The sequence below is a fragment of the Mastigoproctus giganteus genome, chromosome 13 (genome assembly GCF_048544385.1).
Source record: "Mastigoproctus giganteus isolate SK-2022 chromosome 13, ASM4854438v1, whole genome shotgun sequence".
NCBI lineage: Eukaryota > Metazoa > Arthropoda > Arachnida > Uropygi > Thelyphonidae > Mastigoproctus > Mastigoproctus giganteus.
This window is the reverse complement of record NC_143587.1, coordinates 4,075,724-4,136,671: the sequence shown is the minus strand read 5'-3', so window position 1 is coordinate 4,136,671 and position 60,948 is coordinate 4,075,724. Positions and strand designations below refer to the sequence as shown.

The window sequence follows — 60,948 nt, the reverse complement described above, 5'->3', positions numbered from 1 at the left end:
TCAATTCACTTCCGCTTATAGATTCCAGAATAAATGTCAGAACTGACATTTATCATCTCCCTCAGTTTAAGACTTATTGCTGAGATTAAGTAGCCTGCAACGATATCCAGCCTCAATCGATAACGGCGATTCAGAAATAACAAAGAGCTCCGTAGTGAAGTATACGCTCAGTTAAATACTCGTTTTTCATCTGATAAAGACAGAAAAATGATCAGTGGAACAGATAAAATAAATGAATTAGTTTTATTTATCCAACTTACGATTCTAATATTCTCTTGGAACGAGCAAGAGTCCAAGAGAAAGCGATTTGAAAACTGTTAATAAATTTATTTTAATATGTCTCGATAATTTCGAATCGTCCTTTCAATAGAGTTCATAACATCATTGATTCACAGTTGCACCTTTTTTGTAAATGATTGAAAAATTTCAAGTGTTACAGGAGAGAGAGATCGCTCACTTCCCAAAATTCATTTTCCATCTCCTTTGTCACAATTCTAATATTCTAAACGCAATTAACCTTTGTACTTTAAAAAAACATTTAAGAAGAGGAAGGTGATGGTTCTTCACCATTGGCTGAAGGTTCTTCTTATGAGATGGTCGCTTTCATTTCGTGTCTTTTGATAATAGGCCTAATATTAAGAGCAAGGTTTTAGTCTAAGTAATTTAAGAACAATATGTAAAAATAAAATAGACTTAGTAAAGTAATATAGTTAAACGGTTATGTTCTGTTTTTGTTATTGGTCATATTTCCGGTCATTTTTAGGGTCCATAGCCTAACGAAGGACCCTTATAATGTCACTCAGTTGTCTGTCTGTCCCAGCATTGTATCTCTGGAACCACTCAACCTATTGACGTGAAATGTTGCATGGGTTTGTACACCATATCGATCGTTGTTGACAAAAATTGTCTGAGAAATGGAGTGGGTAAAATGTGGAGGGGACAAAAATGTTGTCGACAACCTATAGTTTATTATGCACCGTTGGGAAGAGCTCAACGAGTAGGCTTGAAATATAATTTTAAAATATTTTTAAAATTAAAAATGGCGGCGAGACAGGAAAATGTGAGTAATGTTCGTGTCCCTCCCCCATCTCTAATGGAGCTAAACATTTAAAAATCACATCAGCTATGCGTTATTGTATGCTTATTCTATTCCGATTGTAATCTATCATTTACTTTTTGTGTTAAAATTAAAAAACAAAACAAAACACAATTTTCAATTGCATTTCGGTAGCGCGCTTCTTTGTGCTAAGTAACTCTCCTTTTGGTGACAGAAAGGTTCCTAAATAGTTAGTTAATAATTCTGTAAAGGCCAGTTATAAATTTTGCGACGAAAAGTATTTTTTAACAATTTTCAAAGCTGGAGTTGTCCCGGCAGGGAGGTATTCAGAGAGCCAATGTTGAGGCGGCGGTGGTGGGGATTCACAACAACTGGAAAGACTCAAATAGACAACGTTTTCGTCAGTTCCTCATTTTTAGCCAAGCCGGGGCATTAGAAACTTTTTTCAGTTACCATAAAGCTCTCTATTTGAGATACTACACTAAAGACCATTCGTGACTACGGACCTTCATCCCGAGTGTCCGGCACTCAGTAGTTGACCGAATTATTTTAATTGAAATCTGTAAGGTGTCAGATGAGATAAGGAAAGTTAAGGAAAAGCTACAGTTTATATTTTATTTAATTTCATACAGCTGTGTTATACAGGAATATATAAGAGGAAGGAATATCTGAAGAAAATTCTTCTGGTTGGCAACTTCTGGTATGAAGGGTTTGGGAGATCATAGAGTCACAGGATTTCCAGCTGCACTTGACCGTGGTGCGTTTTCTAACAGATGAACCAACACGTAAAAGTAATACAAAATAATATTTCTAAAAAAAAGGCGTAAAAATATTTCTGGTCGCAAAATAATGGCGCACTTTGCGTGAACGGGCTTCCGTTATCCTCAATTGAAAGCTCGTCTGCCAGAGTCGTAGTATGCCCAGTAGATGATGTTGAACAGCAGGAAGGCCACAGGAAACAGGAATCGACTGCACGTGTCCAGTCGCCGATATTGAGGTGAGAACTTCTGGAGATACTTGACGAACAGGTTGGCACTTTTGTGACTGTGGCTTGCATTGGCTTCCTTCGATAAAAGAAAATAAAACAAATTGGTATTAAATCAAAACATGATGCCAGAAACTGAAATAGGCACGCGGATTGGTGTTTGATAGCATTACACAAACCCCTTCTTTTCTCGAAGCACGGGAAAGACGAGTTTTTCTCGTATTCTCTGCACGTGTTTGTGTCTTTGCCGAGTAGTCTGTACGTAATTAAGAGAACCTCCGCCAAGAGGCTAATCTGCCGCTTCTCTCTAATTTTGAAGAGGAATTATTCGACGTGTTTACTGTACTCGGGGATGGCACACGCGCGCAGAATTTAAATTTTGGGAGATACAAATTAATCGGAGTAATTAAGAAAGGATGTCGTTCAAGATGAGCAACGAATGCATTGATTATTCCTTATAATTAAACCGATTCAATTAAGCAACGACCGTTCGGTTGGAGCCTCCGCTATATATTTTCGTAGCCTTTGAATTCTGGTAATTAGGCCGCTTAATTGGACAAGATATATGTATTTATTCATTTATTCGCGTAACTGTTAAACCCGATAACAGCGTGAATGACACGAAGGCATAAAACAGTAAAGCAATCAATCTATCTCTCGATCCATTAATTATTTTATTTCACTTAATTAATCGCCGGATGTCTTCGATTTTTATTTAAGGTTACTTCGTACGATTCGTATGATTTGAGTTCCGTATGATATTCTCTACACTTACCTTCATCATTTTACATGAGGTGGATCTCTTCGTTTCGAAGAAAGATTGCAGAAATTTTGTTTCTTTTATGCTCTGTTAACTTTTTTTAACTTGTATATTCACGTTTTAATTTATTACTTGTGAAAACGAGCTGTCTTAATATTTTTCATTACTTCGTCGTATTTTAGACAGTTTTTAATTTTATTGCAGTTGTTCAGAAGCAGTGAGCAGAGTAGGGAGAAAAAACAGGCAAATCAAGCTCATTAATTTCGCTTCCCCACCGTCTCTTTGCAGATTAAATAACACACACACACTCTTCAGCCTCGTTCAATTATCAAACGTGCCTAAAACTTTCTCTACAGACTCAAGAATTACCTGGAACTCACCATAGGATGTATTCGTTAACCAATTGATTGTATCTCAAAGAGGTGTGTAATTGTATTGCAGTCAGTTTTTATAGGGAGTAAATCCGGGCTAGGACAAGGAATCGGATCTAAAACTTCCCCCAAAATCTAACATAAGCAGTAAAATTTTCGACCCGACGTGACCTCGAGTGATACCCGATACATGTCTTTATTTATTTATTTATTATTTTTTTTTTTATTAATAACAAGATACACAACAGGTAACCACGAAGAGTGTATCTAAGATCAGATCAATAAACATAATAACAATAATATGAAATCCAACAGGACGATAAACATTGATATAGATTCAAACAATAAAAGCATATGTACAAAAGAGGATTGCATTAAGTTAACTTACCGGTAAAACAAGTAATAATTAATCCGTTAGAGAATAGAAAAATAATATAACAAATAATAAGCTACAATAATTAGATGTGAGCTAGTCACTTTGCAGTTTAAGTGAAGAGGCAAACTTGTGGATGGAGTTCATCAGTGACTGGGAGTTGTCAAAGAAGTCAATGAGAGAGTCATTTGCTGATTCTGTTCAGTGGACTGAACTTCATTAAGTCCGTGTTGGCAGAGTCAAGGCGAAACGGTGTAAGGTTCCTGACTTGTCTACAAGGAGCATTGAAGTTTATTTTACTCAGGATATCAGATGATTCGTAAATTCCAGTGATTACTTTGGCTAGAAGGGCGATGTCAGCAGTAACTCTTGTAGTGTACAGAGGCCTCAGATGAAAGTAATCACACAGCGATTCATAATACACTGAGTGATAGAATTTACATAGACATCAGGAGGAAAGAACTGGAGGGGGGGACTATGGAGTCGCAGTTGATCTTAAAACCTTTCCAGGGACCAAAGAAACATGCGCTGAAAACTTCAGACCCTTCCTTGTCAAGTAACATTCCAGTGTTCGAAACTCACATAGTTTCTACAGGCTCAGTTCGAATCGGAATTGATACCAAAACCTTCCAAAATAAATTGAAAAAATTCGGTGTTGATCTCACTCTTCGTTATTAAGTAATGCCAAAATGTGTATACATAAATGCAATTATGCAGGTAATTCGAAATTTTACAAAATCAGAAATAAATAAATACATAAAGCTTTATTGTGAAGTACAGAAGCACAGTACAATATTCCATCACGGCGACGGGCGTCAGGGGTTCTTATATAGCAGCTTGAGTAAAACAGAATAAAATACAGCATATAAATCAGAATACAAAATGCAGCATACTAAATACAACAACAGGATACAAATACAGCGTACAGATACAAAAACTGGATACAAAATAAGCATACAAATACAAGAAGAGAATACAAAAACAAAAACAAAAACGAATACAAAGTCTATGACAAGGCACCACTCATACTTCATGATGAAACAGATTCGCGCTTCCGGAGCTTTGCTGTGAAGACTAAACACTGTTTCACCATTTCAAGCGTTTAGTAAGCGAAGTGGTGGAATTGCACTGGGCGATGAGAGTCATCTATCTCCTAGTACTGCCTAGCGATACGGAGAGGTGGAATTCCTTTGTATGGTGTGAACGCCACTCTTCGACTCCTGCTTACACTGATTCACCTGGGTGGTCATTTTCAGTATATTAGGTGAAATTTTTTTGGAATTTCACTGGGGAGGGATGTACGCATGGTTACTAAGAGTCCCCCATCGCGAAGATGTCAGCAAAGGATTTAATGTCCATAGAACGACTGGACTTCACCGAAATTTAGTCCTTTGCTTGAAAGTGAGACCTGAATATCGGTTACAACAGCTTTTTAGACTCCCATGTAGCAAGCTGTAGCCTATCATATCTGCAAAGAAGTCTGTGGCAAGCTTCAGGGATCTTCTACTGGTGTGATTTTAATGAACGTGGAATGGCCTGATAAATATTTCTACAAGACTGAAATACAACATTTCACGAAAAGTCATTCACTGGAACTAGAGTTTTTACATGCGGACAGACAGACGCTTGAAAGAACACGATGAAGACAACAGGTGTTTCACCCTTTTTACGAAAGAGCATAAAAACAACATTAAACTGATGAATTATTTTATTGAAAAAAGAAATATGAGAAATGGCAAGGTGCTTAATAATTTAAACATTTTAAAAATAAATAATTTTGCAAATATTATATATGTATTTAAAATAAAGCAACCACGAAAGTCTTGAATATAATGTAGTCCTTCAATCGTGAAGTAGAAAACCCTTCTGCATGTTTGTCTATCCGACGTGTTGGACAAATATCCAGAATGATCAGTTATCGTTAAAACGAGTCTTTGATGTATTCGGACGTAACAAGAGAGCCAGCCATTGGAACGTGACAAACCTTTCCTGTGAAGCTTCATATCCAAGATGGTTTGTTTAAAAGAGGGCCGTGTACATGCAGCAAGCTACGAAACAAGTCTCTATGACGCTTTGCAGTTTAATGACGCCGACGTTTTATATCTTATTTAATGAGTTATGTCGCTGGAAAATTGCTTGCCAGTGAAAATCCGTTAATGGCAATCATGAATTATTAATGATTATTAATGGGAATTACGGGACCAGAAAGGGTCCCGTAATTCTGCGCGATACATGCATTCAGGGACGGCCCGAGATGTCTAGCATCATAGCAAAGATAGCAACTCAAGAACTGAATTTTGTTTACGTGAAAGACCGGCAAGATGCTGCTTTCATTTTCATATGTTAGTTGAAAGGTTTCTCTAAACCCCAGTTGTGGGAAAAATACAGAGTGAGCAGCTGTTTGGAAGAAAAGTAACGCTGAGAGCGAAAGAGAAAACCAAATTTTTTAGATGCAGAGGAAGCAATATTTGTAATGTGCTTGTGCCAAGAGAGATTAGAAGTGAGGGTAATCCCCAAAAGAGATATTGTGGGGGGGGGGGGTTTATTTTGTGTTTATGTATTTTATTTTATTTTCGTATATATCCCCTTTTTTATATTTATCCCCACTTGCAAATCTGACTATTACTTTACAGAAAATTCCAAGTTCTAGGGGAAAATCTCCTTGAGGTGTTTAATTCCCTTTGGATAGGCTTTTACTCAGAACAACAAAGAGACACACAAATGTTGTATAAAAAAAATCGGTTTATTGGACATTTTTACATAGATACATCAAACAAAAGAATTTTATTAAACTCATGACCAAATAGATTTAATTTCATCTTCTTATAACAGAATGTATATGAGCAAGGTATTTTGCCTATTGAGTAAACTCAAGGAGGGCTATTTCCTTTACATAAATCATAATCAAATATCCCCTCTTTTAAACTAACAAATTAATAATGTTTCTACTTCCTCACTCCTGAGTTCAATTGACTTTCAAAAAAATCTATTAACATTCTCCTTTCATTACAAAACAATTCCTACTCCAAATTGATAAAGCTTCGATACTCTTAATTTCAGTATAAATCATTACTCTGTTTTCTAACAGATTATAGCCTACAACCTTCTCTAATCTAGGTAATTATTACTATCAAATTTCTACAATTAACTACTTGCACATTCGGGGGTTACTGACATCCGTCTATCCCCTTCCAAAATTCATACTTAGTCATTCACTTATTTAACCAAATATTAACAAGTATCAATCACTTCAAAAATTTTATATCTATCCCCTTCCAAAATTTATTTATATATATTGACTTGCCCTGGGTAATATCCTTCAGTTCATACCATTCACTAACTTATTCATTACAATATAGCACTACTTATACATATGTGTTCAATCAAAAGTTCTGATAAATTGGTTATCGGGTGTCTATAGTCGGTGTGATGGTGAGAGTACTTAAGCAAACTAATCACTTACTTACATAACTTGGCAGACGTCACGGTACATCCTTCTCTAAGCGAGTAGGGGATCTTTTCTATCTGGGTCGCATCTCACAATCACTGGGGGAGTTCGACATAAGATACTGGATTCCTTGCAAACTAATCACTTACTTACATAACTTGGCAGACGTCACGGTACATCCTTCTCTAAGCGAGTAGGGGATCTTTTCTATCTGGGTCGCATCTCACAATCACTGGGGGAGTTCGACATAAGATACTGGATTCCTTCTTGGGTACCTTTTATTTCTTAAGAACGCATTATTTTCATCTGATCAGAATGGCTGTACTCTTTTTGTCCGGCTTCGGATTTCATCAGCTCCAGCGTAATTGCTCTCAGAAATATCAGGCAATCTCGTTCCTTCATAATGGAGTTGACTCCTTCTCATCTACTTTAAGGATCTTGAAAAATTTTCCCCCTTTTCTATGGCACGTGTTCATCTCTCACTTCGAAACTCAGTCTACTTTTGGCTGACTGTCTGACCGACTTCTACACCTCAACTTCATCTTTCCACTTACTCGACTGCCTCTCTCACTAACTTATTAAATCAACGACTTAACTGTTCACTTAAAGCTTATCTATCCCTCATACTGACTACACATTAAAACTTAGCCACTTTTCTCCACCGGCTACTCTATCTAAAGAAACTCATTCCTTTCTTTTCTTCTCCAACTCTCATCTTACTGCCCAACTCACTGACACTGACCCACTCTTTTTTTTTTGTCCGTCTCCATCCACAATTTTTCTTCCGAGTTTGTCACGCCTTCCTACAGTGGCTTCTACCAATCCCCTCTATCTTTTTTCCATTTTTCTTCTTTAATTCGTTGGTAGGTCAGCCAGCCCTGTAGCACGTGATTCACAATACCCCTCTCCCTTTTTTTTTTTTTTTTTTTTTTTTCCCCACCTGTTGACATCCGTTGAGCTCTTTCATGTAGGCCGAATGTATCAAAACAACTCCTCCTGTGTCCTCACAGCTTGTCTCTATAGCACTTCAGAAAAACCACAAATGTGTCACTGGAGACTATCGCGTCTATTTTTAGAGGCTTGTGTGTGCGTTTTGCCGAATGCGTTTCCAGTGTGTGACCCCTCATAAACTTTAAGTTGTTTGTTGCGCCGAACCTCCTGCTGGGCTTGCTATAGTATTTTCCGTCAGTTTTCTGTTTTAACGGATGTAAGGCTAATTTTTCTGTTTTCGTTCCTCCTCCCCTTTAATTTTACAATCCTTACTGGATAATTCTTGTTTATTGAAACTGACGCTATTACCATATTATTCTGCCAACGGCAAGAATCCAAAAAGGAAAACTAACTTCCGAAGTCTAAAAAAATATTTTATTTTTGTAAGATTTTCATATCTTACAATATATCATTTTGCCTAGAAATCGGATTGTCACTAAAGTTAAGCATAGGAGCAGAAGAATCCTTTTTGCGAGATTTAAGACAAGATTGAGTTTTAGAAGGGTTGAAATCAACTAAGTTATATTTGCTTCACTGGAGATGAGCATTTGCATTTAGGGAATTAGTAGTGAATATTCCAGAAGTTGAAGTTATTTGTATAGGACAAGGTTTCTCAAACTGGAAGGTGCAATGCAACGTGCTATCATCAGCAAAAATATCAATAGCGTTTTCCTGTCAATGGAAGAAGGTCATTAATATACAAGAGGAAAAGAGTGGGAGAAAGAACTGAATCTTTGGGAACACAGCATTAGTGGAGAAGTTAAAAGACACAGCCATCTACCATCACCCGCAGTGAGCAGTCAGAAAGAATACGCGATACACAATATAAAAAACAGTTTCCAAACTGTAAGATGGAAGCTTATTTAAAAGACCTCTATACCAAACATGATCAAAAGCCTTTGAGATATCAAGAGCAGCTGCTTGAATTCACTAAACTCAAGCAGTTGCTTGAGTTTAGTGATAGATGGGTATATCATATCACCTGTTGATCGACACTGATGGAATCCACACTGGCGATCGTTGATCGGTTCGAAGGTTTGTAGATAGTTTAAGAGTTGGCGGTTAATTGGTTTCGCCATTACTTTAGAAAGAGTAGAAGTAATTGCAATCGGACGATAATTGGATGGGATGGATTTGTCACCCTTTTTGGGAACTGGTTGGATATGAGCAAATTTCCAAGCAGAAGGAAAAACACCTTTGGAATAAGAAAGTGAAAAAAGCGGCAAAGAACAGGAGTAAGTTCAGGAGCACAGGTTTTGAGAACAAGTGGAGAAATATCATCAGGACCTTGAGCTTTCTTAGCATCAAGATTCGTCAAGATGCTTCTGACATCCACGGAAGACCACAAGGAGCATTGAATGAAGCGTACTGTAATAATTGAAGATTGAAGATTTGCAAAAAAAAAAAAAAAAACAATGAGCTATAAAAATAGCAGCGACTTTTACGCACGAACTGAAAGCATTTCGTTTCTGTGCCCCCACCATATTCCCAATTCGTTCCTCCAATCAGCGTGGCAAAAAAAAAATATAATATCCAGGGCTTCAAATGCGATATACAGCATGGATAGCCTATGTGATATGTATGAAAAAGGAAAACAATTGCCCGCATTGCTTGATTCGAGTTGAATGAACTTTGGAAAATCAAATTTAATTCAAGCCAAATATAAAATTGCAGCGGGATGAATTTTTATGCATTGCGGGCGGACAAAATAAAAATTGCGGGTATAAGTGATTGAGCAAGAAAATATTTTATAGATCTTTGTGATCTATTTTTTCTTCTTCAGGAAAAGATTATTCTGCAAATGCTAATGTGTTGATCTGTACTGTACATCTATTGTCCGCGCACATCATGTAGACCGTAGACGCATTACATATACTGCATATACCGATGAGCCAAAACATGACCACCTACCTAATATGATGTTGGTCCTCCACGTGCAGCCAAAACAGCTCGACGCTACAAGATTTCTAAATGTGTCTTGTGGTATCGGTACCAGCATGTAACCAGCAGATCTTTTAACTCCTGTAAGGTCAGTGGTTGAGACGCCGCAGATCGGAGTTGCTGTTCCAACACAAACCACAGATGTTCGATTGGATTGATGTCTGGGGAATTTGAAGGCCAGGGCAATACCTGGAAGTCTTCCTCCTCAAGTTCCGCGAACCAGCCTCGAAGAATCCGAGCGGTGTGGTATTGCGCATTATCCTATTAACAGAGGGGAAGACCGTTGCTATGAAAGGGTGTACCTGATCGGCAATGATGCTTAGGTAAAGTGTATTTAGTGTCAAGCGGCACCAGACGCTCCCCTAATCTCCGCGTAGCTTTTGTTGTGGGTGTACCAGTTCGCTGGAGATGCCAGAGATTTAAAAGTATATGAATATTGTACACGTGTAGTGTTGTGTACCGTTGTTCTTCTGGTCAATTAGCGGCTGGACCCCTGCTGAGGCCCGGCACATGGATGACTGGACCCATGGTATTCCAGCACAACATCGCCCAAAGCATGACACTGCCGCCACAGGCTTGTTTTCGTCCCACAGTACATCACTTCCCCAGGTAAACGACTCACACTTACCTGGCAGTCTACACAGTGCAACAGGAAATGTGATTCATCCGACCAGACGACCTTCTTCCAATCACTCAAAGTCCAGTTTCGATGCTCGCGTGCCCGTTGTAGGCGCTGTCGCCAGTGAACCGTTGTTAGCATGGGCACTCGCAGCGGCTTGCGGCTACGCAACCCCATTTTCAGCAGGGTTTCTATGTACTGTGTGTTGTGACACATTAGTCCCGTCACCAGCATTACAATTGCCGGCGAGTTGCACCACATTCGCCCTTCTATTGCCATACATCCGGGAGAGCCTTCGCTCACCTCGAGCATAGATGAGCTGTGGTCGTCCAACGCCTCGCCGGCAGTTTACGGGTTTTCCCTCCTCGGACCACTTTCGGTAGGTACTAACCACAGCTGACCGTGAGCATCCCACCAGCCATGCCGTTTCGGATATATTCTGACCCAGTCGTCTGGCCATTACAATTTGGCCTTTGTCCAACACGCTTAAGTCCGCTGCCTTTCCATCTGAAGAACAAGAGTGACACTGATTAACGGAGCTCAGTATCAGGTGTTTTTTAAACCGTGTCCCGACCCGCGCACGCTCCATAGTTCGCCTGCAGTTGCTTCTACTTGCATAACGACTCGCCGGTCATAATGTTTTGGCTCATCGGTGTATGCTAACTGCCTCAAAATGAACAAAAATACTTTTGTCTACTGTGATATTTAGGTCAGAGGGCCTCCCCCCCCCCAAAAAAAAAAAAACTATTATCGTGATTCGAAAGCAGCGACAAGCAAATTGATGGTCTCCGGATCTTGTTGTCGACTGTGTGAGTTTATGTGAAATCCATTTGTTTAATTTGGACGAATTTGCATCGACTGAAATGTGTATAAATTCATAGCTCGCAATTCAACCCAACTGAATTTTTCTGCAAGCAGCTGACATGAACAGGCTTCAACCCGACTGAATATGGTAACGATCCTTCGTCTTTCACGGGCTTCGCCAAGTGACTTTTCACTTGATTTGAGTTTTTTGAACCATTTTCTCAAAATAAACACGCTCGAAGGTAATTGAAGCATCCATCTTTTCACAACTTTTTATTATTTTACCGAAACGCACTTCATACTTTCCAGGTGTCAACTGATTCAGTGTCTCCTTTATACTTTGGAATGATCATCGATGGGTAATTGCTGTTTACAATGGTTCTCGCATAATTTTTGTCAAAATTATCTGAAACCTTGAGAAATCCCCCACTCTTTCTTTTTTCCCTCCATTCGTGTGCTGTGTGTGTGTGTGTGTGTGTGTGTGTGTGTGTGTGGGGACAAGTTCGGACGGACTTGTCCACACACACAAGCGCGCAAGGACAAGTTCTTTAGGATACTTGAAAGACTTAAGCTATTTAACAGTTACCTTTTCTGTTGCTTCTTCAATGTCCCCCTTCTCTAAGGTCACGTCGGGGTCTTTCTTCTGTTTGAGTGACTTGAAGTGGGCAATAAGAAGAGGTTTGCAGGATGGCCGCAAATAAGAGGGTGAAGCAACCTCCCAACCAGACGTCCATGGCCGTAACGCTGTAGACTACAGAAATGTCGTACTCCGTGATGATCATCTGGACCAACATCACTCCAAGGATGGTGAGCAGCAGGACCAGACGGAAGGCAAGTAAAGCAGGATTAAGCCAGAAGGTGACCCACGACAGGATAATGAGGAAGATGAACGGCACGTAGAGGTTAATCACGAAGTAGCCCAAGTTCCTCTTCAAGAACAGCGATGCGGTCACACGAGTGTAGTTCGCTGCAAGAATCATACGAAGGGGTTAGTGAAAATAAATTGGAAAACTGCAAATCCTTCAATTTGAAAGATCGTATATCAATAAGTTTTTTCATTCTACCTGAGAGGAATATTTTGCCTACCGAACCCGAGAAACAAATACTGATTGATGATGATATTGGCCAATAGTTTCGATTCTACATTAATGCGAAAATTTGCATGGTGGCTGTGATTGCCTTCTAGACAGGAGATTTTCTACACCATGTTAAGAAATATTTTAACTGCGAAGGCGGAATAAAACTTTGCGCGTCGCTAATATAGACTATTCATAATATTATAAACACAACCAAAATATCACTATTGCATTTATTCTGATTTATTTTTCCCTCTAGTTATTACACTGCAAATATCCTCAACAAATTACATTAGGGACGTAGATAACTTCTAAAGTGGTTCTCGCATTATAATTTCCGGATAATTCAATTTGCCACGACTTCTGTATTTCCTAATTTACTATCCAAAATACTTCATTAAATATAATGACTAACTTTCATTTACTTCAAGGAGGTCACGCTGTTTGCTAGAAAGGATAACGCATTCGATCCGATTTTCTCTAATGAGGATTTTAGCGTAATGTACAAATTGGGACCTTCCCCTCGCATCGTTCCTTTTAAGTTAGACGTTATAAGCAGTATGATTCTGTTTCTCGTCATTATTGGAACATTCAAAGTTAACTGGGCGCTGTTAAATAACAATATGAAATATTTCATTTGTGATATTTCGATTCAAATACATTCTACAAGGGCCCTTGCACGGTGGCTGTGATTGCCTTCTAGACAGGAGATTTTTATGGGTTTTCTTTACATTTTCGCATTAATGGATACGTTAGTAAACAGAGCATGCGTATATTGGGAAATAACAATCCACACGCAGTAACGGAGATACATTTTCCTCCTAAAATGAATAGTGTGGAGCGCAATTTCATCAGCTGGAATTGTTGGGAGGCAGTCTTTATGGACAGCCACACTTAATACTACCTGAAACCCATCGTTGTTGTTTGTAGTTTTATGGCGCAAAAGGCTGCTTCGGCTAAATTGCACCCATTCTAAACCACTTCATTCCAAGTGTTCAAGGTGCGGAAGTGAACACAAAAAAAAAAAAAAAAAAAAAAACAAGACGGAGATGGACAATACGTCATGACGAATGCATTATTTTTGTGTTCAATGCACAGGAATTCCATACTCACTATGTGTTTGCCTGAATCTGAATGATAAACTCCCGTATTGTAGGGGCTTAGAGGGGAACAGGTATCCTGTGTGTTATCAGACACTCAGCCTAAAACACTGATGGATCCAATATCTCTCTATACAGAAGATTTAGGAGAAGTCCGGTTGGCCTGCCTCCCTAAAATCCACTCATGCACACCTTCTCGATGGTAAGCCCTGTTACGTCACTCAGGTGGCAACGAACGTGTAGAGTGGTTCTCTTCAAGACGCCTGGTCAGCGTGAAGAGGAAAAGACCAAACCCTCCAGCAATGAGAGCACAACAATACAAATGGCCCTCAGTCCCCAGCAGCTTTCACTCTCCCTCTTACGGCAGCGAGAGGATCAGAGTGGAAGCAGAGGGTGCTAAGAATCTCTGGGTACGACCAGGCTGCCATGCACGGAAATTGAACTTGGCCTGTTATAACGTACGATCACTCATCGGTGAAGACAGGATATTAGAGCTGGAAAAGGAATTAGAAAATGTGAATTGGAATATCATCGGTTTGGCTGAAACAAGAAGAAGAAATGAATCACTTATAAGTTTATCAAGTGGAAATCTGCTGTACACCAATGGAAACAGTGAAAGGAGTGAAGGTAGAGTTGGGTTTCTGGTCCATAAAGATTTTAAAAACAACATTTTGGAATTCAAAAGTACATCACCAAGGGTGTCAAGACTAATACTCACGATTTCTAAGAGGTACAAGCTAAAGATTATAATGATTTATGCACCAACATCGAGCCATGATGATGAAGAGGTTGAAGAAATGTACACCGAAATTGAGAGTCTTCTAGATGAGCAGAAAACCCACTACACTATTATTATGGGGGACTTCAATGCTAAGATTGGAAAAAGGCAAAACAGCGCAGAAAGAGGAACTATAGGAAATTTTGGAATTGGTGAAAGAAATAAAAGAGGTGAAAGACTTGTGGAATTTGCAGAATCTCAAGGAATGTCAGTAATGAACACTTTTTTCAAGAAAAGGGTGAACAGAAAGTGGACATGGAAGAGTCCGAATGGATTAACAACTAATGAAATCGACTTCATCCTCACTAACAGAAGATATATTGTGAATGATGTTACCGTCCTGAATAAGGTAAATGTTGGAAGTGATCACAGAATGGTAAGATGTACACTTGATATAGATGTAGGAAAGGAAAGGAAAAAACTGACTCGAGTAAATAATACAAAGGTCTTTGAGATAACAGAAGAGGAGAAAAAGCAGTATGTACTGGAACTTAAGAACAAGTTTGAGCTTCTGCAGACTGCTCAGGACCAAGATATCGACGAGGAATATTACAACTTTCTGAAAGTGATAAAGCCCAAGAAACCTATAGGGAAACAGAAATCCAAAGAAGAAAAAATTAGTCAAGAAACACTTGTCATGATGAACCGAAGACGACGACAAATGAAGAGCAAGAAAAACACTGACAGGGAGAAAATTGAGTATACTGAGTTATGCAAAGCCATTAGAAAGAGACTCAGAGAGGACATAAGAAGATTTAACACAAGAAAAGTAGAACAAGCATTAAGGGAAAACAAAGGATTTAAATCAGCAGCCATGAGCAGTAATACAGAAAGACAAATGATACTGAAACTGAAGAATAGCGATGGTGTACTTATAAACAGCAGAGAAGGCATAATTAAAATAGCAGAAGACTATTATAGAGAATTATACAAGGAGCGAGGGAATGATACCAGCATTGGGGAACATGGATTGCAAAGTAGCAACACATACGACATACCCGATATTCTTCCTGATGAGGTAGAACATGCATTGAAGAAAATGAAGAATCGGAAAGCCCCGGGGGAAGATGAAGTTACTGTAGAGTTGTTAAAATTTGGAGGAAGAGACATAACACAAAACTCTTCACAAAGTGCATTAGAAAAGGTGTGATGCCTAAGCAGTGGAATAATGCAATCATAGTTTTGCTGCATAAGAAAGGAGATAAATCAGAATTGAAAATTATAGACCAATTAGCTTGTTATCCCATATCTACAATTTGTTCACAAGGGTCATTACTAACAGATTAGAAAGAATACTTGATGAGAATCAACCGAAAGAGCAAGCTGGCTTTAGGACAGGATTCTCAACTATGGATCACCTTCACGTAATATCACAGCTAATGGAGAAAGCAAATGAATATAAAACCCCATTATGCCTGGCATTTGTGGATTATGAAAAGGCATTTGACTCCATACAGCATAAGGCAATGTTTCGGGCACTGGAAAGACAAGGCATAGATACTCCATATATTATGATTTTGAAGAAAATATATGAGAGTGCTACATCCTTTATTAGACTAGACAAAGACAGTAGCAAATTTAAAATCGAGAAAGCAGTTCGACAAGGAGACACAATATCTCCGAGGCTGTTTACTGCTGCCCTTGAGGAAGCTTTCAGAAGATTAGACTGGTCGCAGAAAGGAGTCAATGTGAACGGAGAGTACCTAACCCATTTACGATTTGCAGATGACATTGTGGTCATAAGCCACGATCCCAAAGAATTAGAGGAAAATCTTAATCAGTTATGCACAGTTAGTAAGGATTTTGGACTAAAGATGAATATGGCTAAAACAAAAGTAATGATGAACAAGTATGCCACGGAAAGGGAAATAATGATTGAAGGAGTAGCAATTGAAAAGGTGGAGTCATATACTTATCTGGGACAAGTTATTAGCTGTAATAATGATAAATGGCTGGAAGTCAAGAGAAGAAATATAGTCACATACTGAAGAGCGATATCCCAGTTTGTCTGAAACGTAAAATAATGAATCAATGTATACTCCCCACCATTACTTATGGAAGTGAAACTTGGGCACTCACCAAAAGAATGGAAGAGAAGCTGAGAACTACACAGCGAAGAATGGAACGAATCATATTGGGAATCAGACTGTTAGATAAGAAGAGAAGCACATAGATTAGGCAGCAAACTCAAGTAAAGGACATTCTTATCAAAACTAAAGAACTAAAATGGTCTTGGGCAGGACACATAGCTCGAAGACATGATGACAGATGGACTAAGAAAATAACAGAATGGTACCCAAGAGGAGCTAGAAGAAAACCTGGAAGACAAAGGCGGAGATGGATAGATGAAATTCATGAGTTTTCGAGTAGTAAATGGATGGCCAGTGCTCAAAACAGAAGGAACTGGAAAGTTGCTGGAGAGGCCTTCATCCTGCTGTGGATTGAAAATGGCTGATGATGATGATGAATATACTAAACTCACCAAACCAGTGAAATGCACGAAAAAATATTGGCATTCAAAACTTTTGCGTCTTCTCTTGATGACTCTGTACTTCAGATATTTGAATCTCCGCAGATTACATTTAAACAACATTAAAATAGTAACAAAATTACTCTGAAAACTAAGTTTTTACTCAGACAACGGGTTTTCCATAAGTCCATCTTTCTCTTTTGCAATATATCGTTTAATAATTTCGTTTGTATCCAAAAGAATGATCTAATTATTGATTTAAGAGTCATTCTCAAGGTAATTGCGTATTTCAGAACTATATCGACCATGTTATTATCAAATCTTTTAAGATAATCGTATTCACCAAGAGGAGTTCTTTCCGCTGTAAGATTACAGATATGCTGTCCTTCTGTACAAAGCAACCATTCTACTAGTCATCAACTATCCCTCCGTTGTCTGGAATCCCTATAGGAAGATTCATTCGAAAATACTCGAAACTGTCCAGCGTAACTTCGTGAGGTGCTTCAGGAATTACCAGTTCTGCCATTCGTATTACTATCAGTCACGCTGTGTGTACTTTTGTCTCAAAATCCTTGATGTTAGAAGAATCCCGGCTGATTTAAGATTTCATCGCAAAATTAAAATCAAACTATCAATTAAAAAAGTTATCAACTGTCATCTCCCTTCTAAACCAACCAGGCATCAGCAAGACATTCCGTTCCATGCGTTCTACGCTGATATCATTGAACATATTCCCATGAATAGACTCTCCTTAAATTACAAATAGTCTCAGTTTAGATGTCTTTGACAACTAAGTTAATATCTATAATACCATGTCCCTGCACCTTTTCTTTGTGTTGTGAAATAAGTGATATAGGCTAATTAGATATTATAAATATATTCATTACTGATTTTTTAATTGTTATAATTAGTTTCATTCACACTGTAATTGCGTGCTCTGTAGTTCATGTTCTCTTTTAATAAAATTAAATAAATATTAATGGATTAATATTTGAAATGAACCACTCTTTTACTGTATGGATAATGTAAAATTAGCAAATTAAGTGCTTTGACCTAATTCCTAAACTTATTACAAATGTAAAGTTTCAGAATCGCTGCCGAATTCTCAAGCAGGGTATCCAAAGAGCTACATGCCAATGTAGATCCTTGCCAGAACTTATCAGAACATAGTCCTGTATGTTCTGATAATGGGATCCGGCAAGGATCCTGAAACATTGAAATAAATTCATGTATTAGGATAAAGCACTTTATTGATATACTAATTTGCGTTATCCATACCGTAAAAGAGTGGTTCATTCCAAGTGCACGCTCTGGCCAAAAAAAAAAAAAAAAAAAAAAAAATGAACCTTCAGTGTCGAATCCGGCTGACATTGTTTCGAATAACAGCAGCTCTGTGACACGGAATGGATTCTTTAACGTGGTTTAATGCGTTTTAGTCAATTGTAACCATACTTCTAGCAAAATATCGCCCAGCTGCGAAAAAGTTAAAGGAAAAGGATTCGTTGCCGACTAGCTCTCTCCAGCATACCAACACTTTCTCAATACGATTGAGATTAGGTTAATGTGGGTGCCAGAGAAGGTGGTGGAAATCCATGTAATGTTCTCAGAACTATTCTTGCATGATTCTGGCACGATGCGCTGTTTCAATGTCATCCATAAAGTGGCCATCAACTTTTACAGTTCTACTGCACCCTAGAGTAGATTTGTGGACAGTATCAACGGATCCAGTTCGTGCCAACAAAGCATTCCCCCATACCACGACACCACTTCCTGATAGTTGGGTTGTCTTAACAGGCCAAGCAGGGTCCATCGTTTCGTGAGGTTTTCGCCACGCTCTCTGCCTACCATCAGTGCAAAACAAGGTGTATCTTGATTCGTCTGACCTCATCACTTTCTTCCATTTTTCCGCTGTCCAATCACAACTTTCTCAGTACCACTGAAAGACGATTTTTTTGTTTTTCGCTGAAACAGCGGCTTTTCACTAGGCGATTGTCAATGACCAATGTCTTTAATTACTTGCGCATGGTACGAATTGAAATAGCGCAGGTCTGAGCTTGGTTGCATCGAGGTGTTATTTGCTACACACTGGACGTCCTAGTTTTCCTTACAGTTCCCCCCAGGGTATGGCAGCCTCGCCCTTGAAGTATACAGTACAGTATATATATATATTTTTTTTTTTTTATGTCGCATTTACGCCTTTGAGATGTGAAAGAACAGCTTACTTTTCAGTCATTAAAATCTTTTGAGATCAATGTTTTTGAGAAAGCAGTTATGTTTTCGTTTCTTAAAACGTGAATCCTGCTAAACGTGCACTCCCGATAAGAATTTTTGCAGTCTGATAGATCTACGCATTTTCCCCATTCTGGCTTCAGATTACTGCAGTCGAACAGTCTGTGCATTCTTTATACTAAATGCTAAAAACTTCACCACCTCAAGTCGGTTTTCCTCGCATCTATTTGCATTTACTCGCATTTCTTATAGCAGTAACAGCCTTAATAGAAAGGGTTTTTTTTGTTTTTTTTGGCCAGGGTGAACTACGTGGTGATTATCCAAGGATAATGACGCTATGGTGATTATCCAAGGATAATCACCATAGCGTCATTTACAAATTATGTTAACTTTATTTTTCTCAGTTATGCATGTAAAAATCGTCACATTTTACTTAGTGAGATGCAATAGATCCTTCCGTTATAATGAGATGTACAAATCATTTAAATAGTAGTAGTAGTAATAGTGGCATGTGATGCAAGAAAGCAGTGTATGGGCTTATGCAGCATCAGCCAAAAAAAAATTCGCACAACCATTCCCTCTAAATGTTTGTCCAGTTCCTCCTTAAATTTATTTAACCTATGAACTTCCACAACGACAGATGGAAGTTTGTTCCAGCAATTACCCACCCGCTGGCTAAAGGCAAATTTCCGCACATCTACACTATATCTGTCTTTTCTTAATTTGAATTTATGCCCCCTTAGGTTCGTAATCTGAGCAAGTGGAAGAATCCTATCAGAATTCAGCGTGCTCAACCCATTCAAGGCCTTACACACCTCAATCAGATCACCTCGCAGGTGCCTGGTCTACAGCCGCTGCAATTTGCAGAACTTAAGCCTCTCTTGGTAAGAGAATCCCTTCATTCCCCTCACCAATCGTGTTGCCCTTCTCTGTACACGCTCAAGTAAATCTACATCCTTCCTAAAATGAGGCCTCCAGACCTGTACGCAGTATTCAAGGCGTGGCCTGACCATTGCCTTATACAGAGGGATAATCACCTCCTTTTCCCTACTAGCAAAATTCCTATATATCATTGACAAAACCCCATGACCTGCCCTAGCAGCCTGTCTGCACTGCTCAGAAAACTTCATATCTGACTGCACAATTACTCCCAGGTCTTTTTCATTTTCTACCACCTTAAGTGTAGTACCACACAGTTGGTACGTTTATCTGGGGTTACTTCTACCCATATGCAGTACTTTGCATTTGTCAAGGTTAAACTTCAGTTGCCACTTCTTAGCCCATCTGCCCAAATTATCTAGATCCTGTTGCAGTAGCACACTGTCATTACTGTCATTAACAACCCTGCCAACCTTTGTATCATCTGCAAACTTCCACATTAAGCCTGATATACCTTCATCAATATCATTGATAAATATACAAAACAACAGTGGACCTAACACAGAACCCTGTGAAACTCCACTAAACCTAATCTGAACACGAAATCAATAGTTCAATCACTGTCTCATTCCCCAAGTATTTATTTGGAAAATTTCTCCCTCCCAGCCTTCAATGAAATATGTGAGGGGTATTTGGCTATTTGGGGTTACCAATAACATTAGTCCACGAAGAGCAGCACCCATTGATTACCACCCTCTGTTTTCTCCCACTTTTGCATCCATTTCCTTTGTAACCACATCATAATATCGTATCAAATTGGTCAGACAAGAATTTCCCTTAACAAACCCATGCTGTGTCTGAATTATTGCTGCAGTCTTGTCTAGATGATCCTGCAATGCATCTTTAACCAGTGACCCCATTATTTTACCCGGAACAGAACACCCTTCGATCCCCCTTTGTGAATTGGAGATACATTTGCACATCTACAGTCCTTGGGGACCTCCCCTGAGTCCAAGGATGCTCTCATAATTATGGATAAAGGTTTGCTTAGTTGCTCTGCCACCTCCTTTAATATAACTGGATAGATCCCATCCACCCCAGGTGCCTTTCTTATGTTTAACTTCAACAATTTCTGCCGACCGGGATAGTCAGGTGGTAAAGTGCCTGCCTGGCAACCCAAAGGTCGCGGGTTCGAATCCCACCTCGGGCTTGGATTAGAGTAAAAAATGCAAAAACTTTGGGAGGTTCAATTATGGCCACAGAAGCCGATGCTCCAAAAAAAATAAAATAATTACATCCTCCGCTTTGCTCTCAGTTATTACAAAATCATTAAGCACCCTGCTACAATTTGATAACCTTCTATCATTTTCAAACCTTAATAATTCCTCACGTGTGAATGTAGATGTAAAATACTCATTCGGTTTGTTTGCTATCTGAGCAGGATCATCAACAGTCGGACCATCGATGTCAAGTGGACCAATCAGATTCATCCCCTTCCTTTTAGAGTTTATATAAGTAAAGAAATCCTTGCTGTTTTCCTTAGTTTCCTTTGCCAAAGATTTCTCGTAAATAACAAATTGACTCGCTCCTTTGCGAGCAAAAATGTGCATATATATTTACTTTTCGCTTCTCTCTTACTTATTATTTTTGTTTTATCAGTTTTTAGTCAGTCTTTAATTACTATTTAATTAATCCCAGAAAATGTAGTGACGAGAACTTACTGTTTCTGAACTCAATATACGATTCCTCCTGTTCTACTTTGTCCACGGTGACTTTTTTGATGGCCAACGATTTGGAAATCTGGAGAGCTTCTGAGTTATTCCACCTGAAGACCATCGCATTAGCGGTTTGGTGATCTGCCCATAAAAACAAATAATTTTTCAGTGGGAATAGTGAGTGTATATCTACAGAGCTTTCAGGATGAAAGGTCGTAACTTCGGGAGCTAATGGCAGCGGTCGTTTTTTTCAAAAAAGGACATATCAACGCAATTATGATTCTTGAATCGTTTAGATTTTTTTTTTAATGGTTATGGAGTTTTTACTAATTAAAAATACAGTGTAGAAAAAAATAAAGTCCACAGACGCTTATCTAATAAGATGCTTTATTCGTACTAGGAGGAAATTATGACCTTTCTTCCTGAATCATCTTAAATAATTGATAGAAGTTTATTTTGAGCATAATGCATTCTAAAGAGTATTCGTAGCTTTTTAATTAAAATAACTTAACGTCATTGAAATAATGTTCTGAAGGCGAGTTAAAGCAACAGTTACAAGTAAAATACAGGGCTACAAAGTTCTGTCAAAAATTAGAAATCGAAAATAAGTTAGAACTGCTGTGAAATAGTTACAAATTAGAACACTTTGCAGAGAAATACAATTTTTACAGTAGTAGACCTTACAAATGGCCAGCTTCCCTTTCTATCCCATAATTGAGTTTTCTCTTGGAATCTAATTTGTAATTTAACACCGGAGCACAACCGTGTGAGACTATATCGAAAATAGGTTCACTAGATTCAATTTCGGGCTTATGTTAGATCAGCTCCGAGTCTCCAACCGTGTGCCACACGTTTCCATTCAGTAATGATGGACATAAATGCACGTTATTGTCCTTTTTACGACTGGCATTTCATACCAAACAGCTGTATTTGGTTTTTGTTGCTGGTAGAAATTATTTTTGTCAATAATCATAACAAAATTAAGAAAAATCAAAAGTTAGAAGATGCAGTAGTAGAGTTAAGGAGCTTCAGTGACTAAGGCCACGTTGTTCCGTGTATATTTTCTGTAAATTGCGTGAATTCTGCGGTCGATTTTCTGTTTGCTTTAAAAACCCGAGTTTCCGGGAGAAAAAACCACGCTACCCTCGCCTGAGACCGACTAAGTCAGCCACGTTGTGAAAAGGCCCACGAAAATTCCTCACTTCATAGACGGGACTCGAACTCTGATCTTTTTCACCCGGTGTGGGAGGGCGGAAGTTCTAGCAAGTGTGCTACTCACGAGGGTTAGAACATGCAGTTTTGCTCGCTGCAAAATATGCGAAAAGGAACATCCAGGTAACTTTACTTCGGATTTTTTTTTTTTTTTTTTTTGCAATTTGCAAGAGAAAACTTACAAGTAAGTATTCTTTATTTTATTAGTAAGAATTACTCATTCATACAAATGAGTATTCTTACATTATTTCCAAGAGAAATTTTATAAACTTTCAGATAGAGAGAGATTTAAAATGATGGACAGATCTCCAATAGAGTGACGAACTAACTCTTCGCCAGAGAAGGTATTTGCGAAATAATACGGTAGCGGCACAGAGGTCACAGTGGTCAGAGCAATACAAAATAATGTGGAAAGGGCGCTTGGCCTCAGCTTAATTCAAAGTAGCATAAAGGGCATTCAGAACCCGCTTGGAGGAACTTACAGCTTTCCATGTTAAGGGAACACTTCTGCACGTCGAAAGGGAACTGGCTGAATTCCATTGGACACGAGGCCTTCAGTGTCACCCTGAAAAATAACAGAAAATAAAATAACTTTTCGCCAGAGAATCGCTCCAAACGAAAACAAATTTAAGAAAAGCAAAGTTTTATTTTGTTTTGTAATAGATCGTCTAACACTTATGTATCACTTATGTACTTAAGCACGAGAGAGAGAGAGAGAGACAAACTAACTCATTCAGTATAAAGAGAGTATTGAGGAACAGCACCTTGTACGTATCCAGGGGCCTGGATGGTGTTGGGAAACCCCTTTCTTTTATTATAACCACTTTAGAAATACATTTCGATCCCTCTCTTTTTGTGCCGGGCTTGTCTGTATCGCATCCAATGCAATCCCATTTTAACGGGTAAGAAGTTGAAATGGAATGTGGCACTGCCGACAGTTATCATCACACGGATGATTGCAGGTTGACAGAATAGCCCGAACCCTTCACAGTTGGCGAGGAGCCTCAGAGGTTCAGGAAAAAGTCCAAGCATTAGGAGTTAGAATGCATGAGGAGGGAAGAGTAATTTCTAGTTGATTTAGCTACTCAGGACTCCGTCCATTTGCTGGATGAGTTTAATGTTTGTTTGGACAAGGATTTGCCTCTCTGCAAGGTTCCATATACTTTGGAATCCACTTAAAAGCATGAGTTAAGACTGATGACACGGATATATAGTTTGATCGCGAATTCGAGATAACAAGTAATGTAAGGCCTAATAAGCATGGTAATATCGAAACAGTTCTCTCTATACATTAAAAAAGTTTTCCTCCTAGTGATATTTATTCGAACCAATGGGAGAAGAGGGCGGGGCAATTACGTCACTACAAATTCGCGGGTAAATAATCATATTGTTGTCTTCCATTGAAAGACAACTGCCCGCATTACTTTCATCAGCCTCGTGCACATGCTTCACTGTCTAATATACGACCACTCCCCACATCATTTGATGTTTCATTGTAACGTCAGCTGATGAAGCGAAGCGATATAGTTTGTATATTTGTAAAAAGTTTAGTATTTTGAAAATATTTGTATAATTTGCGAATATTTCAATTAAATATTTTAGTCCTGCTCTTTCGGATGCAACAATATTCCTCATGCATTATGGAACCCGAAGCAAAACGCTTTTTCCTTGGTGACCTTTTTTTTTTTTTTTTTTTTTTATGTGCACCCCAAACACGAGAAGTATTAGAACCTATAGTACTTAGTACCGTGCTTGGGTTGGAGATTGAGAAGACGAAAGAAGATATTTGTTGACACTGGACTTGAACTTCTGTAGATTGTAATTTTCAGGAAATACGTATGAAGGAAGGTTGTTCCAGGAAACGGCAGTTGAATGAATAAATGAGGAAGATGAAAAGTTGGTTCTGTGGGTTTGAAGTTGGACAGTAAATGGATGTTGGCTGGTGGCGGCACGTGTTCGGACTGTTTTGAAAGAGAGAGCGGGAACTATAGAAGCCAATTCAGAAGAACAGCGCCCATGGAAGTATCTGCAGAAGAGGCATGCAGCAGAAACAGTACGTCTATGAGAAAGCGAGTGGAGAGACTCTGTTAGAGATGAATCATTAATTAACCTAACTGCCCTCTTCTGAATGGAATCAAGAAGCCTGAGAGAGGTTTTGGGGCCCCACCCCTCATGTGGGAACAATATTCCATGGCAGGGCGGATTTGTGATATACACAGTGTGAGCAGCTGTTTGGAAGAAAAGTAACACCGAGAGCGAAAGAGAAAACCAAGTTTTTTAGATGCAGAGGAAGCAATATTTGTAATGTGCTTGTGCCAAGAGAGATTAGAAGTCAGGGTTATCCCCAAAAGAGATATATCATTTTGCCTAGAAATTGGAGTGTCACTAAAGATAAGCATAGGAGCAGAAGAATCCTTTTTGCGAGATATAAGACAACACTGAGTTTTAGAAGGATTGAAATCAACTAAGTTGTCTTTGTCCCACTGGAGAATTACCAGAAGATCGGCATTTAAGGAATTGGTAGCATATTTTCGAGAAGTTGAAGCTGATTGAGCAGGACAAGGTTTCTCAAAATGGAAAGTTGAATGCAGTGTGCTATCATCGGCAAAACTATGGATAGGATTTCCAGTCAATGGAAGAAGGTCATTGATATACAAGAGGAAAAGAGTGGGGGAAAGAACTGACCCCTGGGAGACACCGGCATTAGTGGAGAAGTTAGAAGACAGAGAGCCATCAACCATCACCCTCAGTGAGCGATCAGAGAGAAAACTGGATAACCAATTACTAAAAACAGTTTGCAAACCATAAGATGGAAGCTTGTTTAAAAGACCTTTATGCCAAACACGATCAAAAGCCTTTGAGATGTCAAGAGCAACTAATTGTGTTTCACCGAACCTTTCCATTGAATTAGTCCATAAATGGGTAACATAAGCCAGAATATCACCAGTGGATCGACACTGACGGAATCCATACTGGCGATCGTTGTCAGACGGAAGGTTTCTAGGTAGTTTAAGAGTTGGCGGTTAATTGATTTCTCCATTATTTTAAAAAGAGTAGAAGTAATTGCAATGGGACGATAATTGGATGGGAGGGATATGTCAGCCTTTTTAGGAACTGGCTGGATATGAGCAAATTTCCAAGCAGAAGGAAAAACACCTTTAGAATAAGAAAGTTAAAAAAGGCGGCAAAGAATAGGACTAAGTTCAGGAGCACAGTTTTTGAGAACAAGTGGAGAAATACCGTCAATACCTGGAGCTTTCTTACCATCGAGATTCATCAAAATCCTTCTGATATCCTTTTGACGGAAGACCACAGGAGGCATTGAATGGAGTGTGTTGGGAATGGTGGGAGGTGTTTTACCAAGATCATTAATACATGAGCTGGAAGAAAAATGGGATGCTAGCAGGTCAGCTTTATCCTTGGCTGAAGTGACAACAGAACCATATGGTTTGGACAGAGGTGGGAGCAGAGATGGGCAAAAGTTGCGGCCAATAGCTTTGGCAAGAGACCAGAATGCTGGGTTTCCATTAGGGCAAGAAGCAAGGTTTCTACTCTTAGCCTGTTCAAACTCTAGTTTGGACTGATTAATAACTGCTTTACAATTGTTGCGAGCTTTGGTGTAAGCAGAAAATGAAACTGAAGAATTAGAAACAAGCCAATTACGATATGAAACATTCTTTTCTTGGACAGCCTTAACACATTTATTGGAAAACAAAAGTTTAGATAAAGGACGAGATTTTAAAGTGGAGTGTTGGATAAAGGATTCCATTCCTGCAAGAATAATTTCACTGACACGATCTGAGCAAACGTTGACATCAGAACTTTTGAAACAGTAATGCGACCAAGGAAAAGAAGAAAAGAAATCTCGCAGGTCATCCCATTTTGCATTCTTGTAATGCCAAACAACACGAGGTTGGGAATAGCCATGAGATAAAGGTTCCATTGGAGAAGAGACAATCACCAAGTTGTGATCTGAAGTGCCTAAAGGAGCTCTCACTTCGACCGTGTACTTAGAAGGGTTGTTTGTGAGAAAAAGATCAAGCGTATTGGCTGTATGATTAGGATTGTCCGGTATTCTTGTAGGTAAATGAACAATCTGTGCTAGGGCATTAGTAATTGCAAAAGCCTCAGCATCTCGACCTGCTGGATCGGTGTGACTAGAAAACTGAAGCCAGCTGGGGTTGTGAACATTAAAATTACCAAGGAAAATCACCTCACTGTTAGGAGAGTTGGACTGGAGAAAGTCAAGTTGCAACGAGAGGAAGTCAAAGAGCTCCAAGTGATTATTCGAGTTGGGATAACGGTAGAGACAACAGATGAATTTGACACAATGAGGTAGAGAAATTTTAAGCCAGAGAAGATCAAAGAGAGGAGATTCCAAATTGCCAAGTCTCTGACAGGGAATATCAGAACGGACATATGCACAAGTACCACCTTTGAGGCGAAAGGAATCATACAGCGAATAATTTGGACATCTGAGATGAGCAGTAGTTGAATCAACTGATAACTGAGATTCAGTCAGAAAAAGTACATGGGGTTTGGAAGACTGCAAGTGGAAATGGACATCGTTGAGATTGGAATTGAGACCACGTATATTTGTGAAATGAATTAGGAAGTCCTTGGGAGGTTTAGATCTTTTCGCAGATAAGCTTGCTCTATTATTTTGACAATTCATGGTGTATTCAATGGTAAGAAAAAGTGGGTGGGACATGCTGTACGAAGTAATGAAATTTTAGGATATGGCGTACATGTGGTAAGAATATACCCAGATCCTTGATATAACGTGGCCTCGACAATGCTCCCCGCATACACACTACTCGGACTCCCTCCACTCACTATCTGGCAGAGTAGAGGTAGCAAGATTATACACTAGCTGATCCGGAAGCCTCATAGAGAGTTACCAATAGGTCCGGTACGGTGTACTAACTAGCGGCCGGCCTGCGAAAACCGTTTTAGAGCTGTACCCTCGAAATGTAAGGAATATTGGATCTCGCCACGACGTTCATCATAACCTCAAAAGTCATCAATCATACTGCATGATGGAAGAGGTGGGGAAGGGTTGGCCGGAACTTAGCTCTAGAGACTAAACATGGGTTCCACCACTTCAAGCCTCCAATAAGCAAAGTGGTGGTATTTCACCGGTTGATGAGAGTCATCTTCCACCTATGTAAACACACGTAAATAATTACATAGCGATATTAATTCCACCTTGAGAATGCCGCGAGGTGTGGTAGCCAATGGGAGAAGAGGGGTACGTATCACGTGGTACAGGTAGGTGAGGCATTTACGTCACTACAAATGCCCAGTTAAATACATAGGTCATTTCCTGATTAGATATTGATCATAGTGTTTGAGTAAGGAGCCACGTGTAGTTTCCATTTGCGCCATCAGTACGCTTGTGATGAATACAGAACCTTTGTAAAAGCCAGAAAAGTTTTGTATGTGTAGTTTAGTTTTGGGTTCTGTTGTTTGTGCTGGCTTCTTGGCCGCAGGCCTCCGTGTGTGACTTCACATTGCCCACCAGCACCACTGGGAGGTGAGCCAGGCTGCCCATAGTACTCTGGTTGCTCTCCATCAGGGGTCGCCTGAGCTTCCTGACGAAGAACAAAATTAAAAAAAAAAGCATGAGTGAGAGAGATAGCTGAAGGATGGGAGTAAAAAAAGGAGAGGAAGAACATCAGTGCGTTTCGAGACAAGTGCGTCTTTTACGTAGAAAAGATTTGACTTACTCCGTCATACATCTACAATTTACGTAGAAAAGCGTGCGCGGAGGTTGGCGAGGAAAGCGAGAAGGGGACGAAGCCCACTCTTTGTTATTAATTTTTTTCTAAACTTAAAGTTGGCGCTCACCTGGTACTGTACAGAACGTTTCCAGATGGCAGGACGAAGACAAATTCATTAGATTCAATGAAGTCATGATCTCGACTTTCTCTTTCGTTCCAGATGAAGAGGTCTGGGGTCCAGATGTCGGCTGATTTAATGATCGTAATCATAGGAACGTCGCTGTTTCCTTTAAAGGCCAATCGCTCATCATTCCAACCCAGTCGTAAGTAGGCCAACACGGTGAAAGACTGAAAGGGAAATAACAATGTCGCAAAAGTGTAAATACTAATTAAAATAATAAGTCAAAAATATATTGAGAGTTTTGAGGGTGTTTAGCAATGGAAAAATTGAGGAGTGAAAAAAAAAAAAAAAACGTCTTAAAGAAATAAAATAATTTATTACTGACCTATTTAAGAGTCAGTATTTTTCAGCCGAGAAGGATTTAAACATCGCACCATTACGTATACACTTCAGTGAAAAGTGGGGGGGGGGCTATCTGTCTTGTCCGTGAGGCGCGAACTATGTGTTGTTCCAACTCATAATTTTGCAGTACCGATGATTTGTTGTCATGACGATACTCGAAGCTTTTCGTCGGATGAAGTTAATATTTTTACTTTATCGTTAAGGATAGGGATCTGTTTCGTAGGTAGAGGTGGGGGGGGGGGTCTTTCTGGGAATGTGGTACAACGTCATACTCTTATACATGCCGCTTAAGGAAGATATACGGAAAACGTTGGGCTTTAGTGGATTAGAGATGGTTTAAACGATCTTACCATATCATAGTATTCAACCTCCGGGACGTCCAAGATGTACATCGAGATGGTGACATTCACGGGGGCTCCTGCAAGGAGAACCAGAATATTAACAACGAGTATTTCAGGAAAGAGAAGTTATAAAGAAAGTGTGGTGGAAAATGGGCGTGGAGTCAAGATTTTAGGTCACCGAGGGAAAACTCCTCCGGTGGTCACTGAACCTCGATTATTTTTTTACATCTAGTGTTACAATCTTGACCGTCACACACTGCTGCGTAATTTTTTACTTACCATCACTTCCACGGGGCCGGATTTTGGGGTTGTAGCTGCCTCCCCTAAATATTTCGGCCACTGTTTTCTCCTGGGGATCTTCTCCCCTGCGTGGAAAGAAAGCAGAGTCAGAGAATAGCTAGATTCACATTTCTTTTATTTATGACAAAGTGGTTGTTTCTTAAACTAATCTTACCAATTTCCGCCGTTTCATTTTCAGCGCGAAGCGGCTCGATTGACAGCACGAAACGACGATCCTGCGTATGAACAGCGAGGGAATCTTTATCTCCACATAGCAAAAATATTTGCGTCCATCTCATAAAGACCATCGCAACCAGTGAGAGAGAGAGAAAGAGAGGTGATCTTTTGCAGGGACGAAATAACACACGATCTCCCTGATCGTCTTAGGTTCAACAAAATTGGAACTGTGACTGTTTTTAAATTTGCAGTCCAGCAATTATTCTTTCTTTTTTTTAATTACACATAACAGGAATCATCCAATGTGAAACTCATATTTACTATATACAATGCTGGATGATAAATAATTAGAATGCTGATTAAGGATGAAGCAATAATACTGTATGAGCAATTAAGAGCATTGCGCCACACAATGAAATATGCTGTTTAGATTAATGCGAAAAGGAAATGATCTAAAATCCAATAAAATCAAGGCTACAAATCTTTATTTTTAGATGATTACGTTCGTTTGTTTTGCGGATTGAATACAGTGAGTTATATTTACATTTTTCAGCTCTACCTCATTTTGGAATGAGGTAGGCCAGCCTATTATTTTGTTACTTTGTTTTCCTTTAGTAGTTCGTTTTAGTCCCTTTTTGATGATATTTTACGTCTCTCGGAACTGGTACCTTACAAGGGAGGGACCGCTAAATTATTATATAATTGGCATTATTTTAAATCGGATTTAATTGAACTCTAAATTATTTGGAGACTTGTGACTACGGTTTCTGTCTTGTTACCTTTACTTGCCCCTCCCTGTTGATTTAATTTATGTTAATTTTTATGTTAACTTTCGCTCTACAGTTTTGCCATGCTACTGGCTTATTTTTTATTTTTATATGAATTATCTGTTATATACTGGGCATCATGTGGAGGATGTGCATTTTGCTGCCTCTAATGATAGATTAATATTTATTTATTTTCTTATTTTATGTTATTGCATTCTAACTTTTTAAGCCATTATTTAAATATATACACACACACATGCACACATGTAAGAATAGATAAATCTGATAAAGTTTGCATAGATGGGGGTGAAAATTACACAAAGTGCCGAGGACTAGAAGGGTAAGGATAGTAGAAAAAAGAAATAATGCAGATTTGAAAAAGGCGAAAGAATGATGAATTAAGAAAATTATGGGCTCATTTGCAAAAGCAATTTGGAGGTGAAAGAGCTGTAAAATAAAAGTATTAACACCCAATGATTAAAGTAAAATAAAATAAAGGTGTTAAGGCTGTTATCAGATACGGGTGGGCAAATTAGTTAAGTCGAATACCGAGAAGGCAAAAATGCAAAGTCTGATGTCAACTGAAGTAAAAATTGATACGTGGTTAGGTATACATGGTTACCTGTAAAATTTGCAATACTAATCATGTAGGTAATAACCAGTCCACAGGTAAAAACAACGACACAGATCTGGATCTATTACACTTTCACCACCACAATTTCAGCAATGCTATCATAAAAATCTTCGCTGTCATTGAAAATAGCCTCCCACGTGAATACTACGAAAACATTTGTAAGTGTATTCACAAATCCCTGAAACCGCATGGACTAAATAACAAATTCTTTAATAAGATTTTGTTTAGTCATAGCTCTTTTAACACCAAGCACTGTATTTATAAATTTATTTAACTTTAGTCATATTATGCAGGCTCAGAAACGCAGACACTCACGTGGCAACAAAAAGCATAATCCCTACAAAAATATAACATTTGATTTTAAAAATATCCTTAGATCTTGGGACAATACTACCCTTGATCTACCTAAAGTAAACCTCCTTTTCAGCATCAAAAAATCTTAAGCGCAGATATAGGAATATCTGCGCTTAAAATACTTTGGTATTCCTTTTCGTATTTAAAACAAAATTAAAAGTTAGTTGGGAAAAGAAAAGTTCTACAATTTATTTGAACTTTTATATGACAATATTATATCTTCCTCAGTTCCGAAAACTCTGTGCCACAATTATTCGAATCTAGATGGCGCTACATGCATTAGGCAGTTTCGCAGTTGGTGCGTTGCGATGAGGGGAGACGGAACCGTTGGAAGGAAAGGCAACCTTTACGAGGGTCAGTTTCTAATTACACCCCTCCCGACAATGACTTCCTCAAGGAGTCCGTTGCAAATTTAAGTAGCTGATGAGCAAATTATCCTCCTCTGCGGTTACCCAGAGCACGTGCAACGGGACGGTCCATGACACGAGGACGGAGGGGTTAAATTAATTAAGGGCGGAGAGAATTAAAAATATTTTACGGCATAATGGCTGAAGGCCTTCGAATGGCGCGCACCAGTCAGCCATCCGCTAGCCATCCAAGGTCTGCGTGACGTCAGAGGTGGCGTGATTGGGGGAACTGAGAAAATTGAGGTTCGAGGCTGACGAAGGAAAAGCTTTTATAATCCCATTAAAGAAGAACAGCGTGCAGAACTTCCTGCTCGTGGCGAATCCGCTTTTTGGGGTGAGGCAGATTTCACTTTTTTGAATATCAGAGCTCTTTTCACTCCAGCGGGGTGGCTCTGAGAACATTCCACGTTAAAAAAATAAAAAGTAATAACCGTCATCTAAATAATAACCCTCGCTTGAATTTCTTTTAGTTCCTCTTCCAAAGCTGGCTCACTTTTTTTTTTAGAATACAGACTGGTAAAATATGTGCACAGCGCTCACAGAAACCTTATTTTCAGGGGGGGGGGGGATAACAAAACCAACAAAAAAAAGTAATTTTACTGTTTTTTTTATTTTATTATGCAGCATCTTTAAAGGAAAGAAAGATGTCTGCGTAGACTTTTGTCCTGACGCCCAGTTTTCTCTCATTCTCTTTAGTGGCAGCGAAAAAATACCTTCACACAGATTAATTCAAAATTTGAAAAAGCTTCGTCAGTAAATCTTCTTTGCGTTAATTTTTCAGTCAATAGTCTGGAGACTGTTGTCCCTCCAGTGACGGTGCCAGCACTCGGACTTCAACTCTTTAGAAATGATTACATTTGTCAAATATAGCCAATGCTTATTTGTCGTAGACAAGTCTAGTCTCTTATAAATAGCTCAAGTCCGAGCGTTGTCACCGTCACTACTGGAGGGACAACAGGGCCTCCTTGACTGATTGACAGCGCCAGGTTGACTGAAAAACATAACGCAATTCAGGAAGTATTCTGGAGGTGGGGGGGGGGGGAAGAGAGCTATACCTATATTGGAAGTGGTCAAGAAATTATAAGAACTAGTCAAGAGATTTGCGGTGGAGACGTTCAGCCAAAATGGACAACGAGGTGAACGGATATATCGAAGTTTAGAGGCGCAGCTGTTCCAAGAGTAGCAGGAAATCTCAGAAACTATGCAATTACTGTTGTTCCAGGAGTCCCTTAAAGACCTCATTTTAGGACCTCTACAAATACGACCGCTAGGATCCCCAGACTCCCTCAATCGGGAATTAGGTTTTTTTTTAAGATCCCTCGTTGGATTAGGAGTTGGTGATGCGAAAAATAGGAATGATTAGAAAGCTTTTCTTTTCTTTCTTTTTTTTTTTTTTCTTTTGAAAAATGCAGAATACATTCGTGTCATTACATCATTTGGCAGTATTAATATTAAGACTAATTTCATCGTCACAACCTGTAGCGTTTTCAGAGTATACCTTGAGATGAATATTTCTCTGCGGGTCGGCTCTGCTACGCCATGCAGCACCGAAGGAATCCTGGCGTTTCTTTTTGGTGATTATCTTTTGCTCAAATTCTAGAAGAGAACTTTTCAAACTTTTATTGGACGGAACTTTTTCGTAGACTAAATCTCCCGCTAATCATAATATCATTAAAACAAATGATTAATAATAAATTAGAAACAATCGTACACGCGTAAAGAAAAAGCGCAATCAAAGCAAAGATTGTAAAATCATCTCTCTCTTTCTCAACTCGTGGAATCCTAAAAATCTCATGGAACACACATAGAAAATATGTGGCTCTGTAGACTTCATCTATTCTGTTCTGGATTTTAACTCTGGGCTATTCACGTTTTGCCAGTAATTGACGTGGTATCCAAACCGATGAGCTTTCATTATCACTCTGTGTAGCTGCAATCATGACCTTAAAAGAGTCGTTTCCTTCACGGATTATTTCCATTAACAGAGAATTTCCAATTAATACGCTGTTGCAGAGAGATTTTTACTTTTGTTAATAGCATTACGTCCCTTGCTCGTGCGACCAAGGGATTGGAAGAAGTTCTGGACACTGCATTAATTGGTACTAACGGTACGTAATAGCTCATTAATTGGTAGTCATCCTGTGTGCGTTTGCTCAAATAAAATTTTGACAGCAAAATGTGTGGTTACTCTCTGACGTTATTACACATTGACCAACACCGTCTCTAGAATTCCTTAACATTTCTTTAGCTGTGGTTAATTCGGACACTTGATTTTTCTTTAAGTTATTCGCAGATGGCGTTAGTTTCTTTGAAGATGAAGATTTCGCCAAGCACTTAAACTTAATTCCTTTCATTAGTGCACTTCGTAAGCGCGAGTTCAACTGCATCCCCATCTCTATGATGGAGTGCTGTGAGGCAGTTTTGTTTTTCCATTCCATTTGCGTACCATCTCGCATATCTAAATTATTTTCTGCGCTTGCAGACAAAAACAAACCTCGCTAATTTTTCGGCAGCTTCAATTGATTTACAGCCGCAGTCAAAACTCGCCCCGATTATTCTCATCTCGCTTCAACCTACCTGTTCGGAGCATCTCCTTTTTCCGGAGCTGCAATAACGTTTATGGTCTTCCATTAAGCGCATCTTCATCGGGCTGATTGTTCAGCCTGCCAGAATGCAATCTTTCTTCATTCTCCGGTCTTCCCCAATTTATTAAATGGACTGAGCATACCCAACTGCATCTCCGAGTATTCGCGTTGACTCCACCCATTGAGCCATTTTAACCGCTCTGCAAGTCCATCACTCGGAACAGTTCCGCTCATAATTTAATTTGTTCCTTCCCGATCCACGTGAGTTTCTATTTCAAACGGCCACGTCTCTTTCGAACTAGGAGGTCTGCGAGTGTAAACGAATTCTACACCATCAACTGCAGTTTTGGCTTCGATGAGATGCAAGTACGTGCCACTGCCGGCATACCTCGAAATAATTGATTGCGAAACCCTCGGCCCTACTTCGCGTTGAGAGCCATTTCAACAACTGAAACGCGTATTCTAATAAAAGAACCCTCGCTTATCGAGAACCCGCCGTATAGACATTTTCACAATTACAACGATGGGCACGCTTCGATAAAATAACGGATACTCCATGAAGAAGCAACAAGATCTCTTTTGAACAACTTACATGCAAGGGGAATAAAGTGACCTGCGCATGCCTGCAGAACGTCTTTACTCCCGGCTCGCGCGGTTGTTTCGGTGACGTCACTGCAGTCGCACGAGCGGGTGAGTGTGCGATAAAATGAACGCTTCTTTCTTAATTCATGATCCTAATTTGGTACCACGTTATCGAGCTAAAAGATACTTTTTATCTGAGGGACCACAATGGGGATACTGATTAAACTAGTCTTATTGTATTTATCGACCACGCTATCATCCGATGAAGTACTTTTCTCATCCCTCAATAAGCAGATAATAAAATATTTCTAATTCGATTTCAACCGCCTTCTTGCTTGCTATTGTTTTTAATATATTCGCTCGATATATCCTGGATAAACTTCTGTGATTTGTAATTTTTGGGCATTGAACTGGTGGAAACCAGTTATTAAGGTTACAGGAAGGCAGAACTCCAAGGGAAGGATGGTATATATTCAGTTGCAATTAAAATGTATCCTTGTGAGTCCAAGAGGTTATACGTAAAGGTCTCCATTACTATCTATCCGAGGGGTCTGAATACTACGGTTCTGACAGTGAGGAAAATGTTTTACATTTTTTTGTAAAATTTATATCGCCTTCATAAAGAATTGTTAGCGCGTTGGACTTGTAGAGTTGGTTGGGAAAGAAGCATCCTATATCAAAAATAAAGGTAATCCCTGTTGTTTTCATAATACAATAGAATATAGGAATTATCGAGCACTTAATAGCTCTCTATTATCAATATCTATCTAATGAATTATAAACCACTATCCTTGACTTCCTTACGACTGGCTAATGATTTAAAAGAGAGGAAAGAAAGCGACTTGAAGCCAACCTCCTCCATATTTGGCAACAAAGATGAAACGATACTCCCAAAGGTGCCCTGACTAAAAAAATTATTCCTAGCATAACGCATATTTTTCCCTAAGCACCACCTTGGTTCTGCCCTGGACTGTGCACTACCTTTCTTATGATAGGCCATAGACCCATCAATGATAAGCTTGCTTCTATGGGAATTGTTGATAACCTACTCTGGTCTTGCGGGCAGAGTGAAGACTGGGAGTTTCGGTTCTACGTCTACCCGCTATATGAAGACCTACGTTGTATCCACATAACGAAAATACACCATCTGCCTCGTGGTTATGAACACTTGCTTATCAATGAAGACAACACTACCATGTTTTCTCCAGATTTGCCCAAGACCTGTTTACTACAGAAATGTTGCTAAACCGCCCTGCAAACAGTGGAAACCATGCTTCTCAGGACCATTCTCCACCCTGCAAAATAAATAACTCCCCTTGAACTCGACTGGAATAGGACACTCCTGCCTAGACTTGAATTTCACCACAAACCTTCTAGATGAAGACAATAATAATCTGCACCTGCTAACCCTGGAATTCCAAGGTAGAATTGCTAACCCTGTCACTTCAGGGTTACAGAATTACTGGGTTCTTCCCAGCCAAGCAGTGTGGCGACCACACGCTCCACCCTTGACTGTGTTTTCCTCTTTCGCCTGGGTGGGAGTAGTAATATCCCAAATCACGGAAGAGGCCTTCCGCCACATCCCCCCGCTGCTCTATCTTATCCTTCCCTTTTCTGTTGTAGTTCCCTTGATACCCTACTCTATCTACCTACTCTAAAAACGAATAAAATACATGCCAGTAACATGGCCAACCAGTAGAGCGAAATATATATGAAGTTATGTAGAAGAATATGAGGAATAGAAATAGAAAAGAAAAAGAACAGATTAGTACCATCACATTATTGATTGAACATTACATCAGTCTGTATATAACCTTAATTTTTAAAATATAATACCAACTGGATAAATTGGAGAATTTAGAATATAAGCATTAGGGGTGAAAACTATACCCATTAGGTCAAAGGGCCAAGTATTTAGGTAACCTAAGTTGGACTTCTTTGTTGTACCCTATAAATAAACACATAAAATAAAATAATATAAAATAGTAAAACTAATTATAGATATATGGATACATTGAATGGAACATTAACTAGGGCTAGCTCCACTCAATATCTCCCATCAATAATTAGCTGCGGCTATCTGTTTCTCTTTTCCATTTGCCAGTTTTTCTATGTTCAAATATACTGAGAATTTACTTCGAATTATTATTATTATTATCAATTTAGTTTAATTACTTTAATATATATTAAATGTAGTGGAATATTGGCAGAATAACCGCTAGCCCATTTATAGAGGCCGCGGTAGCAGAGTGGTCAGGCACGCGGGTGCATAAGTACACGTGCCTTGAGTGACCGGGGTTCAAGCCCGTGACTGCTAAATACGGTGCTGTTTCTTGTATTCTGTCTATTTTCTGAACTCCTCTGACCGTTTGGTCCTCCCAGAGTATAAACAGAAAGAAAAAAAATAAAAAAAATATATATATAATGTAAACTTTATACTAGACGGCAACGAAACAATAAGAAAGAAAGAAAATGAAAAACAGAATATTATATTCATGGACCAGGGCAACTGATAGGCAGGTTAACCCAACCCAACGAGCATGATGAGTAATTGGTTTAAGGACAGAGGAATGAAGATAGAAGGAAGAGTGGAGAGAAATAGAAAGGTAATAAGGAGGGAGTAAGAACAGGAAGAGATTCTGTTCCTGTTCTTACTCCGATGGATCGGGACAGTCGTTACTTCTTGCATATGCCACACCTCTTTGATCTCCTGTCTTTGGTTCGTGTACCTTCTTATTTTTTCCCCACGGGTTTTCTGCAGGTTGCCAGTGTTGGGTACCGCTATGTCAATCAGGTAGGTAGCCTTTTCCATCTTGTCCACAAGGGTTATGTCCGGTCTGTTGTGCAGGATTGTCCTATCCGTTATTATGGCGCGGTCACAGTACAGCTTGTGGGTTGGGGTCTCTAGTACTGCCTGGGGTTCGTACTTGTACTACGGTACACTTTCTTCGACCAACTGGTATTTCCAAGCTAGGCCTGACGTAGCCAACTGGTCAGCAGCGAGAGTGTATAGCACGCGTTCCTTGAGTGGACTGGGGTTCAAGCCCGTGACTACTAAATACGATACATATTTGAATTGACGATTTATTGTAAACTCTACTGACTTGGTTATCGTGTCGGAGTATAAACAGAAAAAATAAATAAAAATTAGCTTCCGATGAATTATCCTGGCTACCTGGTCGTGTCTATGAGTGTACTCAGTCTGGATGATCACCTTGCATCACGCAGTGATGTGTTGGATCGTTTCTGAGGCCAGATGGCATCGTCGACATGTATCATCGGACACTCCGGGTTCCTTGGCGATGTATTTTCTACAGTTCCTTGTGTTGATTACCTGGTCTTGGATGGCGAGCATGAATCCTTCAGTCTCGGGGAAGAGCATCCCGCTCGTGAACCATGCATTGGATGGAAGCAGTTTTATCCATGTGATCTTGATGGAGATCATTGTAGTGTCTGCCATGGAGTGTCTTCTCTGCCCATTTTTCTAGCTTCCTTTGTACTTCTTAAGCGAGTTCCCCCCCTGGTTAGGGGGGGGAACTCGCTTAAGTTGAGTGGGGTATATCGCTCGTCTATCTTCCTTATGACCTGGTGGAGTGCTTCTGCGTGTTTCTAGAAGTAATCCTGCAGGTTAACTATCGTTGTCTTCTGTTGCTCAATGAGGTCTATCAGGCCCCTCCCACCTTCTTCCCGTGTAATTGTCAGTCTCTCCACGGCAGATTTCGGGTGGTGTTGGCGGCTTTTGGTCATCATTGTCCTTGTCTTTCTCATGATATTCTCCAGCTCGGTGTTAGTCCAATCTACGACCCCGAAGGAGTATGTTAGCACTGTGACTGCATAGGTGTTTATGGCATTAACTCTGTTCCCTCCGATCAGCTTTACTTTCAGCAGGCTTCTGAGTCTCTGATGGTATTTTTCGGCCAGACAGGCCATACTTTCCTTGTCCTCTAACTGCTGAGCCTGCATCATCCCCAAATATTTGTAGGCCTCTCCCTCTGCCATAGCTTCGATCTCTGTACCACTCTGCGTCTGGTAGTTTCAGTTGACTAATTTTCCCTGACACAATCCGTGGGTTTTGCATTTTTCTAGACCAAATTACATCCTAATATCATTGCTGAATTCTTCGGTGATCTGGAGTAGTTGTTGAAGGTGCTTGTCGGTTCCCGCGTAGAGTTTGATGTCATCCATATACATCAGGTGGGTGAGGGTGTACAGGTTCTTCGTTCCTTCTTTGAGGTTATATCCGTACTTGCTACTGTTGACCATGGTTGATAACGGGTTAAGTGCTAGACAGAACCACAATGGGCTCAAGGTATCTCTCTGAAAGATTCCTCTCCTGATGGAGATTGACCTGGTTTTGATGTTTTCGACCTTCCATTTCGCCATCGTTTCTCCTAGGAAGACTTTGTAGATGTTTAGCGCTTCTATTAGCCAGCTATGAGGCACGGAGTCGAAGGCCTTGCGGTAACCGATGTAGGCTGTGTACATGTTGCGGCGCTTCTTGTAGGCTTTCTTCATAACCGCGGCATCTATGGTTAATTGTTCCTTGCATCCTTTCTGCTGTTCGGCCATTATGTTCTGGCTCTCCAAGTGGTCTGATATCTTCCTGGTTATGCAGCTGGTCAGGATCTTGTACATTGTTGGGAGGTAGGAGATTGGCCTATATTTCGCTGGGTTTCTTGTATCTTCGTCATTAGGCTTCAGATATGTGATTCATTGAGTGAGAAACTTTGGGATTGTCTCTGGGTGCCTTTCGCGTGAACTGCTCTACCAGGTGCTAGTGCGTGCAAGTGAGCTTCTTGTACCAGTAGTTGTGGACGTTATCTATTCCTGTAGTTCGCCAGTTGTGATAATTCTTGATCGTCTATTTTACTTCTTCCCGAATCTCCCACACTCCCATTTCTTGTACGTCCTTGGTTTTCTTGCGTTGCAGTTTTATCCAGGTGGCTCGGCTGTTATGTATTACTTCCGTGCTCCATATGTTTCCCCACAACCCCTGAATTGTCTTCTTCTCGGGGTAGTCCGTTCCATTCTTTCCTGTCTTCTCCGAGATTCCTGTAGAAGCCTCTTTGGTCCTCACCGAAGATTCGGTTGTCTATTTTCCTCTGGGAGCTCTCTATGTATCGGCATAGTATCTTGCTGAGTGCAAGGAGGTTCTGCTTCAATGTGTCCAAGTACTCTCCTATTCTCTGATTCTTTGTGTCAGCTTTCCCCCACTTCCTTCTATGGTTCCAAAATTACATTTAGATCAAAATAAGAAGTTAATGGATGCAAAGTATTTAAAAGGAAAAAATCCTAAGTTAGCCAACACAGGTGGATCAAGTGGTGAAGCTTCTACATAATTCTTGATCTTCTGTTTTACTTCTTCCCGAATCTCCCACACTCCCATTTCTTGTACGTCCTTGGTTTTCTTGCGTAATCTAATGTAAAAACATCTCTTAGTCAGCCTGTTGAAAAGCAGACAGAGTATTGTGATCAGGGTGTGCAAATAGAGGAAATCAGTGAGGGGATCGAAGATCTCCAAATATTCTCAGACCTTGTCATTGGATGAGGCAGATTTTCAACAAGGGGATTTGGAAGTTGATATAGATAGCTTTTACAGTGATATTAGTAAGAGAAGCACAGGAACCAATGTAAGAGAGAGAGAGAGTGATATCATAGTTAGTAATATTCAAGAGCAAAAATACATATAGGCTGGGAGATGTAAATTCAATATATGAGATGATTACTAAGCTAAAAAAATTATTAGTGGATTATACAACAAGTGAAAGTAACAAGGTAACAAAGGCAGTTTCAAATTTTGTCTTGGATAAGTGGATAGACTTAGAAGTAATTATCACAGCATTACTAATAGATAATGAAAGAGTAAAAGTAAGGGTAGAGGAATTGCAGACAAGAGCGCCGCTTTATTTGATGACTTAGAGGTCAATCATTTCTGCCTGGGATCCAGGAGAATTAACAGCAACAAACTTATGCAGATATGGTGAAACATCAAGGTTCACAGGTTTTGACCCAACATGAGGGTAATACTAAGGTATTAAAAGACTCTCAAATTGAAGAAAGGGGTATGAAAAGTAAGAAACCACATCAAAATAACATTGTTATATTGAGAGCTCAGGATGATCCTAAATTTGCAACAAATCAGTAAATAAAGGTATAAAGGATGTTGTGATTACAACTCTAAAACAGGATTAAAGGAAGTAAAGATAAGCAATTTAAGAACAATTAGAAATAAAGGTTTATTGATTGAAACAGACAGCAGGGAGGATTTAAGTAAGATTATTCAGTCAGAAGCACTGACTGAAAAGGGGATTAAACAAGATAAAATTAAATTGACTAATCCAAGTTTATTGATTTACGATGTACCCAAGGAGATGACACAAGAAGAAATTGTAAATGACTTGTATTGTAAGAACCTGAGAGATTAGGGACATACTGAGGAGGAAGTGAAGGAGGGAATATCATTTAGGTTTAAAACTGGTAATAAAAATTGGGTAATTGAGGTTGATCCTCAGATGTATAAGAGGATTTTTCAGGAGGATAGGTTATTTATTGGTCATTCATCACAGAATTTTAGAAAATTCACAGTAATAGCTAAATGTTTCAAATGTTTAGGTTTTGGACACTGCAAACTATTGTTCCCATAAAACTGTTTCATGTGGACATTGCGCAGCAAAAAGGGCATGTGGTGTTTGCTGACTGTATTAATAAAGATAAGAGTCCTACGTGTGTCAATTGTAAAAGGAAAGGTAAAAGTTGTGATCATTCAGTTAGGTACAATAATTGTCCAGAGTATATTAGAGCTTTGGAAATAGCAAGTATGAAGGTTAATAATGGATAGTGAGTTTTTATTTGAGCAATATGTAGTCATTAAATATCATAGTGAGGAGGATTATATAACTATTATGCAATTAAATGCACAAAGGAGTAGGTCAGTAATGGATGAGGCAAGGTTTATGGTCTATGAGATGAATTTAGATATTGTGTGTTTCCAAGAGCCATATATTGGTTGCTTTGGAGGGGTATACACGGTGACTGGTCTTCCTATTACAGCAAGGGCAGCGCATATAGAAAATGATTAACCTAAATCAACAATTGTTATTTTTAATAAGAGCATTGTCACTGTTATTTCTGGTAGGTTGTTTATTTATTTTTATTTATTATTATTTTTTTATTTTTTCCCCCCTGGCTTACTTTGGCTATGTGGGGAGAAATTTTAATTGAATTTTTTTTTTGTTTGTTTAATTATTATTTTTATTTTATTTTAATTTCTTTTTATTTCTTATTTTATTTATTTATTATTTTTAATTTTATTTATAATTATTTATTTATTTTTATTTCTTATTTTATTTATTTATTATTTTTAATTTTATTTATAATTATTTATTTATTTTTATTTATTTTATTTTATTTATTATTATTTTATTTTATTTTATTAATTATTATTATTTTTTTTTGCTGGCACTAGGGATTCGGCGGCCTGGGTGCGGGGTGTTGGCACCCACCTATATAGCACTACCTCAGGTGGGTGCGGGATTGGTGCCAATTTGCACAATGAGAGTTTTAGTAGACCCAGGTTGGAAAACGTGCCTGGGACGAGTGCCAGGAAGCAGCTGCCCAGGGATGATTGCTTCCTGGTCGTGAGGTGGCCTGAATATAATGCTCAGGCCACCTGTAATATTCATAGAGTGTATGTGTGATTATAGTTCTAGGTGGATTTTGACGAGAGTCTTGGGGCCACCATAGAACAGAAACAAAGATGAAGATGTGGACGCTGTCTCTCTCTTGAGGATGCTCTTCACTTTTCCAATTAATTTCTTACTCCTACTGCCTAATTGGTACTGGGTCAATTGGTCTATCTTGACTCTTAATTCTTGTATCTTCTGCTGAAGTCTTCTTTCCCAAGCCGGTGGTTCCTTCTGTTTTCGGTTCTTCTGCTGCTGGTCTCTCGCTTCTCTTCCATTAATCCTCGTGGCTGCTACCGCAGCACAATACACGGCTGTGCGGATGGCCTCCAGTGTTGCATCATTGGTGTCGTGAAAATGCGGTATTATGTGCCGTTCAGGTGGTCTGTTACTCTCCACAAGGTTCTATTCGGCCTCTGCTTCGGTATCACGTGAGTCTTTGTGGAGTCCATTCCTTCGAATTCTGTTGGGGGCCTTCTTCTACTCCTCCTCTATTCTGGATATCATGACCTCGTCTGTTTCCACTTCAGCTGCTGTGGGTTGTATTTCTTCTTGCTGCTCCTCCTCTGGTTCGGTGGTGGCATGTTCTTCTTCCTCTGGTTCCATATTCTTTATCCTTTGTAGTTGATCGCTCGCGTCCTGCTTGATTTTTTCCAAGATTACAGGAGCTATCAGGTTCTTTGTGACGATGGTTCTTCTCTGGTCCGCTTTTCGCTGTTCGGTGACCTGAATATTCGGGAATCGTTCCAACCACTTGGTATGTAGTCTCGCCCTGTACGTTGTCATATCGGTCTCCAGCTTCGTTATTTCGTTGTATGCTTGCATGATGTACGTATTCATTTCGATACTCCACTTCATGCGTTGGCGTTTTCTCCATTTCTGGGTGGTCACTAGCGCAATTGCGTAGGTAGCACTTCCAGTTGGTGGGGCAGGATGGTTTTTACTTTCTCTTGTGGTAGCCATATGGGACAGCGCCACTCGCTCCAGTGTCTTCCTCGGGAGACCGTCTCTGATTTTTCGAACCGATCCCTCTGCCTATGGCCTGAACACGAGTGACTTTATCCTGCGCCACACTCGATGCAGTATGATTATTTCCCTGCGACATCATCCATCTATGGAGGTGGACCTGTTTAGCTTCGGCTTATGTGGTAGTTCTCGCGAGTGACCCCAGAGGATGCCACAATCCGCCTTAGCCGCCACTCTGACCTTGGGGTAGGTCCTTGGAGCAACTTTAACGATGTATATTTATTTTATTAATTTTTATTACTATTAATTTATTTATTATTATTATTCTAATTATTATACTGGTCTCCCGGTATAATAATTATTATACCGGGAGACCAGTATTATTAGTTTATTTCTCTGTTGAGAGCCCTCCCCCCCCCGGGGACAGCCATTGGCTAGAAGGGTGTAAGTTACATTCTAACTCATTCTAAACGGATCCCATGAACAAAAGGTTATGAAGTCCATGGGACGTCCACCCTGAAAGGTTGAATACAGAATTTTGGAATACATGCGTAATTATGATTTTATAATAGAATATTTACAATTTTTGGTATCTTTGAACATTTTAGAATATTTAAAATTTTGACATCTTAGGTTGACATTTAGAATAATGAGAAGATACAGTAAAAAGGGATCAAAATTAAATGCATTTTTGAGCCGAGTGGCTGTGCATCAGTTGCACAAGACGATAGGAGTTGGCAAAGACTTTCAATCTGTAGGCTTTTCGTTATAGAGCTTTTCCGGTTCAATTCTTAGTTGATTGAAGAATTCTATTGTGTATGTTGGAAAAAAGTGACTCCAGGTTTTTTAAATTGCTTTGAAGAAGGTGTCTTGTTTCAGCATTCTTGGGGGCTCCTCGACGAGAGTGAAAAAAGCCGTCAGTACTGGGAGCGTCTAATCGTCCTGTTAACAGTTGGGCTATTGTGAAAATGTTTCTTGTGTTAATTTCCTGTTTCCAGGGAGGAATGCTGAGATTGGAAAGTAGGATGGCTCTAGTGATAGTAAATGGGTGATTCGATGTTCAGCCATCTCAGGAGCCAGTATTCAATACTAAGGAAAGTTTTCAGGTTGCTCGGTGGGGCAGAGGACCAAATCTGTGAAGCATACAGTGGGATGGGAAGTATACATTTCAACATATACTTTTTAACAAGATCTGGGTTTATAATGACAATTAACTCTTGTTTGGCAGCCAAGAGCGCTGCATATGTTTTATCTTTGATGATATCGAAGTGCTCGGAGAATGTTAATCCCGCGTCCCATTTTAGGCCAAGATCTACGTGCGATTTAACCTTTAGAACTTTGCATCTGCTTACCAGCATAGAGATATTGTTCCTGCTCTTTTTATTTGTAATTGTCATCTGGGCAGATTTGCTTGGATTTAAATGTAGTCGAGGTAATGCTCCAGTTCTTTTATTGTGTTATTGGCTTGTTGATCTGTTTGCTTAACTTGTTGTAGATCTTTAGATTTGACGAAGAATTTCAGGTCATCAGCATATGTAATAAAGTTGTCTTTATGGGATGCAAAAAATGGTTCCAGAGCTGCAGCAAATAACAGTGAGGAGAGAACGGCTCCCTCTGGCACTCCTTGAGAAATGGAGTGACGGGCAATAAAATTATCATTACAGATTATGAGGCGTCTTTCCTTCAGAACGTTACATAAAATCTTCAGGAGATTGCTTGCCTTGTATTTTGAGGTAAAAAGATAAAATTTGTTCCAGAGACGTTATTGAGATATTGTCAAAAGCTCCGAATATGTCTAGGAAGATAATACTGAGCTGTTCCTTATTGTTGAAAGCTTTCTGCATCTGAAAAAGGGTCCCAAGGAGATTTGATATTCCAGATAAGACGGAGTGTAGGTGCAGAGGACGATGCCCGAAGATGGTGCAACTTATGGCTATGGGTCTATAGTCGTCTTTGGCGTTATTTTTTTTATTATTATTATTATTATCTGTTTATTTCTCTTTCGAGACACCCATAGACAGCACGTGGCTAGAGGGTGTGGTTACATTATAGTATTTACAAGCATGTTTACATGAACTTATTTACAAAATTTGGAGATGCAAAAACACAGAATATGTAGTTAATGAATTAATTGCAAATGGTTGTTAAATGCTAAATATTATTATATAAATTATTAAATTAGTCTTATTATATTTATACTTGCCGATACACATTACCAAAGATTTCTGTCCTATACATTTTGTCTGTACATAGTTTCTCTGCATCTATATTTAAATTATTAAAATAATTCACAGTATTTGCTGGGAAAAATCTCCCCAGAGAGTCCAATTGAGTCAGTTGGCACTTGAGACTTGGTTCTTCCCTCTTTATTCTCGGTCGTATCATCCGGGGGCGAGTGATCACGTTTCCCACTTTCGGCGAATCTATTCTCTCCGTTAGTAGCTTTGCCAGAGTTAAGATGTTTCTGGTTGTGATGATATACTTCCAGGGTGTGATGTCCAGATTGGCAGACAAGACCGCTCTTGAGATGGTAAACGGTTTCCCGGCAATCTTGTTTAGCCATCTCAGGAGCCAGTATTCTACTCCTAAGAAGGCCTTGATGTTGTTCTCGGGGGCCTTTGGGCCTTACTATGTATGAACCTGTTCCATATACAGGTGAGAGTACCTTTTTGAATGATTTCATTGAAAGTGTGATGCAACACCTCAATAATGTAAGGGCTGCTGATTTTTGCCATGAAAAGAGGGAAGTTATCAGGACCAATAGTTGTTTTATTAGGAAGTTCATTTATGGCTTTCATGCGGTTTTATTTGGTAATTGTGATGATTATTAGAGGTGTCTTTCTGAGTATTTTGAGATTGATTTCTTTTACTGCGATTCGGTGAAGGAAGTCAGTTATTCTCTTCCTGTTTTCTTCGGTTGCTAATTGGTTGGGAGCGGGATGCTGTCCAAATGTCTTCTTGGACCATTCGGTAAAGATCTCGGCAGTCATGAGACCTTTTTTTCTGTTATCACCAACGATCCTTTTTCCCTGTTTGAGCTTAGATAATATAGCTGCGTAATGTGCTTGTCTTTCAGCTTTATGAAAAAAAAGAGCACTCTCTTTTTTGTACAGAATGTAGTCATTAGGTTATCCTGTCTTCAGCCACTTCCTATAAAATCTTTGCTTTTTACGAAAGACATATTTTATTTGTGGATTAAACCAGTTTTTGAATTTCTTGGTTATCCTTATGACCCTTGATGCTCCTTCATAAGAAATTTTTGTGAGCTTTAGGGCCAGTAGCTGCAGAGCTTCCTCTGCCGGCTTTGTGTTTAGTTCCTGCCATTTGTATTCTCGAAGTTCTTTGAGGATGATGTTTGGCTAGCAAAGGCCATATTGCTCCGGGGATATGCGGTGGTCATTCCCTGACCTTTCCGTATCCTCTGTATTTGGTGGTCACGGGCTCGAACCCCGTAGACAACATCTACCCGTTGATTCCCTCTAGTAGCTGGAATTGGCGCCTCCGTAGCCAGGTGGGAAGGAGCAGCAGTGCGTAGCATACGCTTCTTGATTTAGACCGGGGTTCGAGCCCGTCACCATCAAATACGGATGATGCGGAAAGGTCAGGGAATGACCACCGCATATCCTCGGAGCAATATGGCCTTAGTTGCTAATGCTCCTAAAAACCAAATAACTAACTAACTAACTAACAGTAGCTGGAATAACCAGCTTTTTTCAGATTAAGTTGTGCAAGAAGAGAGTCAAGATTTCTTTTTGCGTCGGTATGTTTTGGAATTGGCATGTTAACGTCTCCTAACAGGATTGTATCTACAGCTGGATTGAGGTTAATGGTAAGCCATGCAAAGAGTTCATTTCTTGAATCCCTGGTGTGCTGAGGAGGCAGGTATATAAGACAGATTTGTAATTTTATTTTCCCATTGAAAAAGGTAGAAGAGGTGGCTTCAAAATTATCTGATTTGGAGAGGTGTTCCTTTGTAGACTGATATTCATATTTATACAGGATCACGGTTCCTCCGCCCCGTTTTTCAGTTCTTCCAGTGCCAATACATTTATATCCAAGCGGATTAGCGAGAATGTTTAGTTGTTTGTTATTGCGTAACCTCGTTTCAACAAGCCAAATGTAATCAAGTCAGTCATCATCATCATGCAGGTTTGTAGCGGGGGAAGCTTGTTGGAAATGCTTCGAACGTTCTGGAAAAAACACCGCACGCTGCCAATCCCCTGTCTCAGAGAAAGGGGGAGGATTTGGTTGCTACTGTGACGTTTCAGAAGGGCTATTTGATCTTGATTTTATCATTCATCTATTTCTGTATGGTTTGACCAGCGACCCTGCCGGCCAGTCCTGAAAATTCAGTAGCAGCAAGGACTGTCCCATTGGGCACGTGACAACAAATGAGGCGTAAGCAGGATGCCTCGTTTTTAATTGTTTAACTTCTACTGTTAATCGAAACTCAGTTTTACACTTGACTTTGATGTTACCGGGCTGCGTTGCAGGGCCTAATCTGGAGATAAAGATCTTCGCTCGTTAAGGAATGACCGTAATATTATATTTGGCCAGTCTATTAAAATCTCGGTTGGATGTATTGCAAACGTCAGTACCAGAACTCTTGCGATTAGAAAAGCAAGGTGCTGTACACTGTTTTTTCACTGTTCCATTTTGTTTATTTTTCTTTTGTTGTATACTGGGCATCACTAATCATACCAGCTGAATTTGCATCGCCAGTCTTGGTTCCTCTAATATTCATACTCTTGAAAATATCCACCAGAAAGCAGTTAATAGTAATTAAAGAATGTTATTTTATTTAATTCCAGAGTATAACAGCGAACTTCTCATTAACATTAGGTTTTAACTGATAATGAGTTGACAAACACTTCCAATAAACACGTCTTAAATTTTGAAACAAAACTGAGGGTTTATATTTTAATGAAGATTTAATATTTTAATAACCACTAAAAGTTTGAGCTACCGTAAACTATTCTCCGTTAATATGCATTTTACACGCGAAACGAGTACGCAAATAAAGTTTCCTTACCTGACTCCATACCAGAAAACAGAACACGAGAGCAGCCAGAGCACGAGCATCTTCATCTATTGTGGACAGTTATCTTCTTTGATTGTGGTCCCTGTGAAAGGCACAACACAAGTCGTCATTACTCATTTTCGGTAACACTCACAGCGAATTAGTAATTTTTAAATGATCAAATACGCGCTGATTTTTCTAGACCGCACGTCATCTCCACGCGCGGTTTCCTCCCACTTGCGTCAAACGATACCTCATCTTGTTTGTTGCTATCTTATGGAAAGCAAAAAATCTTAGGATTTGACGTAAGAAAATAATTATCTCAATCGTAATTTCCTCTCGGCCGTACGTCATTTGTCATAACAAGGCTGGGGGACATAATATCTGTACTGATGCAACGTCCCCTCAATGAGATGTTTAACGATACCTTCCTTCCTCGTTGTTTCAGGCTGTGGGGGTCTGTAATCTTAGCAACAGCGCGGTACTCAAAGCCAGATGGGAAGATGATAAGTACTGTAGTTACACCCCCCCCCCCCAGAGCTCATTCTCAAGGTTTTGAGGACTCGGCGTATTAAGGTGGTTCCTCATTTACAAGCCTTTTAAGAAAAGACAAGCGCCATCGTGCAATAAGTACAGTAGTTTGTTGGTAAAAGTGGCTGGCTAAAAGTGTCAACGTGGGGGGGGGGATGATTTATTTTAGTATTTCAGGGATCATTTTGCTCCTGGATTTGCAAAATTACCCCTGTACAGTAATACTAAATAAGATGTGCCTTAAAGTACACTTGTGAGGTCATAAACTGGCAGTGATGCTTGTATTTAGCGACTGTCCTTAATAATTAAGAATTTTAATAATTAAATATCTTAAATAATTTTAAAATTAAATCATAATTTACTACCCGGAGAACCTGTTGGTCTCTCTTCGCGGGTGCCTTAAATAAACAGACTTAGCAAAAAATGCAGAAGTGCTCTTACATGAAGGACTCACGTGCATCCACAACTTCCCAGTCTCAGCAAGCACGTCTTCTTCCCACTTCCCTCGCTGCGTTGTGGCAATCGCAGTAAATGCCGTTATTGAGGGAACTGCGTGTGTGACCTCCGGGGTCAACTCCGGAAGGAGCTACAATAGGAGGGTGTTTCTGCAGCTCGAGGACTGTGCAGCTCGAAGAACGACGTTCCTTGTCCGGGGGTGGAGCACACGGACGCTTTGTGCGGGATACGTGACTGTACAAAGGCTATTTGTTCTATCTGAAGATGGTCGCAACTTCGAGGTCGTGCGGAGGTCAGATAATGTTATATTACACTTCACGAACCAATTGCCGAGTGCCAGTCGTCTTGGGAAGTGCTGTGCTCGAAGTTGTCCCACCTGCTCTTTCCGAAGAGATAAAAAGCGATCTGTTTCTCCTACATCTGTTCATCTTTTAAAGCGTGCCCATTCAGGGTAGACAAAGTGCACTGGCGAAGGTGATTGATTATCTTTGGCAAGAAAGAGAGAACTGGAAGAGGGGAAGAAGACAAGAACTAAGATGAACGAATAAGACCAAAGCCCACTGGAATGGCTTTACGTTAGCTACTTGATATATACTGGAATCTAAAGTATTTGTCCATAGATTTACCAGAAGTTGAAAAAGTACAGTCCTGATCCCGGTCTTAAATAGTGAGGGATCGGAGGTTGCACGTTGACAGGTAAAGGAATAATCCTTCGACAACACTTCCCATGATTCCATTTGCTTAAGAGTATTTTGGAGGGACTTATCGAAAAGTGTGAGCTGGCTACATCTGACAATAAATTGCCCAAGAATGTCATTGCAAATATTAATTTGCAATGACATTCTTGGGCAAGCGAGACTGTAGAGTAGACAATGCCAGCGAGCCAAATAAAGAACTTTCAGCTGAAAAAAAAAAAAAAAAAAAAAACCCAACTAAATGTAAACATACAGGGCTGTAGAAATTCATTCGAAATTTGCTACAGAGAAAAAAATGGAATTTTAATAGGGGGTTTGGAAATTGTTTTTTTATATGGAAAATAGCAAAAAAATAATAATAATAAATAAATAAAACTAGATAAAAAATAAATAAAATAAAAAATAAATAAAACTAGATAAAAAATAAATAAAACTAGATAAAAAATAATAAATAAAACAAAAATACATTCTAAAAAAATGCTGGGTTAGCAAATCCTACTCTACAGAAGGGTTAGCAGGAGTCATGTCAGGTTGAGTTGTGTGTGAAGACTGTGGGTGCCATGTCCATGAAGGTTGTTTTCAGTTAGGGAGTACGGATCCAGTCCTGTTCTTGTCCACTTACAGAGGGAAGAGAGTGTCCTTCAGACATGAAGTTTAATATGAAAGTCAAAAGGCTAGTTATCAATTGGGGCAGTTGCCTGTGCAAGGTGTGATCTTCTTACGGCAAACAGGTCGTGGACAAACTTGGTAAAAGCTATAGGTAATATTCCTGCTCAATCATGTACAGATATTCTCTGTTTCGTGGGAGATCACGTATTTTGGAAATTAAATTGCATCTTAGGTCTTCGTAGTGAGGACACTTCTAAACCATATGATTCCTGCAAGACACACATACCACATACAAGACACACTTTCAAGACACACATACTGGCAGTAGGGGTCATATTCCTCAATTCCCATCAGGTTCAGCTTCTGTTTGATAGATCCATGCCCAGTAATAAGATATGTAGCATGGAGACCAGGAGAGAACCAAGGGGGAGCTGGGAAAACTTTAGCGACCTAGGGAATAAATTTCTTCGTGATTGGTTCTTGCTTGTGTCTGTCCATCTCTGCTACCAAGTTTGAGAACGAATCTCGTTTGTGAGATTGATCGTATGGTTAAGGATGGTAGCCGGAATTCCTCTTGATAAGCGATAGTGTATTCCACGGGGGGATCACCTCCAGGTCCAAAGGCAGGACCCCAGCCAAAACCTGAAGAGTACGAGTGCTGACTGTGCGGCAGGCCCTCGTCATTATCATGAGTAACATGCAGCGCTGGATGGTTCCAAGTTTCCGTATGTTCCTAACAGTGGTGACTCTGGTAAACCATGCTCCGGCACCGTAAGTGGTTATGGACAGGAACAAAGAAATTAAGGCCTGACGTAGCCCAGTGGTCAGGAGCGAGAGTGCATAGCACGCGTTCCTTGAGTGGACCGGGGTTCAAGCCCGTGACTACTAAATACGATAAATATTTGTATTGACGATTTATTGTAAACTCTACTGACTTGGTTGTCGTGCCGGAGTATAAACAGAAAATTTATTATCTTATACAATGAGATAATCTTCTCTTATCCTTGCTGGCAAAATTCCTGTATATCATTGAAAAAACGTCATGAGTGACGTGGCAGTCTGTTTGCGCTGTTCAGAGACCTTCACATCTGACTGCACAATTATCCCATGTTTTTTATTCCCTGATACCCTTAGTGTGGTACCATCCAACTGGTATGCGATCTCTGGAATACCATTATAAATGTAAGATACAGGCAGTATATTATCACTTCTCAACGGCCTTATTTTCTTGTTGAATAGGAATAATCCTTGTTGTTTAGGTCTTGTTGCAATAGTATGGCATGATTTCAATTCATGGCATATAATTTGGAACATTTCCTGGTGCAATAAATAATATGCATCCTTTACAAATTGAAAACTTAAGGGGCCCATCAGTGAACCCTGAGTTATTCCACTGATAACGTGTTAGTCAAAGAAGAGCATTGCCAATTTAATTTCCACAAAACCTTTCTCAGGCTTCTAGATTACCCATCCCTAACAAAGTCTCCCTCTCTCCCTCAACACTCTCTATCTCGTTCTGTGTCTGCTGCTTGACTTTTCTGTATATACTTCCATGGGCAGCGTTTTTCTGAATTGAAATCTACAATCTCCCCCTTCACCTCCGAAACCAGACCGAACACGTGCTGAAGACAGTAAACTTCCATTTACTCTGCAACTTAAACTCGTAGAACTGATTTTTCTTCTCCTTCTTTTATGCTTTTTTTTTTTTTTTTTTTTGGAAGAACTTCTCTTCACACTTATTTCCTGAAAATCACATTGTGCAGAAATTCAAGTCGAATATCGATAATTATCTTTCTTCTTTCATCTTCTCAACCTTTAACCACACTCTGTAGTGCTATAGGCTCTAATACCTTTGGTGTTTGGGGTTTCATAAAAAAAAAAAAAAAAGAAAGTAATTCCTAAATAAGTGTCCAAAGGAACGTGCCGGACAGTAGGATAGGCGACATCGTAATCGGAAACAATCAGTGACTTGGAAAGATAAGCAAAATTGATTATGATGTATTTATACGAAATAAGCAGAGTTCCAATTTACCCCGCAGATGCTGCACAGGTTGATGTTGTGCACAGCTGTGAAACAGGACGACAGAGCTAAAAATTTCGTGAAAAAACATCAGGGAATGCAAAGGAGGGTTAGGAGAAGATCGTTAATGTAGAGACTGCAGAGTAGTATGTCTACGAGCTTAAAAAGTGCCATATATGCACAGTACCCATGCATTTTACAGATAATTTTTTTTTTTTTGTTTTTTTTCATTCATTGCCTTTTTTCACAGGTTTTGGGCCAGCCATTCGCTTCACGTAGCATATGCGAAGCTCAGAATTAGTATCAGGTCATTAACTGCACTGATGCTAATTTTGGAGCAGGAGAAGATACGTTGATTCCTGTGGAGGATTATTTAAATTAAAGGAGTTAACGAACTTAGCATTAGCATTATCATTAGCATTAGTAGAGGCATATGATGCAAGAAAGCAAGCTTATGTAGCATCAGCCAAAAAAAAAAAAAAAAAAACTTCCACTTCATCCCTCCGTTCGTTCGAAATACCTGTCCAGTTGAGCCTTAAATTTGTTTAGGCTATCAACTTCAACAACAAGTGACGGAAGTCGGTTCCACCAACCAACCACCCGCTGGCCAAAGGCAAATTTCCCCACGTCTATCCTACATCTGTCTTTCCTCAATTTGAATTTATGCCCTCTCAGGTGATTATTCTGAGCGAGAGGAAGAATCCCATCAGCATTGAGCATGCTCAAACCATTCAAGGCTTTATACACCTCTATCAGATCACCTCGCTGGTGCCTAGTCTCCAGACACTGCAACTTGCAAAACTTAAGCCTTTCTTCGTAAGAGCAACCCTTCGTTCCGTTCACTAACCTTGTTGCCCTTCTCTGTACTCGTTCCAGCAGCTCTACATCCTTCTTGAAATGAGGCCTCCAGACCTGTATACAATACACAAGGTGCGGCCTGACCATTGCCTTATACAGTACAAGGGAATAATCACCTCCTTATCCCTGCTAGAAAAATTCCTATATATCATTGACAATACACCATGAGCTACTCTTGCAGCCCGTCTGCACTGATCAGAGAACTTCATATCTGCCTGCACAATTACCCCCAGGTCCTTTTCATTCTCTACCACTGTCACCTTTTGCAATACACTGTGGGAGGCAACGATTGATATCTCACTTGCATCCACCAACACGGCCACCCACGTCTTCGACTGGAGGATAGAAAACTCCTGGACAACCTCCGATCACCCAGTCATCACGCTAAAATCTCTAGGACACTAACCAGAACTCCGATCCCAAGACAACTGGACAAGCGATATGCAATAAACAAGGCAGACTGGAATCTGTTTGCTGAGAAGCTCCTCACAGCAGTAAATGCTGGACAGCAGGACCTGGTGCTGGAAGAGGATCCGGACTTCCTTCAACGAAAGATTACGGAACTCATCACCAAAGTCACCAAGACAGCAATTAAGAAGAAAATTCCATCCCCAGGGGCAGTGCCTTGGTGGAATCGGGATCTGCAGTCACTGCGGAAGGAGGTCATCATGCGCAGGAAAGAATTTCAAAGAGCCCGGCGCTCCTGGCCAGAAGCTGAAGTAGAAGTCATGAGACAATGCTACAAGGCTGCCAGAAACCTGTATACGGACTCGATCAGAAAAAGCAAACGAAACTCCTGCTAGCAACTCGTCTCCAACATGGGAAACACAGACCCCTGGGGGGTGGTGTATAAAGTTACCACCAACAAACTCCCCAGAGGGAAATCTTTACGACTATCAGAACACCGCAGGGACTGCTTACAACATCATGGGAGCAGTCGATTGAAAACATCCTCAACTCCATCTTCAAGGAGCAGGTTTACCCGCAGCCCCAAGCACAACTCAGGCTTTGTAAAGAAAACGACGACTACGCCACTGACAACCAGGAACAGCCGTTCACTCAGGAAGAGCTTCAGAGCGCTGCTGCGCAGATCAAAACTAGGAAATGCCCGGGCAAGGATATGCTTGAACCGGAAATCATTAAGCGTGTTGTGGATTTAACACTAGGACTCCTACTTCGACTCTATAACTGTTGTCTGAAACAGGGGTACTTCCCAAGGACTGGAAAATTGCCAATACTAAATTAATCCTAAAAACTCCTAACAGAAACCCAACTCTTCCGACCTCCTATCGGCCCATTGCTTTGCTGTCGGCCTTGAGCAAGCTCTATGAAAGACTTTTATACAAGCGGATTCAACAGTACTACTCCACAGCAAACCTCGAGGCAGCAAACCAATATGGCTTCAGGCCGGAACTGTCAACAATCGAAGCCATCAGGAACCTTATAAATACTGCCAATGCATGCCAAAGTAAATACTTTCTGGTAATCGCTGTGGATTTTGCTAGGGCGTTCGACTCTCTCTGGTGGCCAAGCGTCCTTGGCAGACTCCGCAAAGGGCATGCGCCCATAAACCTTTACAATACTATCAAAGCATACCTGTCCCAAAGAAGAATTGAAGTCATAGCGCCCTTCCAAAGAATAACAAGAAATATCCATAGAGGATGCTCGCAGGGGTCCGTTCTTGGCCCTCTGCTTTGGAATATAGTCTTCGACGACTTCCTTGACACCAACTTGGGGGAAGTAAAGTGTCAAGCCTTCGCAGATGACCTTGCACTGATGGTGGCGGCAGACTCCAGGGTCCAACTGGAGATATAGGCAAACCATGCCCTAGAGATCCTACAACAATGGACAGAAGAAACCTTCCTAAAATTGAACCGACAAAAACAACGTCGATCCTTCTCAAAGGATCATTAAATATCAGAAGACCTCCACAAATTAAAATACAAGGAAAAACGATAAAGTTTACCACCCAAATGAAATATCTAGGTGTCATCCTTGACAACAATCTCTCCTTCCAACCTCATCTCAAGCAACTAAGAATAAAATTAGAAACTACTCTGCACTGGTTGCCCGTGTTACAAGGCATGACTGGGGCCTGAAAAAGCGAACACTCTCTCTCTTCTATAAGGCTACATTTATACCAGCAATCTCATTTGCTGCTCCAATCTGGTTCCGCAAGACAGCCATGGCCGTAAATAAAAGAATTCTTGATTCAATCCAGAGATCAATCCTTCTAACAATAACCCATGCATCCAGGACTGTCAGTACGTATGCGCTCCAGGTGCTGGCGGGGGTACTCCCGCTGGACCTGGACATTGTCAGGTGTGGCCTGTCATACTACCTATCTAAAGGGATGTCCGTCACATTCATGGGGTACACCATCGAACCTACAAATGACAGAAAGACAGAAAAGACCCGATTATTGGGGCATCTAAAGCAAGAATGGCAAACCCGCTGTACAAACAGCACCAAAGGAGAAGTGACAAGGAAATTTCTTCGGGACATACATAAAGTGTACCCTAAATCACCGCCTTGGCTCCACCCACGACTGCACTCCACTTACCTCCTGACGGGTCATGGATCTTTCAATGAAAAACTTGCAGCCTTTCGGCTTGTGGAGGACCCACATTGTCCATGTGGGGAACGCGAGACCTGGCAACATTTGATGCAACAATGTCCACTGTAGGACGACCTACGAGGAATCCTAATCACCCGACTGACTTGCTTACCTCAGACCCGGGAACACCATCTCCTGGACAGCTTCGATGAATATAGTGCGCTCGCCAAATTTGCACAAGACTTTTGCACGCCTTTTTGCACGTCAATAATGCAATGCACGCCGTTAGCCCAGGGCTCCCTGCACATGAGCATCCAAACTGAACCAGACTATGGCCGCTATGGTGGGACCTCACTCTCCCTCCTAGGATTGAACATCCATCGCAAATGATAGACGATCCGACACCATACATGCGGACTCCTACTAGCCAATGATCTCTCTCTGGACGGGACTCTTTCTCCCATGTGCGACGCAACGATTAGACCACATGACCACAGCAACTCTGCTGCAGCACGTTGCCTGGCGTTCTGAACTGGGCACCTTTTCCCAGTTCACTTTTAAAACCCCATCCCTAGGTATGGAAGGGGAAGAGATGGGCCTCTGTCTCATCCCCCCCCCTTTCTCCCTGGTGGGGCTTGCTCCACTGACACTCCTGGGATCGCCTTCTCTTTCGTTCCCATACTTATATCTGTTACCCCAATCTTCAGTCTTCCCCCACTCTACCTTTACCGACTGTGAATGTCCCACTGCAAGCTGCTAAACTTCAATGTGAAAAATTAACCTAACCTTCATTTAAAACCTATCTCAGCCTTACCTAAACCTCTAGTGTCTACCACATTTTTTTTTTTTTTTTTTTTTTTAAATATATAGGCTCTAGCCACTGAAATCTCAGGAAATTAGGTGGCAGGGCCTGCCAGAGTAAATAATTGTAATACTGGTGTACCTGGTCTGCCTCCATGGGGCCAAGTGTGGGCAACGTTGGGCCTCAGTAGGGGTCCAGCGGCTAAATGACCAGATGAACAACGGTACACAACAGTACACAAGTACAATATCCATACACTTTTAAATCTCTGGCCTTAACAGTTTTCTGTTTCACATGACAATGTATACTACGCGGAGATGGGGGAAAACCCATGGCGCCGATTGACAGGAATACACTTCACACTTTACACTTGTCAGCGTAGTACCACAGAGTTGATACGTTGCTCTGGGGTTGCTGTTTCCCATATATAGTACATTACATTTGTCAATGTTAAACTTCATTTGCCACCTCTCAGCCCATCTGCTCAACCTTTCCAGATCCTGTTGCAGCAGCATAGCGTCAGTAGCGTCCTTAACAACCCTGCCAACCTTTGTATCGTCTGCAAACTTGGACATTAAGCTTGATATACCATCATCAATACTATTTATTTATAAATACAGAAAACAACAATGGACCCAACACTGAACCCTGAGGGACTCCACTAATAACATTAGTCCACGATGAGCAGTGTCCATTAGTTACCACTCTCTGTCTTCAGCCACTCAACTATCCCTTTTTCCATAGCAGCAATTTGCCTTCAATGCCACACTGCTCCAATTTGTGCAGCAGTCTTCCATGTGCAACAGTATAAAAAGCCTTTCTAAGATCCAAATATATAATATCAAAGTTATTCCCTGCATCCAATTTTTTATGACTACATCATAGTATCCAATCAAGTTGGTCAGGCAAGACCTTCCCTTAGCAAAACCATGATGTGTCTGAGCTATAACTGAATTCTTATCAGGATGATCATGCAGTGCTTCTTTGAGTCCACGGAAGCTCTCATAATTATGGCTAACGGATTGCTTACTTCCTTTGCTGCCTCCTTTAATATAACTGGATAGATCCTATCCACCCCAGGTGCCTTTCTTGTATTTATCTTTAACAATTTCTCTTCCACTTTACTCTCAGTTATTACGAGATTCTCTAGCTTACTGCCAGAGTTGAATACACCTCTGGCTTTCCCCTCGCTGAATAACTTCTCACGTGTGAATGTCGATGCAAAATATTCATTCAGTTTGTTAGCTACCTGAGCAGGATCATCAACAGTTGACCCATCGATATCAAGTGGACCAATCTGATTCATCCCCTTCCTTCTAGAGTTTACATAAGTAAAGAACTCCTTGCTGTTTTTCTTTGCATCCCTTGCCAAAGATTTCTCGTAATCTGCCTTCACCTGCCTAACCTCCTCTGTAACTTGGTTAGAGATCAGCTTATATCTATCATAGGCTTCTGTGTCACGTGTTAATTTATATGTATGCCATGCATTTTTCTTTTCTGCAATATGTCTCATTAGTTCATCTGACATTTCTTAGTTGGTATGTAAAGCCTAGTAGCTTCCAAGATAAGTTCTTTGAATGCTTCCCACTTTGAATTAGCTGTTGGTAACATCATCAGTTGGTCCCACTGTATAGAATTTAAATACTGTCTCAGTCCATCGTAGTCACCTTTACGAAAGCAATACCCCTTCCCTTTACCCCTAATGGTAGTTAGTTCTTTGAGTAACTCCCACTTCAGAACATTGTGATCACTGCCACCTAGTGGTTCATTTATCTGCAGATTCTTAATGCATGAAGAATCACTACTGATAATAAAATCAAGAGTATTACTCCCTCTAGTTGCCTCCCAAACATGCTGATGTAGAAAACAATTATCCAATAAATCCACAAAAGCCTTGCTCGTGTGTGGGTGACTAGCCCCCAAATTCCAGTCAACATCTGGGAAATTAAAATCCCCCATTATAAGAGACTCTGATTTACTGGCCCACTCTATTTCCCCGTACAGTTTCTTATTATACTCATCAGAGTCATTAGGCCTATAGCACACTCCTACTCTCAATCTTGATCTCCCAATGCTTATGTCACACCAAACTGACTCGACACTGCACTGTCCAGCGATGTCGAGTGGTTTCACTTCCTTGGATTGTATGTGTTTCTTAACTAAGCATAACTCCTCCTTCCTTCCTATCCTGTCTATCCTTTCTGTAGACGTTGTACTCCCCAAATTCCAGTTCTGCATTCCTTATATCTGTGTGACACCACATCTCTGATATCCCAACAATATCTGCCTTTGATGTTTTGAGCAATACCTCAAATTCATCAAATTTATTTACCAAACTCTTTGCATTGGTGTACACGCAAGTACACCTGCACCTGTTTCTATTCTTAGCTACGCTAACACAATCCATGTGTTTACTTGTACCCCAATGACTTCCAGCAGTCTCTGCAATATCCTGCATCTTATTTTCCTGTCTGGGGCTCATTCCAATAGAAGCAGTGCAAGAATCTCTTTCACCTCTGCCAGTGGCTACTGTCAATCTATTGGTCTTTGTCTCCCCCAAGCTAGTAGTTTTCCGACCCACCTAACACTGCCTCGATAGCATCAGCAAATATTCTTGCACCCTTTCTATTTAAGTGTATCCCATCCTTGTAGAAGCAATTTCTCCTGTTAACAAGTACAGTCCAGGCTGAAAAAAATTCTACCCTTTGAGCCTTGCACAATCTTTATAGGGCTGAATTGATTGACAAGAATCTCGTCATATACTCCCTCCTATCGGTCTGGGCAGAATTGCAGACACTTTCAAATTCAACCCTATTTCACGGCTTTTTTTCAACAGTGACCTGTACTTGTTAAGTAATTCTGCCGGTCTCCTACTCTTGATATCATTAGTGCCAGCGTAGTAGTAGTAGTAGCAGTGTACAACTATATCACCTTTTGTGCCCTTAAACGATGATATCCGCTCTATAACGTGATCAACCTTTGTCCCTGGCAGACATAGCCTGGACCTGTTCACCTATCCTTTTTACAAAGCATGTTTCCCGTTTCCCTGACAATAGAGTTACCAACAACTACTAGTTCCTTTGGGACCAGCGCATTCTGCCTTGGGGTTGCCGCTGTGTTGCGCGATGACCAAGTGCAAGCTCTGGCGTTGATGTGGGCAGCTGAGAGCTTGATGGGCCCCTCAATTTAGATCTTTCGAGGGCAGCCACCCTGTCCTTCAAGCTCTCATATAGGCCCATAACAATGCTGAGTTGTCGCCTGATTTCCCTACACTCCTTGCATCGCGCACACACAAAGACATCCCCCATGGCAGTATCATGTCCCGTACCTGACTGCTCTACAAACATCAAGCAAATAGTGCATTTTAAAGGGCTGTGATTCAGGAGAGCAATGCCTCCCTCAGTTCTCCCCTGAGCCACAGCACTCCTATTAGCGTGAGCCTTTTGCTTTGCTGCTCTGGTCTGAGTAATGATTTCGATTTAATTTCGATAAAATTTCAATTTCAGTATAATTTCAGTAAAAATTTCAATTTCATTTTCAATTCCGAAAGTTTAAAAGATATCGACGCAGCCG

The 60,948-nt window shown here is 40.1% G+C and overlaps 1 protein-coding gene across 1 annotated transcript; it reads right to left on the bottom strand.

Annotated features, from left to right (window-relative positions):
* Window positions 1–1,651: 1,651 nt before the first annotated feature.
* On the bottom strand, window positions 1,652–49,984 carry LOC150075722 (glutamate-gated chloride channel-like). Its single transcript, XM_090387018.1, has 9 exons — window positions 49,820–49,984; window positions 48,860–48,950; window positions 29,674–29,759; window positions 29,404–29,471; window positions 28,658–28,878; window positions 23,290–23,372; window positions 21,602–21,736; window positions 11,935–12,315; window positions 1,652–2,121 (listed from the first exon to the last, which is right to left on the bottom strand). Exons 2-8 carry the CDS (start codon window positions 48,913–48,915, stop codon window positions 11,951–11,953), a joined length of 1,014 nt encoding a protein of 337 aa, XP_090243144.1. The 5' UTR covers window positions 48,916–48,950; window positions 49,820–49,984; the 3' UTR covers window positions 1,652–2,121; window positions 11,935–11,950.
* Between the last annotated feature and the right edge of the window lie 10,964 nt (window positions 49,985–60,948).

Excerpts from the sequence above, each read along its gene's own strand:
- LOC150075722 (XM_090387018.1), bottom strand. The coding sequence starts at position 48,915 with ATGAAGATGCTCGTGCTCTGGCTGCTCTCGTGTTCTGTTTTCTGGTAT. Across the intron at positions 29,472-29,673 it reads CCGGCCCCGTGGAAGTGATG|GAGCCCCCGTGAATGTCACC; the intron begins GTAAGTAAAAAA and ends TTCTCCTTGCAG. Across the intron at positions 28,879-29,403 it reads AGGTTGAATACTATGATATG|TCTTTCACCGTGTTGGCCTA; the intron begins GTAAGATCGTTT and ends TTTCCCTTTCAG.